General features: G+C 42.9%; 2 protein-coding genes across 2 annotated transcripts; one reads left to right on the forward strand and one right to left on the reverse strand.

The window, feature by feature from the left end:
• Positions 1 to 15,508: 15,508 nt before the first annotated feature.
• Positions 15,509 to 16,045, reverse strand: LOC122652512. The gene is made up of 2 exons (XM_043846279.1): positions 15,934 to 16,045; positions 15,509 to 15,882 (listed from the first exon to the last, which is right to left on the reverse strand). The coding sequence occupies exons 1-2, from the start codon at positions 16,043 to 16,045 to the stop codon at positions 15,509 to 15,511; spliced, it is 486 nt and encodes a 161-aa protein (XP_043702214.1).
• Positions 16,046 to 26,255: 10,210 nt separating this feature from the next.
• LOC122652521 (peroxidase 60-like) lies at positions 26,256 to 29,131 on the forward strand. Its single transcript, XM_043846289.1, has 4 exons — positions 26,256 to 26,477; positions 26,619 to 26,798; positions 28,398 to 28,557; positions 28,692 to 29,131. The coding sequence occupies exons 1-4, from the start codon at positions 26,256 to 26,258 to the stop codon at positions 29,129 to 29,131; spliced, it is 1,002 nt and encodes a 333-aa protein (XP_043702224.1).
• Positions 29,132 to 72,089: the final 42,958 nt, after the last annotated feature.

Consider the following 72,089-nt stretch of genomic DNA (forward strand, 5'->3'; position numbering starts at 1 on the left):
ACAGAGGTCGTGATCTAGAAAGAGAAGAACTAAGAAGGGAAGAAAGGAGAGCAGACAGAGATAGGGAGAGAGACTGAACTCAGGAAAGAAGAGATACGTCGGAGCCTAGCGGCACCAAGGGAGCCCCCATCCTCACCATACTTGGAGGACCAGGGCAGGAATCAACTAGGAAGGCCAAAGTCCATGCCAGGTTTGTGGGAGTGGCAGAGAAGGTAAGTAAGATAGCAAAGACCGAGACGGTGATCTCCTTCTCGGATGAGGACTTGGAAGGTGTGACCTTTCCACATGAGGATGCCCTGGTGGTACAGGTGGAGGTAGCCAACCGACCCGTACACAGGGTGCTAATAGATACAGGGGTGTCCGTGGATGTGCTCTCACTGGAAGCCTACAGCAAGTTCAGATTTGGAGACGATCAACTCAAGCTAGAGCCCACTTACCTCCATGGGTTCTCGGGTGCCACCGCCTCCATCAGGGGCACTATAGAGCTACCCGTCACCTTTGGAGAGCATCCTCGACAGGTAACCATCATGGTGAACTTTATGGTCATCAGGTCTGTGGTGTCATTCAATGGCCTCTTAGGGCGACCGTCTCTGATAGCCCTTAGAGGTGTCGTATCACCACTCCACCTGAAGATGAAGTTCCCCACTGACAATGGAGTGAGTGAAGTCCAAGGCAATCAGAAGAAGGCCAGAGAATGCTATGCCACCTTCGTGAAGAAAAATAATGGCAACACAAGGGGGATGGCATTGTGTATGGAGAACTTGGTTAGCGACTAGAGAGATGAACTAACAGAGAAGAGAGGAAGGCCGGTGGAGGACCTTGTCCCATGGCCACTCAGCAAAGATGACCCTTCCAAGGTCGGGCAGGTTGGCTCATTATTGAGCGATGAACAGAAAGAAGAACTGAGACACCTCCTCTAAGCCAACATGGATGTCTTCGCATGGTCGACCGATGACATGCTAGGCATTCCCAGATCTATAGCAGAGCACAGGTTGCACGTAGACCCAACCAGGAGACCCGTCTAGTAGAAGAGGCAAAATTTTGCCCTCGATCGACAAGCAACTATCAAGGAAGAGGTCGAGAAGTTGAGCAGAGTAGGATTCATCAGAGAAGAGAAATTCCCTACCTGGCTTGCGAACGTGGTCATTGTGCCCAAACCCAATGGGAAGTGGAGAATGTGCGTCGACTGCACTGACTTGAACAAGGCATGTCCAAAAGACGAGTAGCCACTACCCAGGATTGACCTGCTGATCAATGCCACTGTCGGACATGAGATGTTGAGTTTCATGGACGCTTACTCTGGTTACAACCAGATCCTCATATATGAGGACAATAAATCTTACACAGCCTTTCGAACAGACAAGGAGAACTACTGCTACCGTGTCATGTCGTTCAGACTAAAGAATGCAGGAGCCACCTATCAAAGGATGGTCAACGAGATGTTCGAGGAACAAATTGGGCGCAATATGGAGGTATACGTTGATGACATGCTCGTGAAAAGCATCCAAGCCCATCAACACCTAGCAGACCTGGAAGAAGTGTTCGCCTTGCTGAGAAAGAACCAGATGAAACTAAACCCTACAAAGTGTGCATTCAGAGTTACATCAGAGAAATTCCTGGGGTTCATGGTCTCAGTACGGGGAATAGAAGCCAACCCATCCACGAGATGGCACCACCCCTGATAGCCAGAGAAGTACAGAGGTTGAATGAAAGGATTGCTACCCTTTCCAGGTTCGTGTCACGGTCAAGAGACAAGTGCCTTTTGTTCTTCAGGACATTGAAGAACCTCCAAAGTCCTAAAGACTTTGCATGGACGGAGGAGTGTCGGAAGGCATTTGATGAGTTGAAGGAATACGTCAAGAGTCCACCACTGCTAGGGTGACCAGAACCCAATGAAGAACTGCAGATCTACCTGGCAGCGACCCCCGTCGCGGTTAGCGTAGTACTGTTAAAGGAAGAGGGTAGGATACAGAGACCCATCTACTATGTCAGCCATGTGCTGATTGATGCAGAAACTAGGTACACCCGGATCAAGAAAGTAGCTTATACATTGGTGATCACAGCTAGGAAGCTACGACCATACTTCCAAGCCCATACCATCATGGTCCTCACTGACCTACCGCTGAAGAAGGTACTCCATAAACCAGATGTTTCAGGACTATTGATAGCCTAGGCAGTAGAGTTGAGTGAGCATGACATCTGGTTCCAACCTTGGACTGCCATCAAAGGCCAAGCCTTGGCAGACTACGTCGCTGAATGTACCTTACCAAAGATAGAGCCAGAAGCAGAGGAACCAGAAGAGCGTGATCGAGGATTGTGGGAGATGTTCGTGGATGGTTCGAGTAACGCCACAAGAAGCGGGGCTAGCTTCATACTCACCAACCCCGAAGGATTTCGAATCCAATACGCTCTCCGCTTTACCTTCCCAGCATCCAACAATGAAGCAGAGTATGGGGCACTACTGGTTGGACTCCGGGTGGCCAAAGCCATTCAAGTCATACACATATCCATCCGGAGTGACTCCCAGCTAGTGGTAAATCAAGTGAATGGAGAGTATGAGGTGATGGCCGAGCGAATGGCATCATATCTAGCACGTGCTTAGGAATTGATCGAGGGATTCATGAAGTTCGAGATGGTTCGAGTTCCCAGGATCGAGAACACCACCGCCAATGTCCTGTCCAAGGTAGCCAATGATGAGCCCTGCAACCTGGACAGTGCCATCTACGTCGAAATACTACATGAGCCAACATACCAGGAAATGTAGGTCAAGGTGATTGAAGAGGGGCCTAGTTAGATGGAGCCCATACTAAACTACCTACAGAATGATGTCTTACCAGAAGACAAGGTCGAAGCAAAGAAGATAAGGATGTGAGCTGCAAAGTACACCGCCCTAGATGGAGTACTATACAAGAGGGGGGCAACAACACCACTACTTCGGTGCCTAGGACCCAAGGGAGCTCAGTATGCCCTGGCAGAGGTACATGAAGGGATCTGTGGAAGTCATATGGGAGGAAGAGCCCTAGCCTATAAAATCCTCTGTCAGGGGCTCTACTGGCCAAGAATGCAAGAGGAAGCCATACAGTACGTCAAGGCCTATGAGCAATGTCAATTGTTTGCCCCAATGCCCCATCTACTGGCCACCAAGCTGATATCAATCCTCAACCCCATTCCCTTTGCTATGGGGGGTGGACATCTTGGGCAACTTCACAGCAGCATCTGGTAACCGCAAGTACTTGGTGTTCGCCATAGACTACTTCACCAAGTGGGTAGAAGCCAAGCCATTGGCCAAGTTCACAGAGAATGAAATGGAGAAGTTCATCCGTGACGACATCATATACAGGTTTGGGGTACCAAAGATAATAGTCTCGGACAATGGAAAGTAGTTCAACAACCCCAAGTTCAGAGCCTTCTGTCAGAGCTACAACATTGACTATCGACCTGTTTCGGTAGCATACTCACAGGCCAATGGTCAGGTGGAGGTAACAAATAGAACACTGCTAGATGGAATAAAGAAAAGACTAGAAGGAGCTAAAGGGAAGTGGGTCTAGGAACTATTGAGTGTCTTATGGCATACCGCACCACAGTAAGGACACCCACAGGAGAAAGCCCATTCCGCCTAACATATGGCACAGAGGCACTAGCACCAGTAGAGGTCCTTGCCATGTCCCACAGAGTACTGCACTTCAATAAGAGAACCTACACCGATGGACTGCGAGCAAACCTGGACCTCCTGGATGAAGTACGAGAGAAGGCACTACTAAGAAATGTGGCATACCAGCAGAGAACAGCCAAGTACTACAACGCCAGGGTACGAGAGCGCTTATTCCATCAGGGGGACCTAGTCCTACGGAGAGCAAGTACATCACAGCCAAGGAAGGAAGGAAAGCTATCAGCAAACTGGGAAGGACCTTATATAGTTTCCAAGCAGATACGTCTAAGGACATACCGCTTGAAAACTCCAGGGCAAAGAGGTAGCCCGTACCTAGAACTTAGAACACCGAAGAAGTACTACCAAGAGAAGCAAGAAGAAGACCGACAAAGACTAGCAATAGAGTAGTAGCGATGAGCGGTAATGGTAACATAGTAGTAGCGTGAGCGTGAGATGGCATCACTGTTTCAAGGATAATTTAAAAAATTTTCATTCGAAGTAAAGAGTTGGTTTCGGAAATACTCGTCTTCTTCTACTACTCAATCGAATCACTGCCACCAAGGCCCATTGACCACCAAGGCATTATGCCACCAAGGCCCGTTGGCCACCAAGGTCTGTAGACCACTAAGGCGTTATGCCACCAAGGCTCATTGGCCACCAAGGTCCATTGACCACCAAGGCATTATGCCACCAAGGCCCGTTGGCCACCAAGGTCCGTAGACCACCAAGGCACAATGCCACCAAGGCCCGTTGGCCACCAAGATCCATAGAAGACGTAACTCCACTAAGGACTGCAAACCACTGGGGTTGCAAAAGTAAGGGAATCATCAAAACAAAGAAGGTTACATACATGCAACACCCATATCGAAGGAGGTAAAAAGTTAAGTATATACAATCCAAAGAGAGATCACAGTAATTCCAAATCAAAGTTTATAAGTTCCAGAAGCACCACACAAGCAAAAGTCAAGAAACCTCCCCTGGGGGAGTTACATCCTCCTCGGGAGGAGAAGCCATCTCAGCCTCGGGTGGGCGTGCAACGCGCTCCTCAGCAGGAACTGTGCCCTCGTCAGGTTGAATGACGCCCTCCTTGGGTACTACAGTGCTCTCTCCCACGGGAACATCAAAAGACGCAGTAGCGACTGAGGTCAAAGCCGTAACACCCGTAAACTATGAGAAATCATAACCAGGAGTCTTCTCCAGAATGTATGCGGCTAAATCTTGGATCCCCGCATCGTATATCCCCTGGTTCTCTCTGTAGAACCAATCTGTAACCTCTGAAGACTTCTGAAACTCCTCCACAGCACACTTGTTGGCCTCAGTCAACTCCACCTCATGACTCTGCCTCAGATCTCGAAGCTCCGCCTCCAAGACAAGAATCTAAGCCGAACTCTCAGCCTCCACAACCCCACATCGGGAAGATATGGCTCTAAGCTCCTCAGCCAAGCTTCCTCACCCGAATGGTGGCCTCCTCTTGGGTGACCCGATGCTCCTGGAGCTCCCTCTCCATGCCACGTACCTTGTGAGTCTGCAAGATCTCCTGGAATGCCCTCTGCTCAAGACGAAGTATCGTCTTAGTAGTACGATGCTGAACCTGTGAACAACAAGAACATTACAAGCCAACCACACAATAATACTGAAGATAAAAAATGGAGAAGTATGACTCACTGAAGCCAAGTCCTGATAAAGAGTGCACTAGAACCGGGTCACTCATCCCCTAAAAGGCCGCACGCTCAACAGGAAGCCTCCCTAGATCCAACCACTCCTAAGGCACACCTGGGCACGTCAAGGCCGCACCCTCTGGAAGCTCCCAGGGGAGCACCAAAATGGACGGGATCGACAGAGCAGTAGTCGATGGAGGCGATAGATCGGCGGACATACCGACGGAAGAGGCTACTCCCTACGTGACAACAAGAGAGGGAAGGGAAGAGCTCGGAGCATCAATAGTCAGCCATGGTTTTGGGAGGATAACCCGCGGACCACTCCTCATAGCACTAGGCACACCAGGACCCCCTTTTTGCTTAGCACCAGCGGCTGTAGTAGAGGAAGGTCTGGAGGTCGCAGAAGCCTTCCCACCAGAAGATGAGCCACCCTGGTCGGCTCTCTTTCGTAGGTTATCGCGGAAGACATTAATATCCAATTGAAGATCCACTACACAGCAATATCCAATGAAGACGTTAGATAAAGGCAACAACCAAGGCACTAAGAGAAGGCGACAAACATAAAAGATCAAATACATAGGACAATAGTCTTATCAGGACTTAGCTTCCAAAGGAATAAGAAGGCCTCTGAGTCCAGCTCTCTGACGTTGAATGGATCACGTCCTAGACACACTTGAGGGAGTCACCCTCAGAATCACTCAACTCAAGGCCATGGTTGACCCTCTTGAGGTCGACAACCTCCCAGGTGGGCCGCAGTGAGCATCGGGGAACCATAGCAAAAAAGAAGCGATCCCTCTAATACTTCACGGCACTAGTGATCCCCTTGAGGAGCTCCAAAGTGGCATAAGGTCCCTTGAGGATGCGATGAGCGAAGTGGTAACATCCACCATCCCCCTTCTTCAGCAAGTAAAAATACGTGAACAGGGGATCAGAGGCAGCACGCCCCATATGGGCGAAGTACACATAAAAGCCTAGAATAATCCTCCAGGAATGGGGAAATACCTGCCCAAGGGTGAGGTGCCAGTGCTCTAACACTAACTCGACAAAACGGGGAACAGGAAAGCGAAGACCCTGGAGAAAGAAAGTGCGATAGAGACAGATCTCATCCGCCCGGTGAGAGAAGGCATAGTCGTTGGGTCCAGGAATACAAAGCACAACATCTGAAGGAATATGGTACTCTTGGCGTAGGGAGACCAAATCTGAAGGGATTAGGATACTGGTAACATGACCCGACCTACTAGCAGGGCCAGCGGCAGCAGGCGCCACCCCAGAAGACCTAAGACCTCTACCAAGGCTAAGGGTGCCGGAAGGTCCCACTTTCCCATCACTAGCACTAGGGGAAGGCACTGAAGATGGGGTATCCACAAGAGAAGGCGACCCAGAGGAAGGCTCCCTCGAGGATCCAACCACGACCGTGGCAGGGTTAGAGTCACTAGAAGATGACATGAACAATGCTAGGGTAGATTACTTACTCAGAAAGTGATCTCCCCCAAAGACAAGAAGCTGACACCGGCAGGAAGAAGACCAGCTGCAAAGGTTAACCAACAAATCCATGAGAAGTAATTAATGGAGGGCACATCCAACAAAAAAAAAAAAAAAGAAAAAGAAACAAGAGAGAGAATTTTTCACCTCAAAAGGATGGACAGATGCGACCTCAAGCGGGCGTAGCTTCACACAGGTGCGACCTCCAGCGCAGCCCTAGGTGCGGCCTGGTGTCATGGGTGCGACCTCTAGCATAGCCCTAGGCGCGACCTCTCGTACGGGCACTGATGGGCGCCGCCTCCTGTGTAGGCATGGGCGCGGCCGCAGGCACGACCCAAACCCGAACCAGGTTGGGTAAGATTAGACTTAGAAGGGGCAAAACCTGGAACAAATGAGCACAATCCCACGATGGGCGTGACCACAAGTAAGGCACCAAGCAAGCACTATGCATACACTAGGGCCAAGGACCAAAAAAGAAAAAGCCAACAAAAAGGTCACACTAATCTATGTTGCTTAAAGACAAACACATGATGGGAACCAAAAGGGCAAAGGACAAATAAGTGCAAAGAAGAGACAAGACTTCAAAAAAGTGAGAGAGAGATGATGAGAAAAAGTAAGAAGTGAAAAGTGAAAAAGAAGAGAGAAGGAAGGAGATATATATATCTACACATAAAAAAGAAGAAGAAAAGAGTGTAGGAGGAGAGGTTTGAACCTACAACCTCTCCCACCTCACTAGAAGATTTATATGCAAGCCCCTCAAGAGACGCTCGTTCACAACGGACCCCTCACTACATAAAAGCATTACTCTCTTGGACATTCTGTTCCAAGAGAGTGGGGGGCAAATGATACATCCAAGATTATACAAACCAATCAGAGGCTGCCACGTGTCCCGGTCCACAAAGTAACACGTTCCAGAAGCAGGGGAGAACCAGCTCGGACGTAGGCCTCAAGGAAGATCACGCTCGCGGCCTCACCCACAAGTCCGACCTCACCAGCAGGCACGACCGCACCCACAGTCGCGACCCCCACGGCGCGGCCTCACCCGCAGGTGCGACCCCCTCGGGTGCGGCCTCTCCCACGGGGGCGAACTCACTCCTCGGGCACGGCCTCACTCCCCGGACGTGACCTCTCTCCTAGGGCGCGGCCTCCTCACCACGGGCATGACCTCTCCAAGGGTGCGGCCTCATAGGCATGACCCCCAGACATGACCTACGAGGATGTCGTGTCACACCCCAAACCACCCCCTGACGGATCGGGCGGGTGACCCAGATGTCAAACCACATCCGCTAAATATCCAGGATCCAGAAGCAAACAACACTCAACAGACACACACCATATTTACAATATAATATTGAAAACAGAATGCGACGGAAGCTAAAGTGTTATATATACATAAAAGAGCTACCAAAAGTACATTGTTTGATAGTAGCTTGCAACCCATAGTACTACCATAATTACATTGTTTAGTAGAGGCTTGCATCTACGACACTTCATAATAACTACATACATAGCCTTTTCATAGCCCAGCATCATAAAATAAAATACATGAAAGCTGCATCTATAAGCTATACAAAAGAAAAGTGCCATACGGCTATCAACAAAAGAATGTTCTATGAACATCAATAAGAAAGGACAGCCGCCATCAGATAAGCTCCTCCAGCCTAATCCTGTGCACCCGCATCAGAGGGATCACCTCCGTAGGGGTCCACACTAGAATTCTCACGATCACCATCACCATATTGTCCACAATGATCCTCCCACTTAGGGAGATGTCCACCTGTAAAATCATCTAAAAGAAACAATCCAAGAGGGATGAGCTCCACCGAGCCCAATAAATGAATAGTAAATCATGCAAGTAGGTATAACCATCACAATCATCAATCTACATGCTGGATTCAATTTTATTACTCTAGTCCACCTAGCATCACAACTAAGTCACTAGGTATATGCTACTTGCAATGACTCGGGCGACAACCTCCATCGCTTCTCCTCCATCTTCGGTTGCCACCTCAATCACTACGGGTGGAACCCGCGCTGGGCAGTGAGCACCAACTACTCCCTTAGTAGACCCCAAGTTAACCATGGCAAACTAACCCGGCTCCTACTATCCTCGGCATTCAGGAGGCCATGATCACCTAACACCTGCACCCCTATTGGGAAGGGCTGTAGCATAAGGGTATGTTTACCTAGCCCAAGATTTACATGATCAGTATGACTTGAGTGGTGTTGACCGTATCTCATTCTACGGGCTGCCACAAACCTCATATCCAGTATGAAATGCACGGTGCTCCCGTAGCCCATACTACGGCTCACCATGCCTTTCATTTCCAAGCCGTCTAATACGACATCTAATCTAACAGTTCACATAGCATGCATTAAATCCATTAATTATTTAATCAACATGTTCACAACCACAGTCCACAATTACATCTGTAATTTCAATATCCCAGGAAATTAAGTAATAATATAACACAGATATTAATAATAAAGGTAACTTTGTTATCTTCGATATGTTCACGAGGTTACGCCTATAAGAAGGTTCCAATATCCACTCACCTTGGCTATAATCTACCGGATCCAAAGACTGCTGATCAGTAAGAGTGCAAGGGTACGTGTCGCCGGGTGGACAATCAAAGCCTAAGTAAATAAATTAGAAGTATCATATTAATACACATTAAATTACCCTAGGAGACTAGGGGTAATCTTGGTCTAACTCCCAGACCAAAGCAGGACACAGAATTGCCAAGTCAGCAATAGTGGTCGATTGGCACTGGTCTATCCAATGGACCAGTGGCAATGGACCAGTAAGCTGCTGTGGCCCAAAATCAGAAGGGGTTCAAAGATTTTAAACCCAAAAGGGCTCCTAGGTACAATTTTAGGTTATTGTAGGGTTAGGGTAATGTTACTCAACCATATTTTGTACTAGTTGATTGGACTGGTCTATCCAATGGACTAGTCGCAATCAACCCATTGCTCTAGGTGTAGGAACAGGGCTGGAAAGATGTGTTTTGCGTTGGGGTTTATACCAAAGGCTCTAAAAAGAGTGTTCCAGACCTTGGGGTAGGTCTGAGACAGCTCAGGGTTAGGTTCTTGGCAGTGGTTGTTTGGTACTGGTCCATTCAATGGACCCAGTAAGGGTTTCAGACACAGAATTGGAAGGGTTTCACACCAGATGTTTTAGATGGATCTGTGGTAGTTCTAACAGTGGTTTAGGTTATAGTTCCATACTAGATATGAGTTTGGTTGCCCGAGACCTGTCCCGGGATGCCAGATTGGCTCTAAACAGAGAGACAACGCACTATTTTTAGCTGAGATTTCATGTGGGACCCTATGCAGGGCATCACAGACCTAAGGGTAAGCCTGGGGTAGCATAGGTTTCAAATTACTGAAGTGGTCGATTGGTACTGGTCCATCCAATGGACCAGTAGCAATGGACCAGTGCAAGTTTAGTTCAAAATTTTAAATGTTTAAGCTATTTTGGCTTAGATCTTTGGATCAACAGCTAGCATGGATGATCAGGACACATACTTGGGTTCCATGCATGCTAACCAATAGGTCCGTAGTGGAATTTCAAACATGCATGGGGGTTTGGGGGTTTTGGCTATTATGGACAGCATGCATGGCTTTGTATGCAAGAAAATAGCTGAAAGCAGGTTATAACTATGCTAAAATAATTCTGTTTCAGAGAACAGAGCCAAATACCATCATGCTTCTAAAATAAGCATGTCCAACACTTATTCTCATGATCTAAGCATGCTATATGGCTTGGCAATTGAGCAACTAAGTCTGAAATCTGTAGGCACAGCATATAATCTTTATGAAAAAGGATAGATAATAGGCCAAGCATGGCAGATTTTCATATGCATGCAGGATTCATGCATTAAAGGTTAGCAAGGCATAGTTTTTTTTATCAAAGAACTCATGGGTACATGGTTGTGCAGCCATAACAAAAAGTAGATCAGGGTTGAAGCCATAGAAATGGCAAGAAATAGTGGGGAAAGGGTTGGGTTTGGGCTTACCTTGAAGGGTCTAAGCACAAGGATGGCTCTAGCTCTTCCTTAGCAGGGAAGGTTTTTAGGCTGAGAGCTGGTTTATATATATATCCAGCTACTAAGGCCTATTTGCCAAATGTGTTTTACGAAAACACATTTTTAAAATCGATTCTCTGATGCAAATGGCTTTAAAGTGGGCCCCACACGGTCGCAGTGTTATGGCAATATTTCCACGGGTCATTCTGAGTACGGAGAGGTGACCCAGGGTGCTAGATAGTGGGCCCCACGCATCTGGGATGGATTTTGAGCAGTTTAACAGTACTAGTCGATCCATTTGTTGATCCAATAGACCAGTAGAGATGGGCCAGTAGGTAAGTCCCTACTGTTTTTGTATCGAGGTCCCGAGGTCCCGCTAAGGCCTGTGCCATGCCTAGGGCATTGTCCTTGTATAACTTGTGGCCCTTTAAACGTCATTTAATCATTTAAGAATATGAATTTTCTCCTATTTTGGTTAAGCCGGGGTTGTACCTTAGGTTGTCCATCAATTGGTGTATGGAACAATAACACAAGTCTAGTAGCTGCCTCCAGATCGGTAGGTATGACATCACCAAAGTTTCCCCCTAAAAAATGATCACCGGGTCGGTGCACCATGTGTTGCTAGGGGGTAAGACCAAGGATCCATCAGGTTCTGGACCTACATTCGGAGTTCGGGTCAGGGTCTGAGCACGGATGTAACATTCCTCCCCCCTTACAAGAATTTCGTCCTCAAAATTGACGTATCTGTATGCTGAAAAGGTGAGGGTATTCTTTACGCATTTCTTCTTCATTTTCCCACGATGCTTCCTTGGGGGTATGGTTTCTCCATTGAACCTTGATGTGAGTAATGGTACGGTTGCGGAGCTTATGTTCCTTCCGAGCCAGGATCTCTTTGAGTTGCTCCACATAGGTTAAGTCAGCGTCAAGTTGTTCTGGTTCAGCCAAAAGTACATGTGTCGGGTTGGTGATGTACTTCTTTAACATTGATTCGTGAAACACATTATCTACACCTTCAAATGTTGGAGGTAGAGCTAGCCGGTATGCTACCGGTCTGACTCTTGTCAGGATTTCGTATGGGCCAATATACCTCAAGCTCAACTTCCCCTTCTTGCTGAAGCGTGTGATACCTTTGGTTGGTGATACTCAAAGAAATACTTTTTCACTGACCGTGAACTCAATATCCTTCCTTCTATTGTCAGGGTAGCTCTTTTGCCTTGATTGAGCCACCCTGATCTTTTCTCTAATCATGTCCACCTTCTCGCAAGTGACCTGTACTAATTCTGGGCCTATCATGCACCGTTCTCCAACTTCATCCCAGTAGAGAGGCGTATGACATTTCCTCCCGTAAAGTGCTTTGTAAGGTGCCATTCCAATGGTGGAATGGTAACTATTATTGTAAGCAAACTATATCAGGGGAACATATGAGTCCCAGCTATCCTTCATCTCCAAGGTACATGCTCTGAGCATATCTTCCAATGTTTGGATGGTCCGTTCGGATTGCCCGTCGGTCTGAGGGTGGAAGGCAATACCGAGGTTTAACTGAGTGCCCATAGCTTGTTGAAGACATCTCCAAAATTTGGAGGTGAACCTAGGGTCTCGATCAGATACGATGCTGACCGGTACACCTTGAAGGCGAACCACACCATCGATGTATAACTAGGCCAGCTTATCCAATGAATAAGTAACCTTTATAGGAATAAAGTGGGCCGACTTTGTCAATCTATCAACAATCACCCAAACTACGTTCATGCCCTTCTTCATCAATGGTAGACCAATCACAAAATCCATGGTAGTATGATCCCACTTCCACTCAGGGACTGGTAATGGCTGCAACAGCCCATGTGGTCTGTGCTTTTTCGCCTTTATCTGTTGGCAGGAGAGGCATTCCAAAATGTACAGTGCTAAGGTTTCCTTAATTCCGATCCACTAGTAATATCCCTTTAGATCCTTGTACATCTTTGTGTTGCCCGGGTGTATGGAGTAGGGTGAATTATGGGCTTCCTTGAGAATTCGATTCTGTACATCATAATCGGCTGGGACGCATAGTCTATCTCTAAATTTCAGTGCTCTATCACTAGCAATCGAGAAGTTCGGATCCTCCCAAGTTCCTTGTTGGATGCCTTTAATGATCTTCCGCAACTCCGGATCTCTCGGCTATTTTTCTATTATCTCATCTCTGATTGATGGTTGGACATCCAAGGCAGCCAACAATACTGTTGTCCCATCAATCATTAGTTCCAAATCAAAGTTTCTGGCTTCCTCAATCAATTGCTCACTAATAGCTAGAGAGGCAAGGGATTGTGTCTGAGCCTTCTTGCTTAGTGCGTCTGCGACTACATTGGCCTTTCTAGGGTGGTATTGTATGCCGCAGTCGTAATCCTTTACTAGTTCCAACCATCTTCTCTGTCTCATGTTTAGATCCTTCTGTGTGAAGAAGTACTTCAGGCTCTTGTGGTCGTTGAAGATTTCGCTTCTCTCGCCATACAAATAATGCCACCAAATTTTCAAGGCAAAGACTACTGCCGCTAGATCTAGGTCTTGGTGGGGTAGTTCTTCTCATGCTCCTTTAGTTGCCTTGATACGTAGGTGACCACCTTCCCTTTTTGCATCAAAACACAGCCCAAGCTAGTTCTAGACGCATCTGTGTACACATTCATGCAACCTGTGCCATCAAGGATGGTCAAAACCGGGGCTGACACCAATAATCTTCTAAGCTCATGAAAACTCTTCTCACATGCATCCGACCATTCAAACTTTGTTCCCTTCCTAGTTAGATGAGTAATAGGCACTGATATTCGTGAGAAGTTTTCAATGAATCGGCGATAATAACCGGCCAGTCCCAGGAAACTTTGGATTTTCGTGGCGCTCTTCGGTGTCTCCCACTCAAGGACCGCCTTGACCTTCCCGGGGTCGACTTTAATGCCCTCACTCGAGATTACATTTCCCAGGAACCCCATCTGGCAGAGCCAAAATTCGCACTTGCTGAATTTTGTAAACAGTTGATGCTCCCTTAGTCATTGGAGTACGAACCTCAGGTGATGTGCATGATCCTATGCATTCTTCGAATAGATTAAAATGCCATCTATGAAGACTATGACGTACTTGTCCAGAACGTCATGAAATACTCTATTCATCATATCCATGACTGCTGCAGGGGCATTGGTTAGTCCGAAGGACAGCAACAAAAAATCATAGTATCTGTACCTCGTTCTGAACGCAATCTTATGGATATCACTGCTCTTGATTCTCAACTGGTGATACTAGGATCTGAGGTCGATCTTTGAGAAAACACTTGTGCCTTGCAGCTGATCAAACAGGTCATCGATGCACGGCAACGGGTATCGGTTCTTGATGGTAAGTTTGTTCAGCTTTCGACAATCGATGCACATACGCATACTTCCATCCTTCTTCTTTACAAACAGGACCGGCGCTCCCCAAGGTGACACACTAGGCCAGATAAACCCTTTTTTTAATAGGTCCTACAACTGAATTTGTAATTCCTTCAACTCTATTGGAGTCATGCGATACGGTGCCTTAGACACCGGGGCTGCTCCAGGGACCAGATCTATTGCAAATTTTGTTTCTCGCTCTGGTGGCAGTTGAGTTAAGTCTTCGGGAAATACATCATGAAATTCCCAAACTACATCCAACTCTTCTAATGGCCTCACCTTTGCTTCTGTATCCATAACTGTAGCCAGATACCCCTAGCACCCATCATTCAATAACTTCTTCGCTTGGAGTGTGGATATCATCACCTTCTTGGGCTTCCTTACCGGTTCACTTTTGTAGGTAAATTCATCTCCTTCCTTAGGCTTAAACACGATCTTTCTCTCCACACACATGACATTTGCTACGTGAGTGGTCAACCAATCCATTCCTAGGATTACATCAAAGTCCTTCATGTCAAACTTGATCAAACGTGCTATCAAATTCTGCTCGCAAATCTCTATGGGGCAAGCATCGAATACCTCTTTCAAACTTGTTACACTTTCAGCTGGGGTGCTCAGTACAAACTTGTGCCCTATATTTCTTAGAGTTATGTTCATTCTACTTGGAAAGATATTAGAGACAAAGCAGTGCGATGTGCCAAAATCAAATATCACATACATAGGGATGGAAGCTAGGTTTAGAGTACCTAAGTTTGGATTAAAATAATGATGCAATCAATAGTCTACTCTATAATATATAGCTTATCTAACTTTATTCTATGGTTCTTTTTGGAAAATACCTGTCATCACTTCTGGATTCGCTTCTGCTTCCTCATTGGTCAGCGCATACACTTTTCCTTGCATCTGGCCGTCTTAGTGCCGGTAGGGTTGGCTAGATGGTTGGGATCTTGAGGGTACGTTGTTTCTCTAATGCATACAGTCCTTTGCCCAATGATCGGGTTTGCCGCATTCAAAGCATCGGGTGGGATAGGTAGATTGGGAAGGAGGTACAGAGCGGGCAGATTGAGAAGAAGCTTGACTTGCTTGGCTTGTCGCTAACCGCGGAGTTTGGACTATAGTTGTAGCTTGACTAGAACCCTGAGGAGCATACTGATTTGACTGATTATAGATCGGGCGGTATGGTTACGAGTTCTAGGCCACTTTCGACTGTCGGTACTACAGTGGACTAGGGCTGCCAGGACTCTTGAAGGTCTTGTTAGGCCACTTATAATTTTGGAAATTGCTAGGCCTCTTAACTGATCCTTACGATGCAGTCGCCTTTTCCTTCAGTCTGTCTTCAACGGTCTTAGCCTTATCAACCATCCGAGCATAGGTTTCAATCTCCATGATTGACAACATAGCACCAATTTCAGGTTTGAGTCCTTTCTCAAACTTCTTGGTCTTGCTTACCTCATTCCTCAGGTGATCTGGTGCAAAATGGAGCAGGTCTTCAAACCGTTGCTGGTATTCCAGTACTGTCTTTGATCCTTGTGTAAGAACAGAGAACTCTGCTTCCTTTCTATCTTTGAGGCTCTCAGGGAAGTAATTCTTGAAGAACACTTCTTTGAACTGGTCCCATGTTGGGTCAGGATGAGTTGCCTCGAGATTTGGCCGAGCTGATTTCCACCATGCCGCGGCTTCATTTTATAACTGGTACCCAGCGCATATCAGTTTCTGGGCATTGGTACATTCTAGCACTTCAAAAGCCTTCTCCAGGGCACTAATCCACCTCTTAGGCTGTAGTGAATCTGATTCCACTTTAGAGAAAGACGGAGGGTGGAGTTTCTTGAACTTCTCCATCACTTTAGCAGTGGAGTTTTCTACTGAAACCTGAGGCACTGGAGGAGGAAAGTTGGGAGGGTGGTTAGGTTGTGGCGCTGCTCTCTACTGTGTGGCAGCCAAGAGTTGTGTGTTCATGCTAGTCATCAGCTCCTATTGTTGTTGTTGAATCTGCAATTGAACTTGTTGCTGTTGTTGCATGGACTGCATCATAGTAGCCATGATTGCAGAGATCTCTCCGATGGTCATAATTAGTGGAGGTGGGGGTGCTTGAGCCGAAGGGATCACAGGTGTTGAAGGAACCTCGTGAGTTCGGGGAGGAGGGACCTCAGGCATGCTCCTAGAAGTAGTAAGTGTTTTAATGGTCGGGCCTGGATCACTTGGTGGTCTCGCTTCTCGTACGAAATGAGTTTGCTCCTCGCTACGAGCTCTCTTGTTTGCCCTTGTACTAACCATGATTACTTTCTGGAAAGAGAGTGGAGGTAATGTGCTTGTTACGTATACATTACATTATATATGTATATATATATATATATATTTTATATATATTTACTCAAGCAATCACACATCATCATTGCACATACAGATATACACATTTCTATATTATCAACGCATCTTGCACTTTACTAAAAGCATGCCCATGTATTTAAGTATAGGTACACACATTTTTTTTATTTTTTTGAATTTTCTGCTACTGTTCTGCTAATGGTCATTTGGTACTGGTCGATTCAATCGACCAGAGATTCGGACAGAATATAAACCCAATTTGTGGTTCATTTCTCTCAAACCCAATCTCGATTTTGGCTGAAGGGAAGCCGCAGGAACGATCAGAGAGGCTTGAAGCACTCATCCCCAACCATTTCTTAGGATTTTTTTCAAGGATTTTGCATCCCATCTTCAAGATTCAAGGTGGGTTTTCATAAAAACTCAAAATTTCCCCATCTTTGTTGTTGTGTTTTTTTTTTTTTGTTCTAGTTCTTCTCCAAGTAGCCTGGGGTTTTGCATCCTTGTTTAGTTTTTCTTCATTTAAATACATACCTTTGTGAATTTGGGGGTTCTTTGGCATGATTCTCATGGATATCCATGCCCCTTGCTTTATTTTTTTTTTTTACTTATGGCATTCCTGTTTTCTCTTTTTTTTTTTTAGATGTCTACTCGCCTTACTTGAAGCAAGGGCAAAGAAATTGCAGCCAGCAAGCGCCAAAGAGTTGAATATGAGTCTTCAGCATTAGAACCCCCATCTCCAGAGTCTGAGGAGCATTCTTCAGAGCATGAATTATCTTCGAAAGAGGGTGAGTATGATGAGTTTTGGTTTTCCTGCTACCAGCATGTTTGAGATTGGAGAAGTTTCCAAGATAAGAAGATCGAGAATGGAAAAATAGTGAAAGTAGAAGACTTCCCACAGTTCAAGGTCTATGAGAGGTTCAATGCAATGGGTTGGGCTCCAATGCTTAACCTCGAGCTTCCTTGTACCCTAACCTAGTTAGGCATTTCTACTACAACCTCAGGCCAGCTTGTGAGGATGAGTGCCAGGGCTATGGCCTTGTAAGTTTGGTAAATGGAATCAAGATTGTATTTAATTGTGCCGATTTAGCCGCCATACTTCACATAGCCAACAGAGGCTCCAGACTCTACTGTAGGCCCAAGGCTGACACTAGCGAGAACTTCCCCATGGAGTCCCGCAGCCATATGTTTAAGGCATTGACTGGCAAGGAGGACTTTCCAAGTTCAGAAGTTGATTTTAAGCCATCAGCCCTATTATTGAGCAGGTGTGTTCAGTACAACATCTGCCCAAAGGGTGAAAACAGGCGAGGGGTTTCAATGCTCTGGGATTTTATTATTTTTTGCTTGTATAAGGCAGGCACAGGGGGAGCTCCAGAAATTTGCCTGCCCTATCTGATCATGGAAGTAATTATGTATCACACCAAGCACCCATCAGACAGTAACCTGCCATATGGTAGGCTTCTATCCTATGTGTTCAAGCACTTTGGAGTTGATTTTACTAGTGAGGTTGAAGGAGGGGAGGGAAAGGTTCCAATTGGTAGGACTACAATCAAGAAGATAGGTTTGTTGGGTGCCCCAAGGAGCAATGATGAGGGTGGAAATGCGGGTCGGACAGATGCTCTAGCAGCGGCTAATCCTCAGGCAGGAGACCTTCCAGGTGGGGAACAGTTCACTGGCACGACCTCTCAGGCAGCACCTTCATCTCCGGAGACCTACAGCATGAGGGACATGATGATGGAGCTCCGATCTATGGGTGGTCAGCTTAGAGAGCTTTCTACCACTGTGCAGTAGGGTTTCTTATCACTTGGTGGTAGGGTGAGCACCATCGAGTAGAGGTTGGACTTTTGGGATGCACATTTTCGGGTTGATTCGTATCCACCTCAGCCACCACCCGATCCAGCTCAACAGTAGTTTCGCTTTGTTTCTATCAGGAATCTCTAGGACTTTACCTTATAGTTGAATTCTGCCTTTCTGGCTTGCTAGTTGTATTTTTTTTTTTCACTTTCCTAGTATGTAATTTGGGAAGTAGTACTTCCAGTGTTTTGATGTAATGGCTTAATGCCCCTCTAAATATTATGTAATTCGAAGTTATGGACTTTAATCAATTTCCTATTATGTCTTTCTACTTTCTCGTTGTTTATCTATTCTAATGTTCTTCTTTTTCTCACATCTAGTTTACTTTTAATCCTATTTTCGTTGTCTGTGAGTTTAGAGAGCTTCTCGCTCTGATACCACTCTGTCACACCCCAAACCAACCCCTAGGCGGATCAGACGGGTGACCCGATGTCAAACCACATCCACCAAATCTCCAGGATCTAGAAGCAAACACCACTCAACAGACACACACCATATTTATAATATAATATTGAAAACAGAGTGCGACAAAAGCTAGAGTGTTATATATACACAAAAGAGCTACCAAAAGTACATTGTTCGATAGTAGCTCGCAACCCATAGTACTACCATAATTACATTGTTTAGTAGAGGCTCGCATCTACGGTACTTCATAACAAATACATACATGGCCTTTTCATAGCCCAGCATCATAAAACAAAATACATGAAAGCAGCATCTGTAAGCTATACAAAAGAAAAGTGCCATACGGCTATCAACAAAAGAATATTCTATGAACATCAAAAAGAAAGGACAGCCGCCATCAGATAAGCTCCTCCAGCCTAATCCTGTGCACCCGCATCAGAGGGATCACCTCTGTAGGGGTCCACACCAGAATGCTCATGATTACCATCACCATATTGTCCGTAATGATCCTCCCACTCAGGGGGATGTCCACCTATAAAATCATCTAAAAGAAACAATCCACGAGGGATGAGCTCCACCGAGCCCAGTAAATGAATAGTAAATCATGCAAGCAGGTACAACCATCACAATCATCAATCTACATGCTGGATTCAATTTTATTACTCTAGTCCACCTAACATCACAACTAAGTCACTAGGTGTATGATACTTGCAATGACTCGGGCAACAACCTCCGTCGCTTCTCCTCCATCTTCGATTGCCACCTCAATCACTGCGGTTGGAATCCGCGCTGAGTAGTGAGCACCAACTCCTCCCTTGGCAGACCCCAAGTTAACCATGGCAAACTGACCCGGCTTCTACTATCCTCGGCATTCAGGAGGCCATGATCACCCAACACCTGCACCCCTGTTGGGAAGGGCTGTAGCATAAGGGTATGTTTACCTAGCGCAAGATCTACATGATCAGTATGAGTTGAGTAGTGTCGACCGTATCCCATTCTACGGGCTGCCACAAACCTCATTTCCAGTACGAAATACATGGTGCTCCCGCAACCCATACTACGGCTCACCATGCCTTTTATTTCCAAGCCGTCTAATACGGCATCTAATCTAACAGTTCACATAGCATGCATTAAATCCATCAATTATTTAATCAACCTGTTCACAACCACAGTCCATAGTTACATCTGTAATTTCAATAACCCAGGCAATTAAGTAATAATATAACACAGATATTAATAATAAAGGTAACTTTTTTATCTTCGATATGTTCACAAGGTTACGCCTACAAGAATGATCCAATATCCACTCACCTTGGCTATAATCTGCCGGATCCAAAGACTGCTGATCTGCAAGAGTACACGAGTACGCGTTGTCGGGCGGACAATCAAAGCCTAAGTAAATAAGTTAGAAGTATCATATTAATACACATTAAATTACCCCAGGAGACTAGGGGTAATCTTGGTCTAACTCCCAGACCAAAGCAGGACACAGAATTGCCAAGTCAGCAGCAGTGGTCGATTGGCACTGGTCTATCCAATGGACCAGTGGCAATGGACCAGTAGGCTGCTGTGGCCCAAAATCAGAAGGGGTTTGAAGCTTTTAAACCCAAAAGGGTTTCTAAGTACTATTTTAGGTAATTGCAGGGGTTAGGGTCATGTTACTCAACCATATTTTGTGCTGGTTGATTGGACTAGTCTATCCAATAAACCAGTGGAAATCAACCCATTGCTCCAAGTGTAGGAACAGGGTTGGAAAGATGTGTTTTGCATTGGGGTTTATACCAAAGGCTCTAAAAAGAGTGTTCCAAACCTTGGGGTAGGTCTGAGACGCAATGGTTGTTTGGTACTGGTCCATTTAATGGACCAGTGGCAATGGGCCAGTAGGGGTTTCAGACACAGAATTGGAAGGGGTTCACACCAGAAGTTTTAGATGGCTCTTTGGTAGTTCTAACAGTGGTTTAGGTCATAGTTCCATACTAGATATGAGTTTGGTTGCCCGAGACCTATCTTAGGATGCCAGATTGGCTCTAAACAGAGAGGCAGCGCACTATTTTTAGTTGAGATTTCATATGGGACCCTATACAAGGCATCACAGACCTAAGGATAAGCCTGGGGTAGCACAGGTTTCAAATTACTATAGTGGTCGATTGGTATTGGTCCATCCATTGGACCAGTAGCAATGGACCAGTGCAAGTTCAATTCAAAAATTTAAATGTTTAAGCTGTTTTGGCTTAGATCTTTGGATCAACAGCTGGCATGGATGATTAGGACACATACTTGGGTTCCATGCATGCTAACCAACATGTCCATGGTGGAATTTCAAACATGCATGGGGGTTTGGGGTTTTTTGGCTATTATGGACAGCATGCATGGCTTTGTATGCAAGAAAATAGCTGAAAGCAGGTTATAACTATGCTAAAATAATTATGTTTCAAAGAACAGAGCCAAATACCATCATGCATCTAAAATAAGCATGTTCAACACTTATTCTCATGATCTAAGCATGCTATATGGCTTGACAATTGAGCAACTAAGTCTGAAATCAGTAGGCACAGCATATAATCTTTATGAAAAAGGATAGATAATAGGCCAAGCATGGCAGATTTTCTTATGCATGCAGGATTCATGCATCAAAGGTTAGCAAGGTTTAGTTTTTTTTATCAAAGAACTCATGGGTACATGGTTGTGCAGCCATAACAGAAAGTAGATCAGGGTTGCAGCCATAGAAATGGCAAGAAACAGTGGGGAAAGGGCTGGGTTTGAAGTTACCTTGAAGGGTCCAAGCACAAGGATGGCTCTAGCTCTTCCTTTCCTCTTCTTCTCTTCTCTCTCTCCTTCTGCTTCTCTTCTTTCTCTCCACCGAATTTAGCAGGGAAGGTTTTTAGGCTGAGACCTTTTTTATATATATATATCCAGCTACTAAGGCCTGTAAGCCAAATGTGTTTCATGAAAACACATTTTTAAAACCGATTCTCTTATGCAAATGGCTTCAAAGTGGGCCCCACACGATCACAGTGTTATGGAAATATTTCCACGGGTCATTCTAAGTACGGAGAGGTGACCCGGGGTGCGAGATAGTGGGCCCCACGCATCTGGAATGGATTTTGAGCAGTTTAACAGTGCTAGTCGATCCACTGGTTGATCTAATAGACCAGTAGAGATGGGCCAGTAGGTAAGTCCCTGCTGTTTTTGTATCGAGGTCCCGCTAAGGCCTGTGTCATGCCTAGGGCATTGTCCTTGTATAACTTGTGGCCCTTTAAACCTCATTTAATCATTTAAAAAAATGAATTTACTCCTATTTTGGTTAAGCAGGGGTTGTACCTTAGGTTGTCCATCAATTGGTGTATGGAACAGCAACACAAGTCTGGTAGCTGCCTCTGAATCGGTAGGTATTACATCACCAGAGTTTCTCCCTCAAAAATGATCACCGGGTCGATGCACCACGTGTTGCTAGTGGGTAAGACCCAGGATCCATCGGGTTCCAGACCTACATTCGGAGTTCGGGTCAGGGTCTGAGCAAGGATGTAACCCGTCGAGACACCTAGCCTATGATCTAGTCATCACTATAGACATACGCCACCTCCAGGACTCTAGGCCACCACCTAGAAGTCACGTCACCCAGACATACTCAAACACTAAAGGAGCTATCACTGCACATGTGGATATCTATCTATTAAGGATCCCAACACCACTGGGATACTCCCTCCCACAAGGAGGTAACCAACCAGAGAAGAGCCCTGCTACACAGGGTCTCTATCCACTCTACGGCTCACTCGCCATCAAACCGGGACTCTCCACACCGCCATACTCTACTATAAAAGGAAAGGTACTCAATCCCATCAGGGGACATCTTAACTCATCTTGAATACTACTATTCATTTATTTGCTCAGAGAGATCTAACTTAGGCATCGGAGAGTCCTAGGCCGGAACCACACCGGTTCTCCTTTGTCACTCAGGGTCTTTTGCAGGTTACAACACTCGAAGGACCGCTGAGCAATTTCTTGACGCAACACGAGTGAATTGGACTTTTATAGAAAAGATGCTTCTTGCTCTGGGTTTCTCTGCTCTATGGGTTAACCTTGTCATGTCCTGTATTAAATCGGTCTCTTATAGTCTCTTGATTAATGGCTCAGAATGTGGCCTTATTTCTCCTTCTCGTGGTATTAGATAAGGTGACCCTCTCTCACCGGCCAGCTTTATCATTTGTGCTCAAGAACTTTCCTCTATAATCACTAAGGCGGTTGCTAGAGGAGATATTCAAGGAATTAGAGTTAAAAATCGAGGAGATCAAATTTCTCATCTTTTATTCGTAGACGATTGTCTTTTGTTTGGCAGGGCCCATATTAAAGAAATCTTAGCATGGAAATCCTGCCTGGATCTCTACTGCACTGCCTCTGGCCAGGAAATCAATTTGAAAAAATCTTGCATCACTTTCAGCCCAAATGCCCATCACAAATTCAAAAGATTGTTCTCTAGAGTCTTGAGAATTCCATATAGAGATGGGCCTTCTAAATATTGGGGCTTACCGACTGAATGTGGTGTTTCTAAGAAAATTCTTTTTCAGAACATCAAGGATCGTACCCTTTCTAAGTTACAAGGCTGGAAAAAATCTCTTCTCTCAACAGCTGGCAAAGAAGTGCTCATTAAATCCTTAGTTCTTCCAATGACAAATTTTGTAGGATCTCATTTCAAAGTTCCAAAGTCTATCCTCAAAGACATTAAAAAGGCTTCTTCGAATTTCTTTTGGGAGGATTCTATAGATACTCGCAAATTACATTGGGTTTCTTGGGATCGGCTCTGTAAATCTAAACAAAAGGGAGGACTTGGCTTCAGAGATCCACATCTTCATTATCAAGCTTTGCTTGCTAAAACAGCTTGGCGGCTGTGGTCTTATCCAAATTCACCATGGGCAAGATTGATCGAGAGTATTTATTTTCCAAATGTTGATTTTATGCAGGCTAAGTTGGGACATCAACCATCTTGGGGATGGCGTAGCATCCTAGAAGGTCGAAGTTGCCTTTCTCTTGGACTTCTATGGATAGTAGGAAATGGAAATGACATTTCTATATGGAATGATAACTGGATTCCTACTTCAAAAAATTTTAAAAGCTCTTTCCATTAAACCAGTTGATTGTCAGTTGGAAAAAGTCTCGGTGCTGATTGATCAAAGAACAAGGACTTGGAGAGTTGACCTTCTTGATGCTTTCTTCCTACCTGACGATAAACAAGAAATTCTTAAAATTCAACTTAGTCTTTATCCACAAGCAGATAAATTGGTTTGGGGAGGTTCCAAATCAGGTATCTTTTCTGTTCGTTCGATGTACCATTTTCTCAATAATCGCATGGATATGAACTCTCAGGCCTTCCAACAGGCCTTCCACTTCATCATCTCATAAAGAGTATAATTTGATGAGAGAATCCTATTGGAAAAGGATCTGGAATGCTCCTACCCTACCTAAAATTAAGATGTTTTTGTGAAAGCGTTGTGCTGATGGTATTGCATCAGGTGAAGGTCTAGTGAACAAAAATATTCGTTTAGACCCTTCATGTCTAAGATGTGGACATCATAAGGAATCGGTGGGTCATACCTTTCTTTCTTGTCCCTTCTCTAGGGCGGTGTGGTTTGGCTCTTCTCTTGCCCATTTAACTCCTCAAATAGAAAACCCTACTTTAAGGGATTGGTTTACATGTTGGGATCCCATATTTCAATCGGATAAAAAGCTGGCTCAAAATCGGTTTTCCCTGGCATCTTTCATTTTTTGGTATATATGGAGAGCCCACAATGATCTCATCTTCAAGAAACACCATTGGTCTCCAGAAGAAGTTATTAAAGTCGCTGAAAAGGCTTATCAAGAATTCTGGGCAGCTACAAATTCTGTGGGTAAGACTCACCCTCCAATCATGGACAGTCCTTCAAATCCGCAGCAATTGTTAAGGTCTCCATGGACTCCTCCTCCTCCTAATGTAGTTAAAATAAATTGTGATGCTGCTTGGAATAGTGAGTCAAAGCGTGGAGGTATTGGTATTATTTTTTGAAATCATTTTGGCCTTCCTGTTTCAGCTTACTCTTACGGCATATAGTGCGAGTCAGCGATTATTGGTGAGGCTTATGCTTTTAGATCGGGACTGCTCCATGCGGGTTCAATCGGATTTTGGTTGAATCGGATTGTTACAATCTGGCTAACCAATTATGCTCTAAGTCACCTCTGGAGATCAAAATTTATAGCATCTCCCATCTGCAACAGTCCTTTGTTTCTTGTTGCTTTTTTTATGTTCCAAGATCCTCTAATTATGTGGCGGATTCTTTGGCCAGGGCGGCCCTATCGGTTGAGTCTCTGATAGTTTGGCCAAGTACCTATCTATGGCTTTTGCAACTCTATAATGCAGATGCTACTGCTTGTAATGACTTTTCTGATAAATAAATTTTCTTTCAACCAAAAAAACCGACGTATAGGCATCCCTGTCGAATCTAGATCCTCTCCAATGGGATCTGGCTCTCCTCTAGCCGTGGTGGGAGTTGGAGGGTCCAGCCCAACAAAAACACCCAAAAATAGGGGGGGTGGGGGTTGGTCATTTCATAGGAGGCCTACTTGGGTCCCACCTTGAAATGACCAAAACCACCCTTGTTTTGCTAGGCTGGACCCTCCAACTCCAGCCACAGCTGGAGGAGAGCTAAATTGTCTCCAATGAAATTTAAACACCAAAGTCGATCTCCCACCATCTATAAAGTGTGGTCCCATAGGTGGTCCCCACACCCCATGGATGGTGTGAGATGGACTCTAGTGGTTAAATGTTGTTGGAGAGGATCCGGGATCATTTCTGCACAACAAAAAAGAATAAAAATCACAAAAAAAAATAATTAATTAACTTCTGCACCTTCAACATTGCCATCAATAGAGGAAGCAAACCAAAAGATGAAATACCATCAAATATTCAATAAATAGGATGCAGATCGTCTACGGCGCAGCTGCCCGTCCTGCCTGTGCTAAGCAGATATAGGGCCGTGCACAAAGACCGCCTTACCCCCACTTGGGCAAGGCACTCGGGCAGGGATAAGGCGATCTTTGCACGCGACCCTGTGTCTACGCAACACAGGCCGGACGGGCAGCTGAGCCGTGGACGATCCAAATTGCAATAAATAAAACCCTGCAATGGCTAATAAATGAAATGCGCTTCGCCGCTTCCAACGTATTACTAATTAATAGAAACAAATCTTCATGCATTATTCTTCTATGCTTTCGTTTGTAATCTATGACGGATCAAGGGGTGCACGTCTACCAACTCTACCTGTATAATGTTGGCAATAATAATAAAGAAAAAATGTTCATGCGCTCCACTTCTAGCTAATTTCCACAAAAGAAACGGTCGCTAGATTTGGATTTAGAAATAGAAACCAATTAAATGGTTCAACTCCTTATCGAAAAAACCTTCTTCTAACACTGTAATCCATTGAGTCTCTCAACCAAAATGATCAAGATCTTGGGAGCAGTGGCTCTTGGTCTTAGCTTCATATTACTGAACTTCATGGGTTTGTCTTATGGTTCTCTGCAAGTAGGATTTTATAAAGGGAAATGTGGACGTTCAGATGTAGAGGCCATCATTCGACGGGTGGTTGCTGCGCATTTCGCCAAGGACCGAACAACCGTCGCTGCTCTCCTCCGTTTGCAGTTCCATGATTGCTTCGTCACGGTAAGCACATTTCTTTCTACAGATTATTAAAGCTTTAGGTGAGAATTTTGTAGAGACTCTTCTCTTTTGATAGATAAGGTTTTTTCTTCCATTTTGTAATCTCCCACTGGTAATATCATGTTTATATGGATGAATTAAAAGGGATGTGATGCATCGATACTCCTAGACGGCCTCAATACTGAGAAGAACTCAGGGACGAACCAAAATGTCCGAGGATACAATATCATCGATCAAGCAAAAGCTGCCGTAGAAAAAGCTTGCCCTGGGATTGTCTCCTGTGCTGATATTATAGCCCTTGCAACCAGAGATTCTGTTAACATGGTAGGAAATTTAATACTTTTAAGTTTGTTTTTCCTTCTTTATATGTATATGCATTTAGTGTGAGATTAATATCCCTGTACACATGAATACATAAGAATCTTGCCTCTGCGTTAATGAATCACAAACATAAAATAGAGGGATCTATTTATATCGTTCACCATCATATGATGTGAGATGATTCCTTAACTCCGATTAACCATAGCAATGTTCATCTTCGAAATATCTCTGCAACAATATGAACAATAGAGCTTCTAGGTTTCTCCCTCTTGATCTCCCAAAATGTTTCTCAGTGATAGACTGATATGAAACTTAGCATAGAGAAAGAGAGGACCTGGAGTCCTTTATATAGATACTATGATACACTCCTCCCATCAAGGATGGCTAATTAGACTAGGAATAGAACTTTAATCCCTTCAGTCAGTTAGGATTGGGTTATCTAATATACATCAAAGTCTATGTTGAGATATACTTGTTCAACAAGTAATAAGTCATGTGGGACACCAATTAATTAATCAAAATTAATTCCTACATTTAGAATTTGAGGTTTAGAGTTTCTTAGAAAACCTCCCAAAGTAAAGAATTATTCTTTGAAGTTTCCGCTAAATGGTTAATGGGTAAAAGAAAATCAGAATTCAATATAACTTCCTAGAGTAAATTATACAATGGCCCTAAACAATGAAAGGGGATTAAGATTTGGCACACGCTTAGAAATTCCTAACCCTAGATTGTATTAAAAAAGGGTAAAAAATATCTGGTTAGCTCAGTAGATTGTATTAAAAAGGGGTAAAAAATATCTGGTTAGCTCAGTAGATAAGTTTATATGGTCAACTTAAAAATCTGTCATGTGAGATATCGAAAGAATCCAAATTTTGTGGATAGGTTTGACCCTTAGGCTCTCTACACACATGTCAAGTTTCAACCCAAATAGAGTTTATTGAGTGTGAAAATTATGATTTGTAAGCATGTATGGAAATACATCAAGATGTATGCTCATACATAGGGAATTATATACTAGAATGAGCTTAAAACTTGATAAATGGCCTATTTAAACCATCCACTGTCTATCCAATGGTTGGAATCGCCACATCTTTCTTCCACTTGACATACCATCAATGAAAGCTTAACTTCACAAGGTTGTAAAGTGGCATTTCCCCCTTAATTGGATTCTAATAGTTGCAGTCCCTTAACCGAAAAACCCATCCTTTTTTCAAATTTCTCCAACTGTAACCTTGATTAATTCTCTCTCTCTCTCTCTCTCTCATTATTAGTGAGCAAGGTTTAAAATCTCGTTTCGTTTCGATATTTCGGTCTCATCGAAATTTCTGAGATACAAAATTTCGTCGAAATATGGTATTTTTTTGAGTTTTTCTTAGCCCTTTATGGGTGTAAAATGCCAAAATGACTGAGATTTCCGAAATTTCCAAAACGAGATGACTGAATATTTTGAAATATTGCATATTTTCAAATCGATGTTGCATTTCGTTTCGATTCGACCGAAATACTTGAAATATTCCAAATTTCGACAGAAAAGAAACGAGATTTTGAACTATACTAGTGAGAGCTTCATAACATATATAATAACATTTTTTTGACATGCAGGCTGGAGGAGTGAGGTACAATGTACCAACAGGGAGAAGGGATGGTCTCATCTCTAACGCAGACAATGTCGATATCCCTGGTCCTCAGTTATCAGTATCTGATGCCATGGCATTTTTTGCCCAGAAAGGACTCAACATTTTTGACATGGTTCATCTCTTTGGTACTTAAAATCTAATTCTCCATCTGATCCTATCTATATTCATCTCTTGATTTGAAACCGATTTTTCATTCAACTTATCAAGCAAAAAGAAATGTGAAAGCTAATCTATGAGTGATCGACACTACTTGGTATAGGTGCTCACACTGTGGGTGTTACACACTGTTCGTTCGTGCAAGATCGCCTCTTTGATTTCCAAGGCAGTGGAAATCCTGATCCAACCATGGATCGTCGCCTAGCTGCTTCATTGAGGAAGAGGTGCCCCTTCACTGCCACGGTCGACAGCCCCATTAACCTGGATCAGAACCTGCGAAGTTCAAACACAGTTGATAACTCTTTCTATAAGGAGATTTTAATCAAAAGAGGAATTCTTCAAATTGACGAAGAACTAGCTCTTGATCGTCGGACTAGGCCCATTGTGTTGGAGCTAGCCAATGGAACTACCTTCCCTGCACAATTTGGTTCAGCAATGGTCAAGATGGGATCCATAGAGGTCCTTACAGGAAGGCAAGGAGAAATTAGAAAATCATGTCGGGCTGTTAATTCCCGCAAGGTTAAAACTGTACACAAGCATTAACTAATCAATAATGAAAGGAGAAGTTTCTAATCTCGCCACGTTGTTGGTTGTTGTTACAATTTTGTATTTTCGGAATTCTGACATATGTTTGTAAAACATAAATTAAAAATTCATTTGATTAATTGTATAATAAAGATCATGTTGAATGAGAACAAGTTTCTTGCGCACTTGGTAGAGTGTGGAGTATAAAAGCCCATCCTACCAGCATCCAAGCCTCCTCGTTCTCACCTTCATCTCCCATAAAATGGATACCGATACAAACGAAAAAAGATCATGTTGAATCTTTCATGAGATAAGGAGTGTTTATGGATTTGAAATTTTTTATTTTTATTTTTTATTTTTTATTTTTATTTTTATTTATTTATTTTTGTGTGCAAACACCTCCAACTCTCCTCAGTGAGGGGAAGGGGGTCATTTATTTAAAATTCATGGAGTAGTACATATGGAAAAGAAGAAGAAGAACAAAATCTCCATAATCCATGGATCAGAATTAAGCTAAATTACAGAAAATGACCTTGCACAGATGCTTATCGCCTGAATATCACTCAAATCATGGTTGGTAACATTATGGCGAATAGCTGTGGTATTGATGCTGGTGCTACAGAGGGACATGAGGCCGTTGGAAAACTTCGAAAGGAGTCGAGCACGTTGATAGCCGAAACTCAAGTTTTTGCAAGATTAAGGTCTGACTTGGGAAATATGAATAAGACGTTAGAAGCTCAGAAAGTGGTTTCCCTCCCAGGTAACGGTGAGAAAATTGACCTGCATGCTACTGTTCATGTGGCTAAGGGTGGAAGTCAATCGGTGAATATTTTAAATGGTGCTCCTCCAGGCCGTCCGGCTGGCCCTTTTGAGCCACTCACCCATTGGCGTCCTATAGGCAGAATATTGGAATCTCAGGGAATTGTTTCCCCCATTATTAATAGTGTCATACACCTGGAGGAGGAGAATGAGGAAGAGGCCAAAAAGGATTTAGAGGATGGGGAGTATTGATCAATATAGCCGTTACCATTCCAGTAACGCGCTATATTGGGTATCCTCAGTTTCCATATGTGATCATATCTCTGCACAGTATTCACCACATGCAATAATAAGAACCTTCCATCATTATCTTATGTGAAATATATCATTCCTCTATTATCACATGTATATCTTTTCATAGAATCCCAACACTATTGGGTTACCTTGTACATTATATATATCTCTCTTGTAATCTCTATTGAATTCATGAATACAAATCATACTTACCATCACAACATGGTAATCAGAGCCAAGTAAGCTCACACGAGCGTCCATTATATATATCTCTCTTGTAATCTCTATTGAATTCATGAATACAAATCATACTTACCATCACAACATGGTAATCAGAGCCAAGTAAGCTCACACGAGTGTCCATTTTTCTTTTTCTTTTTTTCTTTGATCATTCTTTACTCTCTACACAACTATCACCATGCCAAACGACGGCACCATTGATGACACCTCCTCTGGCAGCACTTTGCCTGTTATTTCTTCCACCACCATTGCTGCGCCCTCCCTTCACCATGCGCATCACTACATCTCTGTGAAATTGACCTCAACAAATTATTTATTTTGGCACACACAACTCGAACCATTCCTCGATGGCCAAGGATTATTTGGCTATGTGGATGGCACTCACCCTTGTCCCTCGGACTCTGATGGTGCTCTCCAATGGTGCCGCCAGGATTCCCTGATACACAATCTTCTCATAGCATCTCTGTCTGAAGAAGTGTTTCCCCAAGTTCTCAGCAAGTGCAGCAGCAAGGAAATCTGGGACTCTCTCCACACCGCCTACTCTTCTCCATCTGAGAGTCGGCTAATGCCCCTGACCATGGCTATGCAGGATCTCCAACAGTAGGTCGATGAATCTATCTCGGCCTTTCTCAGTCCTGCCAAATCAATCTCTGAAGAGTTGAGTGCGGCTGGGCAGCCTTTTTGACCCAGTGCATTCAACATGCATGTTTTTCATGGCTTAAAACAGGAATTCTCTGATATTGTCTCTTCACTGCTCACCCGCACCACACCAATTACATATGATAATTTACACGCAATGTTGTTAAGTCATGAGTTTCTCTAAGGCTCCAGACTATCAAAGTTATCCATCACTGACTCGCCAAAGTCTGCAACTTCGCCATTTGCCAACAATGTTCAACGACCTTCTCCTACCTAGGACTCACGTTCTGCTCGTGGGGGTGGGTCACAAACCCATGGCCTTGGGGGCCATGGGCGTTTCAGCCTTGGTGGCACGAGGTCCTATGGCAATCGGCAGTGGTGTCACTGGTGTAACCGTGATACACATGACACGGCCCAATGTTACTCCAAGCCTAGAAACCCTAATCAGCAAGCCTACCGTCCCCATTCCCCCTTTCAGTATCCTTCCCCTTCCCAACCACCATTACTACCCACTCCATCTTACCCACCCACGTCCCATCTCACTTGGTACCCGGACACTGGAGCAACTCATCACGTGACCCCAGATGTACAATCCATGTCTTCTTATGACCCCTATACAGGTTCGGATACTTTACAGGTTGGGAACGGTAAGGGCATTACTATTTCTCATGTTGGTTATGGTTCTCTTAATTCTCCTGCTTCTGATCGTCAATTACTTTTATCTGATGTACTTCATGTTCCTTCAATCAAAAAACCATTACTCTCTGTGCATCGTTTTGCTACTGATAATGATGTTTATTTCGGATTTCATCCTTCTTGTTTCTTTGTGAAGGATTGGAGAACCAAGTCCACCATTCTGTCCGGTCCGAGTAGTGAAGGTCTCTACGCATTGCCTCCACCATTGTCTTCCTCTCCAACTGCACTCACCTCAACTCGCACATCCCTTGATGGCTGGCATTACCGTCTTGGGCACCCTCACTCTCAGTTATTGAATTGTCTTGTTCGGGAATTTAATCTACCATGTCAACCCACCAGGTTGAGTTTCGTTGTGTTCTGCATGTCAGCTTGGAAAGTCCTATCGCCAGTCTTTACCAGAATCATTTTCTCGCAGTTTATTTCCATTAGATTTAGTCCACAGTGACGTTTGGGGTCCATCCCCTTCCCCCTCCCCTAATGGTCAACGTTATTTTGTAATATTTGTGGATGATTATTCCAAATTTATATGGTTTCATCCTTTGATTAGAAAGTCTGATGTCTTCTCTGTGTTTAAAGAAGTTCAATCTTAGTTGAACGGTAGTTCTCTAGAAAAATTAAATCTGTCCAGCCTAATTGGGGAGGGGAATTTCGTTCTCTTTTCTCTTATTTTAAATCCATTGGGATCTCCCATCGTGTCGAGACTGGACTCTCCTTGTTCGCTCACAGTTCGGTTCCCCGTACGTACTTACTGGCATTTTGCTTTTGAGTCTGCCGTCTTTTTAATCAACAAGTTACCTTCCTGAGTTTCCAATAATGTGTCACCTTATCAACTTCTTTTTCATCGACAACCAGACTATTCGTTCTTGAGGGTGTTTGGGTGCCTGTGTTTTCCCTATATTTGGCCATACAATACCCACAAGATGGACTACCGATCAGCACCTTGTGTCTTTTTGGGTTATAGTCCCAATCACCTTGCTTATCGCTGCCTCAATCGATCCACAAATCAGATCTAGTTGGCTTGCCATGTTCGGTTCTCTGAAGATGTTTTCCCATTTGCAAGTCTGTCTACTCCTTTATCTCCATGTCCTCCTCTCTTGCCCAGGCCTTGGGCTAGTGCCCCTACCGTGGCTTCCCAGCCTACTCTAGTGCCCAATCTGGCCCACTTACCTACTTCACCACAACTTGCTACACCACAACCTGCGGGGCCGCCATCACCGCCCCCCTCCGCTTCCCCACCACCATCATCATCCCCATTACCGCTACTACCCGCTCCATCTAGGTCACCATCGTCACCTCCACATCACACCCGAACCCTTGAAGACATTTATAGGGCCACCCAACCTGTCCCTAACCATCGTGTCACTGCTTTGGCTGCTTCTCCCCTTCCCCCCACTGACCCAACTTGTTTATCTCAAGCTGTGAAATTTTAGGAATGGCGGGCAGCGATGGTGGATGAATTTAATGCGCTTCTTTGCAATGGCACCTGGTCCTTGGTACCACACAATCCATCCATGAACCTTGTAGGGTGCAAATGGGTGTATCGGGTGAAGCGCAAGGCTGATGGGTCCCTAGAGCGCTATGAAGCGTGCTTGGTTGCAAAAGGCTTCCATCAGTAGGAAGGTGTTGACTACACTGAAACATTTAGCCATGTCGTCAAACAACCCACAATACGGACAGTTATTGCCTATACGGTGTCTAATGGGTGGCCCATCAGATAGTTGGATGTATAGAATGCGTTTTTGCATGGTGAGTTGACTGAGGAGGTTTACATGGTACAGCCACCGGGATTTGAAGATAAGACCAAGCTCAATCATGTCTGTCGACTCCATAGATCCTTTATGGCCTTAAACAGGCCCTTGGGGCCTGGTTTCAATGATTGACAACTTTCCTACTGGGCCTTGGGTTCACTGCTTCCAAGACCGATACGTCATTGTTTATCTTTCGTCAGGGTGGATCTGTGATGTATGTACTGATATATGTGGATGATATTTTGATAACAGGGAACTCTGGTTCAAAGGTGCAGGCATTGCTATCAAGCCTGGCTACCAAATTTTCCATCAAGGACCTTGGGCAGTTACACTTTTTCTTAGGTGTTGAAGCCACAACCCACCGAAATGGACTTCTCCTCACCCAAACCAGGTATATCAATGATCTATTACAGCGGGCTGGAATGTTGGACTGCAAGCCCATTTTGACACCTATTGGCACAAGCTCCAAGTCATCCCAGTTAGGGGGTGCAGCGTTTGCTAATCCCAGTCATTATCATTCGATCGTGGGAGCCCTCCAGTATGTTACAGTGACCCGTCCTGATGTCGCCTTCGTAGTTAATAAGGCATGTCAGACAATGCATGCTCCCATAGATGATGATTGGAGTTTGGCCAAATGGATTCTAAGATATCTCAAAAGCACATCCAAATGTGGTCTTTATTTCTAGTGGTCCAGGTCATTGACACTCCAGGCCTTTTTCGATGCTGACTGGGCCAGGAGCACCAGTGATAGATGGTCTACAAGGGGCTATGTGATTTTTCTTGGCCCAAATCTGGTTTCAAGGCACTCTAAGAAGCAGAAAATAGTATCTCGGTCATCCATTGAGTCAGAATACAAGGCACTTGCAGATGCTGTAGCCGAACTGATATGGCTCCAGTCTTTATTTACAGAACTTGGTCTTCCTCAATAGGCTGCGCCAATTCTCTGGTGCGACAACATTGGCACAACCTATTTGTCTGCAAACCCTGCCTTCCATGCTCGCACAAAGCATGTGGAGATAGACTTCCACTTTGTTCGAGAACGAGTCGCTCAGAAACAGCTCCAGGTTCAGTTCATCTCAACAACGGATCAAATAGCCGACGTTTTGACCAAGGCGCTACCCAAAGCGCGGTTCCAGTTCATGAGAGACAAGCTAAAGATCCGCTGCTCGGAATCTTCATCTTGAAGGGGTGTGTTGACCAATATAGCCGTTACCATTCCAATAACGTGCTATATTGGGTATCCTCAGTTTCCATATGTGACCATATCTCTTCACAGTATTCACCACATGCGATAAGAAGAACCTTCCATCATTATCATATGTGGAATATATCATTCCCCTATTATCACATGTATATCTTTTCATAGAATCCCAACACTATTGGGTTACCTTGTACATTATATATATCTCTCTTGTAATCTCTATTGAATTCATGAATACAAATCATGCTTACCATCACAACAGGGAGGAGAGTTTGAGCCGGTTGTTTCGCTCAAAGCGTTTTGCTGTGGAGGATTCAGGTAAACCTCCAGGGAGGTCATATGGCCTAAAGTCAAAGTTTTTAAGTAATTCAGAGATGATTCATTCCTAGAATGTTACATATCTTAGGATCAGGATTGGGGAGTCACAGTCGAGGTCATTATAGCATTTGGTTCCACTCTGTAGTGTAGGATTGAGAGAGTGATTAAAAGTCTACGTGTGGAGACATCCTTCTAGCGAACATGGGGATGAAAGTGCGAGAAAACCTACAAAGTCAAGAATGATGCAATTAAAGGCGTACACAAGGTCCATGACCCCAGGTAACAAACCTACTATTAGGTATCACAAGGTCAATGATCCATTGAGTTTACCATGAATTTTCTCTTTTGGAAATGTCGTGATATGGGAAACAAGCCTACTGTTAGGCATTTGAATTCTATTGTTAAGTCTTCTAATATGGATTTGGTGGCGATTTCTGAACCGAAAATCCCTTTTAACAAAGCTCCTCTGATGCAAGCCCAGCAAGGCCACATCAGCAACCGAAATTTAGTTTCTAGAAGTGTGAACGCAACCAACATGTTAAGGAGATATGCTACTGACCTATTTTGTAGGAAATCAATTTAATAAAGAGGATCTTTCCTATTTATTAGCAAAAGGAATTGATGAAGATTAGCCAAGACAATTTAGAGGCTAGAGTTCCATGATTCCCTTTCTTCCCGTATTTTTTAGGGATGAAGGCCACAAGAGGAGCCGTCACTATGAGGAGATTAGAGCCAAGTTCACGGTTTTTGAAGTCTACGTCCTCTCTTATTTTTATGGAAAGAAGCCAACAAAAGATTCACCTAATCCTTAGACGATTTTTTTGAAGACTCCAGCTCTCTTGGACGATTTTTAGGAGAGAGAGAGAGATTCCTTAATTTAGTTTTATTAATTTTAGTATTTGTAATTGTCAAGATGTCTAGCTTTAATTAGGATTTACTTTCGTATTTAATTATTTTATGATGTAATTTTCAATTAATCTTAGCCATAGGATTTAATTGGTTCCTTATAAATGTAAAAGGTTTGCTCATTTAGAAGGGTGAAGAATTAATTAATGAAATATTACTCTATTAAGTACTTTAGAACCTTGTAGTGTTCTATCTCGTAAGCCTGAAAAGTCATGTTGCATCCTTGAAGGATTGCAATCTTCCCATGTTCTTGAAGAGTCAAGTTAAACCCCTTGAAGTGTCTTCTTGACTCTCCCGATCCGTATCTTCCAACCAGGCTGCATTTTTTTTTTTTTGCAAAAGGTCAGTAAAGATTGTATTAAAAAGAAGAAAATGAATACAAATGTTTAATGTCCAGGCATACCCAAAAATTTGCAAAGACACAAAATAGGGAAAATAACCCGACCCAAACAATCTATCGATCACTAAAGCCAAATTTGCTCAACACCTTGAATAAGAACTCCCAAGAGAGAGAATCGTAAGCCTTCTGCACATCAAGCTTAAGACCAGCACCATCACCCCACACCGCCTTATGCATCAAGTTACTCAATTCCGAGGCCAAACTGATGTGCAAAAAAATCACTTTCCACTTCTGAAAGGCCCCTTGTTCCTCAAAGATTAGACGAGGAAAGAAGTCACTTAGCCTATTAGCTATAATTTTTTAAATGATTTTGCAAACAAAGTTGCCCATGCAAATAGGGCGATATTTCTCCAGGGAGACAGCACCATCCACTTTAGGAAACAAGGCAAGAAAGCAATTATTTATTCCTTTAAGAATGATACCTTCCTTAAGAAAATTCAAAACTGCCCTGCACACATCAACAACTGTTTGAGTTAAAATAATATCGTAAGCGTACGGGTCAGTCGTAGCTACGGGTCGAACACGAGGAGATATACGCCACTCTATTTAACTAACTTTAAAGTATACAAAGTGAACCAAATTAAAGTGTTAAATTAAACTAATTAAACAAATAAAAATTAATGCATCCTAACTCATAAGCATCTAACAAAATTAAGGGAATAAATTAGCGTCCTAACACATGAGCATCTAACCTATCAAACTAACGCAAATTGAAAGGAATAAAAATGTAGCCACACATAATAACCACATAAAAAGAAATAAGTGAATAAAAGTGCATCCACAAACCACAACAATAAAAAAAAAAAAATAAAAGAAATAGAGGGAGAAGACGAAGAAGATAGAAAGAGATAGAGGAGAGGGAGAATGAGATTAAGGGTTTAGAGAATGAGATATCTTGATGTGCTTAAACCGGATTGAACTTGCTTGCATGAATACTTGAATAAACTTATCATGGCTTCCTCTTCTAAATCCCCAAGTCTTGTCATCAACATAAGAACTTAGACTAGGAAGCTTGAAACTAAACTAGAATTATTACAACCATATTGAAGACATAAAATTAAAGCATAAATCAAAAGCATTACAACCATGGAATTGAAAGCATAAAATCAAACTAAAACTTAGAAAGCCAAAAACTAGAAGAAGAGAAGAAGAAATTTCACTAATTAATTGAACTAAAAACTACACTAAAAACTGAATTAAAATTGAACTAGAAACTAACTAAAAACTGAACTAAAAACTAACTTGTTATAACCCAAAGGGCAAGGGGTATTTATAGGGGGAAGAGAGGAGAAGAGAGAAGGGGGAAGTGTAGGAGAAATATTCCCTAAGAAAAGAGAATATTCTCTTCTCCTTCCTCTTTTACAATGCCTTGAATCCTAAGAAAAAAGAAACAAAAAAATAGAAAGAAGAAGAAGAGAAGATTGTTTACATAGACCTTCTATTTCTAGAAAAGTAAACTTCCAATTCTAACAAGTGCTTCCTTTTCTTTATAGATATCTTCTCCAAGCAATAAAATCAAAGCATCTTTGATTTTTCAACCTTCCATAGATGAGAAAATATAAATCTATCCCAAGTAGAATTCCAGAAGTGCCCTTGAGAAGTTGGAGGAGAGAGAGAGTAAGGGTGATGACTAGGATTCCTTCAAGAATAAATAAAATACCCATTCTGTCCTTCAAAAAACGTGGAGCATGGGATGCTTATATAGGCCTCACCATTGTGTTTCTTGCGAAAAATCACCCAAAATAGACCCAAATTTCGTCCAATATGGAGTTCGGGAGCCCAAGATATCTCAAGTTGAAGTTAGACTGTCCAGGGCCCTCCAAATGGAATCTTTCGAGTACAGGAAATATAACTTCTGGTTATAAATAAAATACCCATTCTGTACTTCAGAAAACGTGGAGCATGTGATGCTTATATAGGCCTCACCATTGTGTTTCTTGCGAAAAATCACCCAACATAGACCCAAATTTCGTCCAATTTGGAGTTCGGGAGCCCAAGATATCTCAAGTTGAAGTTGGACTGTCCAGGGCCCTCCAAATGGAATCTTTCGAGTACAGGAAATATAACTTCTGGTTATTGCGTTAAGGCCCCTGGAATCCGAAGTGTTGCTTCACTTTGTCCCCAGCCAACTGTCAATAATTGAAAATAAATCCCTATAGACCATTTTCGCGCTTCGTTTCGGAAACAGTCGTAACTTCTTCGTTTCAACTCGGAATCAAGTGTCGTTTGAACCGTTAAGAAGCTAACTCGATGGGCTACGCATCCAAGCCATTAACACCTCTAAACAGCTTAAAAACATTTCCTTAGCATCATCTCCTCCATTTTCACAAGAATTCACCTAAAACCTGAAAAGCACAAGAAAGCACCGAGTAACTCTGTCCAATGTGGTAAAATGTATGCTTTATGCCCTAAGATTTCACACCTAAATGTGCTCATCAGATTCCCCACACTTGAACGCTACTTGTCTACAAGTAAACAAAAAGAAGACTAAACTAAAGAAAACAAAAGAAAATAAGAAAAACCTAACTCACTTTCATAGGAATCACGGTTGCACTTAGCATGTGCAACAAGCCTTTAAACCCCTAGGTTACCTCTAGTGGATGAGTTGTGTCTCGTGGGTGTTTACAGTGAATATACACCCAAAATTCAATTGTAAATGAATGCTGTAAATTTTAATCATGGCATAAGTAGGACAGTGCACATAATCCCAAAAAGTGTTCAACTAAAGATCAAGGAGCCAAAGGTTCCCCCACACTTGAATTTGATCACCCCACATCAATTCAAGTAACAAGCATGCATCAAGTTCAAGGGATCTCCTAATATTTTCTGAACACTACTCACCTTCAAGTAAACCCCCCATAGCATCGATGGAACCAAAGACTTAGGCATTGAGTATTGTTGACCGTACTTTCTTTTTTTTAAGGCATTAAGGCAAAAGTTTTTTTTTTTTTTCTCAACCACAAACTCTATTTCTACTCCACTACTGTTCTCTGAATGACATGGTGGAGCATACACTAGACATCCAAATACTTGGTAGCTTCGCTTTTTGCATATATCCATAAAGACTTTGAGACATTGATGTAAGAGTTTTTTGAGTTTCCTTCCAAGGAATTTCGATCAAATCACCCTGCTTCATGAGGCACAGTGCCCTGTCTAGTCCCAAGGAATTCCACTTTCTTTTCTGTTCCTTGTTTTTTTTTTTTTTTTTTTTTTTCATTCACTTCCATTTTCATGTCTTACCTTGCCACAAACAACTTGGTCTCAACTACTAGCCAAAAGATCAAAGGGTCCATAAAACACATAGAGGAATCTAGCCATCAAATGAAATAACGCTCATATTTTCAAATTCAATCCCCATCACCGGATACAAACCAACTATCTTCCTTGAAAATGAATTTTTTATTATTTCGCATGCTAAGACACCTAATTTCCTCTCTCTCTCTCGTTTTGCAATCAAAGAGACATATGTACAAAACCAAACTATTGCCACAATCAAAATTCACCAATTAAGCCCAACATCCCCCCCACACTTAATTCATGCAGTGTCCTCAATGCATGCGTAAAAGAAAAAAAATAAGGACATGGGAAGAGATGAAGGGGCTTACCAGATATAATTAACAAAGAGGATCATGTAGAGTCATGAGCTCTACAAAAAGTGTTAGGAGCAGCAATAGAAATCTCAATCCATGGCCAGTAAATGGAGAAATAGCTTCAGAACCAAAAAACACTCGACCATGAATTTTAGTAAAGCGAGAAATAATACGAAAGTTAAGCACAACTGAGAAATATCCAATAGAAAAATCTGTCCTCATGGGATAGTGAAAAATGAAGGCAATAAAACTCAGGCCATAAATCCTTCCCTTCTCTCCCATTTGTAATGTAGAACACCTATCATTCTTTGAAAAACCAATCAAAAACGGATCACAATAAGCATAAAAAGGATTATGAATAACCTCATCTAAATAATCATAAAAAATTGGAGGTTTACTCAAATCAATCCTAGCAATACAACTATCCGCTCTTTGCATAACTTGGTTTGCCAAATAAGGATCATGGAAATATGCTTGAAAGGCATTATGACTAGCATTGTCCTCCTCAATAAAATCATTAAACCTAGGAGGTTTGGACAAATCAACATGTGAGACAATGGAATCCTCAAAATGACATTTATCCGGGTTTCCCAAAGAGAGACGGGGAGATCGAATTTCGTGGGTTTCTATGCTATCATGAAAATCTGATTCTAAATCAATAAAAACACTAGGCTCACTAAAATAAAAAATTTCAGGAAAAAGTTGGACTTTCCCAAGTAGCTCATCAAACCTCGCTTCACTAATATCTTTAGGAGACTCAATCTCAACAAATAAATCATCATGAAAAGCAGTTTGTTGGGAATGACTCTCATTAACCTCAAACTAGGGTGGTGGACTTTCAATATCATTAAACTGGGGATGGGACGGTTCAGGCTGACTAGGTAATGTACCCATTTCCTCCTCCTGCAACATGGTGATCAGTTGAGAGAGTTGCTTCTCCATGGTATTGTGGTTTGTTGTGAGAAGGGTTATGTTCCTCTCAAGTTCACTTAGTCTAGCCTCCTCACCCATGTTCTGAAACTCAGGGGGTTGGTGGTATGGTTCAAGGACAGGTGGCCCATTGAGATTCAATGGAGGGTTGGGCATTGGAGGACCAAAATGACCATGATATTGGAAATTGGGTGGTCCAGCTTGGTTATTCCATTGATCCCACGAGAAATAGGGGTGATCACTCCACTCGTGATTGTAAGTGCCAAAAGAATTGTATTGAAATTGAGGACTCACATTCTCATCACCATTGCTACCCCCATAAAGATTAGGGCATCCTTCCATAACATGGATAGTCTGGGGATGTGACCAATCAAAATTTCCCGAAAGCCCATAGTTGGGTTGGGGAGCAAAATTGTACTAGGGTGGTGCAAAATTATTCTCTATCTCACTACTTTTGGCTTCCCTAACCTGTGTAAACATTTTCTCCAAAATCATGGTTGCCTTAGCATAGGTCCATCTTTCCCCCAAAGTCTTATATGGAAGTGTATCTCCCATTATTCTAAATTAACCACCTATCCCAAATTGAGGTCTCCCATAAGAAAAAGTTTAAAGAAAAATAAAAGACTATAAAAAAAAATACTAAAAACAAGAAGGAGCCCAAGGTAGATAGTGCATCTATCCCTCAGAAATCGAAACAATGGTTTTAAAGCTGTAAGGTTGTCATATAGGTTGACAGCAAGGGAACCCGTATAGTCTTCACGAGCCACCTACGGGCGACTCCAAATGGATTCTGATGTAGGGTGGAGGACTACTATACGTTTATGTTTCCAACGCTCTCACTATGTTGCTTTCCTATTATCAAGAGTGGTCACCTCCAAAGATAAGTCACATGCCAATCCAAACCACCCAACGAATCAAAGGGCACCAAGATTGGCTGGGTTTGGGCATATGAAGGACTTTAGATTAGGCGCACACTATTTGAAACAGAAGAGAAACAAGAAGAGGTTTTCAAAATTTTTTTTTTTTTTTTTTTTTTTTTTTTTTTTTTTTAAAGAAAGAGGAGAAAGAGAAGAAACTAAAGCACTTCGAATTACTGAAAAATCAAAAAAATAAAGTAGTCAATAATCTCCCCGACAACGACGCCAAAAACTTGTTTGAGTTAAAATAATACCGCAAGCGTACGGGTCAGTCGTAGCTACGGGTCGAACACGAGGAGAAATACGCCACTCTATTTAACTAACTTTAAAGTATGCAAAGTGAACCAAATTAAAATGTTAAATTAAACTAATTAAACTAATAAAAATTAATGCATCCTAACTCATAAGCATCTAACAAAATTAAGGGAATAAATTAGCGTCCTAACACATGAGCATCTAACCTATCAAACTAACGCAAATTGAAAGGAATAAAAATGTAGCCACACATAATAACCACATAAAAAGAAATAAGGGAATAAAAGTGCATCCACAAACCACAACCATAAAAAAAAAAATAAAAGAAATAGAGGGAGAAGACGAAGAAGATAGAGAGAGATAGAGGAGAGGGAGAATGAGATTAAGGGTTTAGAGAATGAGATACCTTGATGTGCTTAAACCGGATTGAACTTGCTTGCATGAATACTTGAATAAACTTACCATGGCTTCCTCTTCTAAATCCCCAAGTCTTGTCATCAACATAGGAACTTAGACTAGGAAGCTTGAAACTAAACTTGAATTATTACAACCATATTGAAGACATAAAATTAAAGCATAAATCAAAAGCATTACAACCATGGAATTGAAAGCATAAAATCAAACTAGAACTTAGAAAGCCAAAAACTAGAAGAAGAGAAGAAGAAATTTCACTAATTAATTGAACTAAAAACTACACTAAAAACTGAATTAAAATTGAGTAAAAATTGAACTAAAAACTAACTTGTTACAACCCAAAGGGCAAGGGGTATTTATAGGGGGAAGAGAGGAGAAGAGAGAAGGGGGGAAGTGTATTTCATAAGAAAAGAGAATATTCTCTTCTCCTTCCTCTTTTACAATGCCTTGAATCCTAAGAAAAAAGAAACAAAAAAATAGAAAGAAGAAGAAGAAAAGATTGTTTACATAGACCTTCTATTTCTAGAAAAGTAAACTTCCAATTCTAACAAGTGCTTCATTTTCTTTGTAGATATCTTCTCCAAGCAATAAAATCAAAGCATCTTTGATTTTTCAACCTTCCATAGATGAGAAAATATAAATCTATCCCAAGTAGAATTCTAGAAGTGCCCTTGAGAAGTTGGAGGAGAGAGAGAGTAAGGGTGATGACTAGTATTCCTTCAAGAATAAATAAAATATCCATTCTGTCCTTCAGAAAACGTGGACCATGGGATGCTTATATAGGCCTCACCATTGTATTTTTTACGAAAAATCACCCAAAATAGACCCAAATTTCGTCCAATTTGGAATTCGGGAGCCCAAGATATCTCAAGTTGAAGTTGGACTGTCCAGAGCCCTCCAAATGGAATCTTTCGGGTACAGGAAATATAACTTCTGATTATTGCGTTAAGGCCCCTGGAATCCGAAGTTTTGCTTCAATTTGTCCCCGGCCAACTGTCAATAATTACAAATAAACCTCTATAGACCATTTTCGCGCTTCGTTATGGAAACGGTCGTAACTTCTTCGTTTCAACTCGGAATCAAGTGTCGTTTGAACCGTTGCGAAGCTGACTCGATGGGCTACGCATCCAAGCCATTAAAACCTATAAACAGCTTAAAAATATTTCCTTAGCATCATCTCCTCCATTTTCACAAGAATTCACCTAAAACCTGAAAAGCACAAGAAAGCATCGAGTAACTCTGTCCAATGTGGTAAAATGTATGCTTTATGCCCTAAGATTTCACACATAAATGTGCTCATCAACAGCCACCACCTCCCAACATCATCTAACAAAAGCACCCTAAAATCCATACTGACCAGGCAAACTATTAGGGTCAAGGTCCTACACCGCCTTCTTTATCTCCCCCCCACTAGGTATAGAGTCTAGCTTCACCTTATTTTCATCACCAAGCATAGAAGGAATCACATCAAGGATATCCAAATGCTCCTCAAGGGGAACTGACTTGTGAAATTTTTCAAAGAACTCACTATCATATTCTGCCACACCATTCGGATTACCATTACTTTTTTTAAGACACTTGATCTGCTTTTTAGCCCTTCTTAACAACATAGAGAGGTGGAAAAATTTTGAGTTGCAGTCCCTTTCTTTCAGCCATTTTACTCTAGACTTTTCATGCCAAAGCCTCTCACTATCCTTCAAAGCTGATAAATGTCTAGTCTTGGGGCATCCGCCTCCAAGCCAAACAAAGAGTCATTGACCCCTATTGTCTCCAAGGCCTGCTGAACATCATCTAACTCCACTTTCACCTCCTTCAGCTTCAAGTCAAAATTTGGGAATTCCACATGGGCCCGAGACCTCCCACTAGTTTGAGGCATTTGAGCTTTTGACTCAAAATAAAAGGGGGTCTCCACCAAAGGCTGAGACCAATAAAGCATCACTACATCTACAAAAACAGGGCTCTCCATCCAAAAATTATGAAAGTAAAAGGGAACATAATCTAGCTTCCGAACGATTCCGAAGCAATAACAAAAGAAGAGTGATCCGAAGCCACCCGTAGCAAAACCCTCTGGCTACATGAGTGAAAAACTTCCAACCACTTATCATTACAAAAGCTTCAATCCAGGACCGCATCCACATGACCACAACTCCTATTATTAGACCAAGTGAATTTATTCCTAGTGGAGGATATGGCTATGAGACTACAAGAATCGATCATGGTACCAAAAGCCATAGCCAAACCCAACGAAAAAAGCCCATGGCCCTCTCTTCTCATTAGACAAAAGGGTAGCATTGAAGTCCCTAATCACAAGCCAAGAAGTCGAAACAACATTCAATTGACCCAAGTCAAGCCACAGGTCCCTTTGATTAACTCTAAAATTGTTCGCATGAATTACAGAACTGAACACCACATTTCTATTCCACTAAAATGATAAAGAAAGCTGTTGATCCGAGCAAGAGATCACAAAAGCACGAGCCAAACCCAATCTCCAAATCACCCATAAATTTGGAAACAAGCCCAGTCGAAAATTATAAATAAAATCAGCCACATATCCCTTTTTCTTAAAAAATAAAGTTGGGAATCTACTAACCTCCACTTTAGGCTCTGCAATATAGACCACATCCGGACAAGTCGCCGCTAAATTAGATGACAATGCCGTCCGAGTAGCATGGTAATCCATACATTAGTCATTTAAATGCAAGTCTTATATCATATAAATAATACCCAAAATTACTATCATGCCTTAGAACAATAAAATACACAATTACAAAAGGTAAAATACAACTACATAATCCAAATATTAATAATATAATCACATTTCATTAAAATATTAATAATATTCACCACACGAATGAGGAGTATTACAAATCCGGCTTATCAAATGAACTTTTGTTGACGAAATTCGGGCAGAACCTCGGCGTATCGGGAGAACCCTATTTTGAAATTCTGGCAAAACTCCGACTTATCAAGCACACTTTCTTGACAAAATTCGGGTAAAACCCCAGCTCCAATGGAGGAGAATCATCTATTTATCACTCTTGAAGTACTATACCTCCTAAAAAGGGTTGGGTTTATAGGTGGATCACGCATGTACTTCTAAACCAAAACTCAAAAAATTCTCATTTTGTAGATTTTGGGACATCGGGGCATCAAGATAACACTAAAACGAGTGAAAAGTGCTCAAAAAATGGCCCAAGAGGAAACAAATTCGGATTTGAACTGCAAGGTTTGAATCCTAAAACAATAGGAGTGGGGTAATTATAAGTTAGATTTTTAGGATATTTTTTAAGATATTTTGTTAAATGGCTTCAAAATAGGTTCCACGGATCTGTGGAACCATAAAGTGATCCGTGGATCACTTTATGGGCACAAATCTTTGGATTCCTATATGGATCTAGATCCTCCTAATTTGGCCCAAAAATGCCCTGTTTCATTGTTTTGGGCGCCGTTTTACGCCAGGACATCAGATTTTTGTGTGTAATATACCGTTGGATTTATCTTTCCGAGAACTATTCAATGCTGCAAGTATTGATCCAAAAATATTTGAAAATTAGAACAAATGCTAACCCTAATTTGGTGTCAGGAATTCCTGACAGTCTTTTATACTACTGCTCCTACACCACTAGCTAGCATCAAGTATATATTTTGCATCAAACCTTATCAGAGTTATGGTGGGATAGGTTAGGTGGTTATGGGGGTGAGTTCTTCTTGAGAGAGGTAGTACGTCAATCCATGTCCTATTGTCATCATTTTCGAGGGGATGACAAAATTCAGCCTCTATTGGAACACTGAGACACCAATTAGAAATAATATGGCAATTCCTAAGGGCGAGGGTGTGGGAGCTGATTCATTCAAAAGGTCTCTTCAGCTTTGACTTGGCTACTATACCCTCGCTGTTCCTGACACCCTTAGGAATCGCCATATTATTTCGATTTGGTGTCTCAATGTTCCCTTATTGTATGTGAAATCCCCCCTAGTGGCGTGCCTCTTTTGGTAGTGTCTCCCTCCCTATTTCTTTGGGTGCTTAGAGTAACATGCAAAATAACACTAAATAAGTTTTTGTTGGGCCACAAACATAAACATTAGTTTCATCCATTGAGCAACAATGTTTGCATAGATAATTTTCTTTGGTTCCACACCTTTGAGATACCATAAAAAGAGACTAGTTGTGTTGATGGGGTGATTATCAGATGATGCTCCTTTAGATTTTAATGCATCTCGCATCTCGAACTTCCCATTAGAGGAAAGTTTGGCAGCAGTATCATAGTGGCAAAGAGATGCTTTTTTGTTGTCCCCATGATCTAGTTCTTCTTTTGATTAAGGGATGATCTAGTAATTTTTGTTTTCTCAGAGTTGACCTCAGTGCCTAGCGGTTTTGAGTTCTTTTTTTCATTTGTATCCTCTTTTGATTTCTCTTCTAGCTTGAATCAGCTTTAGGTATAGGCCGTTGATTTGTTGAGGAGTTTTCTCCTTCTATGTACTCTTTCTTATTTTTTATTCTTTCCTTCAATTTTTTTTTTGGGGGGGGGGGGCAAAGAATCTGTATGCTTCGTTGAATATATTAACCATTCACCCAAAAAATAAATAGAAGCTACTAACATGTATGTTTCAATGTAGGCCACCAACCAGGTGCGGATTGGACCACATTGAGTACCCAAGGAGGTACCTCTTTGATACCATTACAAAGAACAATACTAACAACAGCTGAATACATATGGAGCAAATAGAAGGGTTGAAGCATAAGGTATCAAGACTAGTTCAATTTAATATTCTTGGGAAAATGTAGACCACTTAGAATTGAAGAAGAATGGTCAACTACAAGGTGAACCATAAAATTGTCATGGACCAATAAATTCAATAAGAGGCCTATCCATACTATACCTGATATTTATCTATATATGACAACAAAATCAATTTTTTATCTAGAAATAATAGCCACCAAAATGAAACATTGTTATTTCTATTCTCCCATGCGAAAAAAAAGCTATATAGCTTAATGCAGAAGTATATATATGCCATCCTACATAAAAAATTTAAAAGTAAATGGTCTTGCTCTTGCTCTGGTTCATCCCCACCCTGGAAGGATAAAACCAAAGGTTATGATGACTAGAGTGTTACAATGGGGTTATTGTTATGTGTCGTTCTTGATTAGGTGTAGTTATTTGTTATTATGGTTAATTATTATCAATTATATGTATGTATGGGATTGTGGTTAGTTATTATATATAGTTATTAAAAGTAGGATGAGTTGTAGGGAGATATTTTAGGAGTTGAGAGAAATTGTAGGAGTGGGTAGTTAATATTATGCGTGTATTTATTGCAGAATTAAGAAGTAGAAAGCAATGAGAAAAATCTTAATTAATTCTTAAGTTTATCTTGAGAGAGGATTGGCAGCCTCCCAATTGCGCCAGGACGCCTGGCTTTGTCCGTAAAGCCAAATCTCTATAGTCTCTTCTATCTTTTCTCTTATTTTTTTATTTGTTTTTTATTTTCTCTCCATAAGATCTGCACATTTAACAAATGGTATCAGAGCCAGGGACCGCGGAGGAAATCGACTGTCCCAGGTCTATACTGATGATAAAACATAAATACTCAGGGCCAATCCTGATCCACTATGTGGCATGGCATGAAGAGAGAATAACTTAGACTTGGTTAGATCAAGACTCATCCATTGAGCTCAAGAAGAAAAGACCCAGTAGGTCACTCCAGAACCAAGATCACTACACAGGTCAACAAGGGCGCCACCACCCAAATCTACATCATCTTGCAGGCAAGGGGATCTTATCCCAAAGGAGATCCACCTTACCTGTGCGTGACTCTCATGGATCTTATCCAACACTTGAGGAGCACGCATGTCTGTCTATGAGGGAACTCCTTCCCTACCCGAACTCTACCTCCCAAGAGGAGGAGATCTACTACGTGATGGACTCTCTTACCAAGGAAGCCTATCCAACTACCTGGACTCTCACACCGCCATATTCAACTATAAATACCCAGGTATTCTACCCCATTGACCCATCTTGAATTCTAATAATTCATCTGTTGCTGAGAAACATCTTACTTAGGCATCGGAGAGTCCTAGGCCGGAACCACACTGGTTCTCCTTTGCCCCCTGATGTCCTTTTGCAGGTTGGAGCACCCAAAGGATCAATTGGTAATTTCTTGATGCAACAAATTGGCGCCGTCTATGGGAACGACGCTAGCCAATATATCTACTAGCTCACTTCCTCAAGTATTCAATGGCACCACGGGGTAAGAAGGCCGCTCCCTCCACCAATGTTGTGAGGGAGGGGAACGGGACACCACCACCGGAGAGCTCTCGTTGGAGAGAGAATAATCATGAACTCCAAGAGATGGAGAACCCAGAGAACAAGCACATCAACATAGTCAATCTCAATAACGAAGTAGCGGTGGAGGCAATACTTGACCCGAAACCACCAGCAACTGTAGGTCAGATCAATGACTTGCAGCGACAGATCCTCCAGGACCAAAGACTCTTTCGAGACTATCTGAGGCAACGGGTGACATCCCGCAGCAGGAGGGGTTTACCACCACTAAGGACAGAGCCAATCCCACGACAGGAGCAAAACCCTAGGAGGTCACCCCCTGAGGGTGAAAGATCAGAGAGACTCACAAGATGCACAAGTTTGATTCATCAGCAAGGAGATCCTTCACATCATCCCGTGAGAGCAGCGGATCTGTCGATCCGATCGGAACGTGGGGCATCACCGACACATAGATCGGTGAAACCTAATCAGGATGGTTCGATCAAAAGATCGATATTCCAAGGGCGACAAGGAGGAAGTCACACACCAAGGCTGAGTCAGACCTATCATGAAGAAAGTCCCTCACATTTACGTCAAGGCTCATCACGTCGTGACCACTCGCCCTCACGTTAAAACTCACGAGGGGAGGAAACATCAAGGAGGGGTTGAGAGCGGGTTCACAGTGAACGCGCAACCAGGCGTGGTTGACAGTCACGTGATGATGAGCTAGATAAAAGACTCCAAGAATTAGATGAGAAGTTGGAAGGATTGAAGAAGTAGACAAAAGGTGAAACACACTCCATACCAAGCCAACATCCATTCTCAGTAGAAATCATGAGCACATCTCTCCCCTACAGATTCAAGTTACCTACCTTCGAGCTCTATAGCAGTACAACGGATCCTAATGACTACATCAACTACTTCAATGGGATGATGACCCTATACGAGGGATCGGATCTGGTCTCCTGCCGAGCATTCCCAGCATCCCTTAGGGGTGCAACCACCTTATGCTTTTTAAGGCTCCGGTCTAGATCGATAAATTTGTTCGCAGAACTCTGCGAGCAGTTTGTCTTCCACTTCCAAAGTAGCATCAAGCAGAAGAAGACCATGATCAATTTGCTGAACGTGGTACTAAATCCTGGGGAGTCCCTCAGGGAATATGTCACCAAGTTCACGAAGGAGTCCTTGGAGGTTTGAAACCTAGACGACTAGACCCAGCATGCAGCCTTGGATGGGGGGATCAGAGACCTGGATTTGATCAAGGACCTAGCATGACATGAGACCAAGACGATGAAAGAACTTCTGGAGCAATGTAACAAGTTCACCAACATGGCCAAGGTACTATAAGCTTGGAAGAAGGTGATCGAAGTAAAACCTCAGGAGAACAAGAGATCGGCACCAGATGATCGTATAGAGGGCAAAAGATCGAGGACCGAGAATGTACAAGAGAAAGGTGATTGCCAGTCGAAAAAGAATGAACGTTGCCCTAAGAGCAGCAGCCTCAAATATACTCCCCTGAATACTACCAGGTAGCAGATCCTCATGCAGATCCAAGACCATAGCCTACTCCATAGGCCTTGGCCCATGCTCGCGGAACCTGAGAAGCATAATTTAAACAAGTACTATCTCTTCCATAAAGATATTGGGCATGACACAAAAGACTGCATCCAACTGAAGAGGGAGATAGAGCAACTTGTAAAAGCGGGGAACTTGAACAGATATGTGAAAGGAGGTCGAGAGGGCCATTCGGCCCGAGGAGGCAGAGACCACGACCGAGAAAGAGAAGAGCCACGACGTGAAGAAAGGAGAATAGGTCGTGATCGAGAAAGAGATCGCCCAAAAAAAAGGAAGGACGGAGGGAGGCCGAGTAACTCCAGAGGAGCCCCAATCCTTACCATACTAGGAGGACCAGGGTAGGAGTCCAAAAGAAAGGCCAAAGCCCATGCTAGGTTCATGGGAGTAGCGGAGATGCCGAGCAAAGTAGCCAGGACCAAGACGGTCATCTCCTTCTCGGACACTGACCTAGAAGGATTGAGCCTAACACATGAAGATGCCTTAGTAGTGCAGGTGGCTATAGCTAATCAAGCTATGCACAGGATGCTGGTGGACACTGAAGCATCTATGGACATGCTCTCATTGGAAGCCTATAGGAAGTTTAGGTTCAATGACGACCAACTCGAGCCTGAACTAATCTATTTCCACGGGTTCTCGAGCACCATCGCCTCCATCAGAGGAATAATGGAATTGCCTATCATCGTCGAAGAGTATCCTCGACAAACCACCATTATGGTTAATTTCATGGTAGTGAGATCAGTAGTATTCTTCAATGGCATACTAGGACGACCATCCCTAACTGCTCTCAAGGGAATAATCTCACCAATTCACCTGAAGGTGAAGTTCCCAATAGAGAACGGGGTAGGCGAGATCAGAGGAAACCAGAAGAAATCTAGAGAATGCTATGCGATTTTCGTCAAGAAGAACAATGGCAACACTCGGGGATGGCACTGTATGTAGAGAACCTCATTAGCGACCAGAGAGACGAGCTAATGAAACAAATGGGAAAGCCGATGGAGGACCTCGTCCCATATCCTCTTAGCAAGGACGACCCCACAAAGGTAGTACAGGTTAGATCGCTGCTAGGCGAAGAACAAAAAAATAAGCTTGGGCAATTCCTCAAGGAGAACTCAGATGTCTTTGCATGGTCAGCCTTGAACATGCCAGGCATACATCGGTATATAGCCAAACACAGACTGCACATGGATCCAACCAAGAAGCCAATATAATAAAAGTGGAGGAACTTCGTCCTTGATTAACAAGCTACAATCAAGGAGGAAGTCAAGAAGTTAAGCCATTCGGGGCTCATCAGAGAGGATAAGTTCTCGACATGGCTCGTAAATGTAGTGATGGTACTAAAACCAAATAGAAAATGAAGGATGTGCATCGATTACACCGATCTGAACATAGCGTGCCCAAAAGATGAATACCGCCTACCAAGGATCGACCTGTTAATCGATGCAATCGTAGACCATGAGATGCTAAGCTTCATGGACGCATACTCTGGCTACAACCAGATCCTCATGAATGAGGAAGATGAGTCCTACACTACATTTCAAACAAATAAGGAGAACTACTATTACCAAGTCATGCTGTTCGGGCTAAAGAACGCAGGGGCGACCTATCAGAGAATGGTCAACAAGATGTTCAAGTAGTAGATCGGGCGCAACATAGAGGTGTAAGTGGATGACATGCTCATTAAAAGCATCAAGGCTGAGCAGTACCTAGCTGACCTAGAGGAGTTGTTCGGGGTACTGAGAAAGAACCAGATGAGGCTGTACCCTGCCAAGTGCGCCTTCGACATGACGTCAGGGAAGTTCCTAGGCTTCATGGTCTCAGTACGTGGAATAGAGGCCAATCCATCAAAGATCAGGGGCATCCAAGAGTTGTCGCCACCTCAAATGGTCAGGGAGGTACAGAGGCTAAATGGATGGATCACGACCCTATCAAGGTTTGTATCACAGGTTGGGAACAAGTGTCTGCCATTCTTTAAGACGTTGAAGAACCTCCAGAATCCTAAAGACTTCACATGGACAGAGGAATACTAGAGAGCCTTCGAGGAATTGAAGAGGTATCTGGAAAGTTCGCCGCTGTTTGGACAACCAGAACAGAACGAGGAGTTACAACTCTACTTGGCCGCCACCCTAGTTGCGGTAAGCACGCTATTACTGAAGGAGGAAGGTAAACAGCAGAGACCTATTTATTATATCAATCACGTATTGATTGATGCAGAGACCAGGTACATTCGGATCGAGAAGGCAGCCTATGCACTCATGATTGCGGCAAGGAAGCTAAGGCCATACTTCCAAGCAGATACAGTCGTGGTGCTCACAGACCTACCACTAAAGAAGGTGCTACATAAACCAGATGTATCAGGACGATTGATCACCTGGGCGGTAGAGTTGAGTGAGCACGACATCAAGTTCCAACCTCGAACGGCCATCAAAGGTCAGACCCTAGCATACTTTATCGTTGAGTACACCCTATCGGAGGTTGAGCCAAAAGAGACAGAACCTAAGGAGCATGATCGAGGATCATGGGACATGTTCGTGGACGATTTGAGTAACACGGCAGGGAGCAGGGCTGGATTCATACTCACCAGCCCTGAAGGTTTTTGGATTCAGTACGCCCTCCGATTCGCCTTCCAGGCCTCTAACAATGAGGTAGAATATGAGGCAGTACTTGCTAGACTGCGAGTGGCCAGAGCCATCCAGGTCACTCACCTAGCCATCTAAAGTGACTCCCAATTCGTAGTTAATCAGGTGAACAGGGAGTACAAAGCAAAGGATGAACGTATGGTGGCATACTTGATGCATACTCGAGAGTTGATCACAGAGTTCATGAAGTTCGGGATGGTTCGAGTCCTGAGGATAGAGAATACCACAGCAGATGCCTTATCAAGGCTAGCAAATGATGAGCTTCGAAACTTGGCTAGTGCCGTGTATGTCGAGATCTTCATGAACCAACGTGCCAGGAGAAACAAGTCAACGAGATCGAGGAGGGGTCAAGATGGATGGACCCCATCGTCAATTACCTACAGAATAATATATTGCCAGAAGATAAGGTCGAGGCCAGGAAAGTAAGGATGCAGGCAGCGAAGTACACTGTCATCAACGGCGTACTATACAAAAGAGCGATCACAGCACCACTGCTAAGGTGACTAAGACCCAAGGGAGCCAAATACGCCTTGGCGAAGGTTCATGAAGGAATATGCAGAAGTCACATGGGTGGACGAGCACTAGCCTATAAAGTCCTCCGCCAAGGATTCTATTGGCCGCGGATGCAGGAGGAGGCCATAGAGTACGTCAGAGCCTACGAGCAATGTCAGTTGTTTACCCCAGTGCCACATCAGCCGGCCACCATGTTGACCTCCATCCTTATCCCCATACCGTTCACCATGTGGGGGCATGGACATCCTTGGCGACTTCACCCTGGCATCTGAGAACAGAAAGTACTTGGTGGTCGCCATCGATTACTTCACCAAGTGGGTCGAAGCTGAGCCGTTAGCAAAGACAATAGAGAAAGAGATGGAGAAATTTGTTCGAGACAACGTAATCTGTAGGTTCAGGGTGCCAAAGATCATCATCACGGACAATGGGAAATAATTCAATAATCCCTAGTTCAAAGCTTGTTGCCAGTCATACAACATTGACTATCGGCCTATCTCCGTGGCTTACCTGCAAGCCAATGGTCAGGTAGAGGTGACAAATAGAACACTGCTTGAGGGAATCAAGAAAAGATTAGAGGGAGCAAAAGGGAAGTGGATCCAAGAGCTTCCTAGTATCCTGTGGGCGTACCAAACAACATTACAGACCCCCACAGGAGAGAGCCCATTCCGGCTTACCTATGGTACGGAGGCCTTGGCACCAGTTGAAGTCTTAGCTATGTCCCACAGAGTCTTGTACTTCAACGAACGCATATATGATGATGGACTCAGGGAAAACTTGGATTTCTTGGATGAGGTTTGTGAGAAAGCACTACTTAGGAATGTGGCATACCAGTACCGAATGGCCAAGTACTACAATGCAAGGGTCAAGGAGAGGCTGTTCCATAAGGGAAACCTAGTTCTAAGGAGGGCTCGAGCGTCACAGCCCAGGAAGGAAGGAAAGCTATCCATAAATTGGGAAGACCCTACATAGTATCTAAGCAGATACGGCCAAGAACATACTACTTGAAAACCTCGGGAGCAAGAAAATAGATCGAGCCTGGAACTTAGAGCACCTAAAGAAGTATTACTAGTAGGACATAGTCGTTATGGCTTTCAGCTGCAATTACAGTAGTTGTTAAAAGTCCTTTTTGGATTTGAAGTACTTTTTTAAAGTTTTTGAAGATTTTAAAGTAATAGTAAGAGTTGATTCTCGGCTACATCTCTCTGTTACTGATCAAGCACGTTCAAGCGCCAAGGCCTATTGGCCACCAGGCGAAATGCCACTAAGGCCTATTGCCCATGAGGCGGAATGCCACCAAGGCTTGTTGGCCACGAGGTGGAAAGCCACCAAGGCCTATTGGCCATGAGGCGGAATGCCACCAAGGACTGTTGGCCACAAGGCAGAAAGCCACCAAGGCCTGTTGGCCACGAGGCGGAATGCCACCAAGGCCTGTTGGCCATGAGGCGGAAAGCCACCAAGGCCTGTTGACCATGAGGCAGAATGCCACCAAGGCCTATTGGCCACAAGGCGAAAAGCCACCAAGCTCTTTTAGCCACGAGGTGAAATGCCACCAAGGCCTGTTGGCCACGAGGCGGAATGCTACCAAGGCCTGTTGGCCTCAAAACAACGAAAAGCAATATACAAAGGGGCAAGGATATAACCACAAAGATTCAAAAAGAGGAGGATAATATAGAAGATGCAAAATAATTAAAAATATATGTCCCAAGTTCAAACATCCAACGTCCAAAAAAAGGAAATAAGTACTATGCAGTAAACTCAAAGGAAATTAAGGGAGAATCGCACCCTCCTCAGGAGGAGCCACACCCTCCTCAAGGGGAACAACCCAATCCTCATGGGGAGCCATGACCTCCTCCGGAGGAGCTACAGTAGCCTCGTCCGTGACCACAACGATCGGCGGCACGTAGCTCAAAAACCCAAAAAAGTCATAGCCAGGAGTCTCCCTAAGGACGTATGCCACTGCATCGTTTATGTCCATAGAGTAAACCTCATCACTGTATTTGTAGAACATATCCAATAAGGCTCGAGATCTCTGAAACTCTGCCATGGCCTGCTCACGAGTTTGGACCAAGTCAGCCTCAGGCTCCCGCCTTAAGACGAGAAGCTCCTCCTCAAGTGCTCAGACCCTGGCCGGCAAGTCCGAGCTCTGGGACTCCAACGCCACTCTCTGAGAGGATAAGGCACCAATCTCCTCCGACATCCTCCTCTCCTAAACAGCACCCTCCTTATAGGTGGCCTTCCGCTTCAAGAGGTCCCTCTCCAAACCCTGCAGCTACCGAGCATACTGAACCCTCTGGAAGGTGTACTTCTCAAAGTGAAGCACTTCCTCAGTACTACGGTACTGGACCTGCAAATCGGATCATAGTCAGCAAACCTCCAATATATTAACATAGAGAAAGGAAAAATAAAGAATCATAGACTTACAGAAGCCATATCCTCATAAAGGGGCCTCAGCAGCTCAAAGTCAGTCATCCCCAGCAAAGCCTCATGATCTGAGGGAAGCTGACCCTTATCTAACCACTCTCGTGCGATGTCTCGGCCAATCGTAACAGAAGCACCATCCTGGATATCCCAGGGAAGGACCAAGGGAGATGGGGTCGATGGATCGGCATCAAAAACCAAAGAGGAGACCACCCCCTTACCCTTGGGGGAGGGTGGAACAGAAGCACCAGGAGCACTAGGTGGAGGAGGAGTAGCGGGAGTCGGCCGAAGAAGCTTGAATACTAGAGACCCCCTCCCAACGCTAGGGGGACTAGGAACCACCTTCCTCCTGGTGCCCACGGCCAAAACTACAGTGGGAGGAGTGGGAAGTGGGGGTGTGCCGACATCTCCTACCCTAGCAGAAGAGGTATCTTGATGAGAACGCCCGGTCTAGGTAGCCGCAAGCTAAGTCGCCTTCTTCCTAGCAGCGGAGGTGCAAAAATGCTCAGGATCAGGTCGCAGGTTCACTGACAACAACAAACAGAGGAAGAGATTAAGTCAACAAAAAGGAAATTCAAAATACAAGCATAGGTATAAGGATAAGAGCGAGGAGCTTACCAGGACTCAACTTCCAAAGAAATAGGAAGGCCTCCGAGTCCAACTGGCGAACATCGAACTTGTTGCCTCTTAGACACCGAGCGAGAGACTCATTCTCAAAGTTGTTCAGTTCAAGAGAATGGTTCACACTCTTCAAGTTAATAGCCTCCTAGTGGGTCCACAACAGACATTGGGGGATCGTGGCAAAGAAGAATCGATACCTTTAACGCTTCACTGAATTGGTGAGCCCCTCGACGAATTTGAAGTTGGCAAAGGGACCCTTGAGTGGGCGATGACAAAAGTGTTACCACTCATCATCTCCCTTCCTCAACATGTAGAAATGTGAAAATAGAGGAATGGTAGCGGCACGACCCAGCCAAGCGAAAAACACATAAAAGCCCAAGATAACCCTCCAAGAATTGGGCAACGCTCACCCAAGGGTAAGGTGCCAATGGTCCAAGACCAACTCGGCAAATCGGAGGATGGGAAAGCGGAGGCCATAGGAAAAAGAAATCTCATAAAAGCACACCTCATCCACTCAGTGGGAGAAGCCACGATCATCCCCCTCAGGGACATAGAGGACAATTTCAGAGGGTACATAGTATAACTGAAGGAAGGACGCCAAGTCTGAAGTGGTCAAGATACTCGAGTACTGTCCCATCCTACTATCAGAGTCCATGACCGGGGGTGCCACCCCAGGACCATCTCTATCAGGATGACCATCTGAACTAGGGCTATCGGTGGCTTCCTCCCCATCACTAAGAATAAGCCTAGGAGAAGGCAATGAGGAAGAGTATCCACGTCCCATGCAGACAAGGATGAGCTTGAAGTTAGCCCACCAATGTCATATCCCTCGTGTACAGTATCAAGATCAGAATCACTCGACATGATCGTGGAAAAAGAGGACTTACTTGTGTGATGTCCCTCAACTCTAAGCTAAGCACTCCAACAGTGAACTACAATAAGCACGAACATTCAATCAGGGAAGAATTTTAAGAACTCAATTGCAAAGGTGCACACAACAAATGATAGCAACGAAGTAAGGGAAATGTACCAAGAAGGTCAAGGTCCGAGGTCGAAGTCCACGACAGGTCGAGGTCGAGGTCAAGGTTGAGGTTCGTACGAGGATATGTCTATGGCAAAAGACCAATTCAAGTCAGTACCTACAAAAAAAAAATTCCTTTTGGCCATGGCCATACCTGAAGGCCGCGTGGGCGACGACGATGCGGGCCATGGGCGCGTGATCTAGGCGAGGCTGAGTGGGCAAGGGCGAGTGACCGAGACCGAGGTCAAGCGGGCGATGGCATGCAAGCGCACAGACACGGGGGTGAGTGGGCAACAGTGCGCAAGCACGTGGATGAGTGGGCGAGACCAAGTAAGCGGGTGAGATCGAGTAAGCAGGCGACAGGCAACATGGCTGGGTGAGGCCAAGTGAGCGTGGGAGAGCAAGCGCGAGAGCAAGGGAGAGTGAGTGTGGCTGTGTGACCAAGATTGTAGGCGCAGGGCATGACCAAGATCGGAGATGGACAAGACCAAATGGATCAAAGAGTAGATACAGACAAGACCAAAAGGAGAAGACTAAGGCAAAGAAAGAGAGAAGAGAGGAAAACCTCTCTACTCCAAGAGAACAAAAAGCAAACACTTGGAGGGTAAATGATATGGTTGCAAGCTTCAAGGAAGAGGGAGAGTAAAGTGAAAAGCAAGAGAGAAAAAGTAAGGTCAAATAAAGAATGAAGGAAGAAAAAAGAAGAAATAGCAAAAAGGAACAAGAAAAGATAGCAAAAGTGTAGTGGAGAGCATTTGAACCCCTCACCTCTCACACCCACAAAAGGTTTCTCATGGAACTCCTTCCAAGAAGGCTTATTTATATCTAGCCCCTCACAAACATAAAGACAAGAACATTACTCTATTGAGCACTCCGTTCCAAAAGAGTGGGGGCACGTGATAAAACATAAATACTCGGGGCCAATCTTGATCCACCACATGGCATGGCATGAAGAGAGAATAACTCAGACTCTGTTACATCAAGACTAATCCGCTGAGCTCAGGAAGAAGAGACCCAGTAGATTACTCCAGGACCAAGATCACTACACAGTTCAACAAGGGCGCCACCACCCAAATCTACATCATCTTGCAGGCAAGGGGATCTTATCCCAAAAGAGATGCACCTTACCCGTGCGTGACTCTCATGGATCTTATCCAACACTTGAGGAGCACGCATGTCTATCTGTGAGGGAACTCCTTCCCTACCCAGACTCTACCTCCCAAGAGGAGGAGATCTACTACAGGATGGACTCTCCTACCATTGAAGTGTTCGATGTAACATTTATGTGTCCATCAAACCCAATTTAATTTGATTAAATTAATTAATTTAGTTTTATTTAATTATGTGCTTATCATAATTGTATATTGCATCTGCCCAATTCAAACCGTTTTGTTCACAACTAAGGATAAATTTGGGCAATCTGTTCTATGGTTGCTATATTTTACATTCGTACAATAGTGATTGGACCAGAATGTAAATATAGGCACATTTTGTGTTAAACATGATCCACGGGGATTCCCAAATTATTCACCGCCAAGTTGTAGTTGCAGCGGGAATCTTCGATAGTTATTTTCTCTGTACTTGAGAGACACTTGCCATTTTATTTATGTTCTGTACATTTGTGGTGTATCAATGGTTGATGTCTACCGAAAGGACTGACTATATATAGGCCACTCGGTGTGCACAATGTAAATAGTTATGGATGTGATGCTCAATAAAGTTTCCACTGCCCGTAAAGGGAGAACACCAATAGGAGAGTGAATGGATTTGATTGTGCCAAATCCAAGGCCTTGGTATTTTGTAAAGTGTTTGCAAAGAGTATTTTATTTTATTAATATTAAATTAAATATATTTTGAAAAAGAGTTTTCAAAGAGTTTTGTGGCCAATCAAAGTCCTCCATACGTGATAAATTATAATGGATCGGAATTGTGGCGGTGACATTTATTCCATGGTTGCAATGGCCCATTAAAGGTGTTAATAATGCGGAGAGAAAATGTAATAAAATTACCTACCGTAGGGTGTTATTCAGGTTACGCCCTGGTAGGATCATCCTATATTATGATTTTGGATAAGTTTTATCCTTATATGCAATTTAGGATAATCTAATGGGCTACCCTTTAGGATCACACCACTTGGTTAGTTCTAGACCGTAGGTTTGTCACCTCCTCAAGTAGGTCTCTGTATATATAAAGAGACCAAAGGCCAAGGATGATTGATTGATGATGATGATGATAGAGAAAAAATCATTAGAACAATTTGCACAAAATTGTGAGAGAGCTCAGAGAGAGAAAAAGAGTGTCTTCTTCTTCCTCAAGCACTATTGGCCATTGGAGGTGAAGCAAGCTTAGGAGATCTTCCTCAAGTGTTGCATTCCTTTAAAGGAACACACCATTTGAGTCTTCTAGGTTACCTTGCTCTCCCCTTGAGGTTAGTACATTAATGTGTTTATTGAGATCCTTGCATGCTCATAAAATTTTGTGATTACATGAGAATCCCACCGCTTCCGCCGCCACTAACAGGAAGCCTATCACCAACTACCTAGACTCTCACACTGCTATATTCAGCTATAAACACCCAGGTATTCTACCCCACTGACCCATCTTAAATTCTAGTAATTCATCTGTTACTGAGAGAGATCTTACTTAGGCATTGGAGAGTCCTAGGCCTGAACCACACTGGTTCTCCTTTGCCCCCTGACGTCCTTTTGTAGGTTGCGGCACTCGAAGGACCACCCGACGATTTCTTGATGCAACAACTGGTATATCCTCCTCTGTTTAGCGAATTAAAACAGGAGTGTTGGTTGGAAGAGATTTATTCGAAGATTGACCATCCCGGATCCGTAGGAGATTTTCATCAGGTTCTTCAAGTATTGTTGGACCGACGAGTTTGTGGGCATAACATTGGCAATCAGTGGAAACAACTTGGGAATTACCCCCAATAAGATTTGGGATCCGGGTAAAAATATTTTTAATTTTTATTTGTAATTTAGTACGTGGTCTTGAGGGCAAGACCAAATTTTAGGGGGATGGAATGTTATGTGTCGTTCTTGATTAGGTGTAGTTATTTGTTATTGTGGTTAGTTATTTTTAAGTATATGTATGTACGGGAGACTTGTTTTTTTTGCTAAAGGTCAACAATTTGTATTAAAGAATGAAAAGAATAATGGTTACAGTGAGTGACTGGAATCAACCAAAAGAACATCATAGTCATCTGCCATGCTTAGCAAATGTTGGAATTCTTACAAACTCAGTTTTGGGTACATCCCAAATAGCAGCAAGACCTATGTGAACCTGTAGTGGGGTTTGCCAAGTGCTTCCCAATTAACCACCTATGCGACAAAGCTTGGGGTGGTGTCCTAAAGGGTAGAAGTCATTTCTTTAGCCGCATGATTTGCTAAGGCGTCCGCGGCCGAGTTTGCCTCACGAAAGCAGTGAGTTATTCGCCACCGGATTGTGTCAAGATAGGGCAAGATAGACCACCAAGCCTGCACGAAGCGCCATGGTATTGAGCGAGTAAGAATTGCTGATACAACTTCCATCGAGTCGCTCTCAATCCATAAGTTCTCAATGTTCAGCTCTTGAGCCTTCTTAGTTCCCGTGAAGAAGGCGCCCATCTCCGTCATGTAGTTAGACCCTACCCCCTGAAAGTCCGAGAAGCATCTTATAGCATAACCATGTTGGTCCCGAATAATTCCACCTGCTCCCAACTGTCCTGGATTTCCCAACGATGAACCATCAATGTTTAGTTTCATCCAGCCAGCAGGGGGATGTCTCCATCTTATCTCAATGATCCTCCTTTCAAGGGGCTTTGAAATTACACATTGAAGTCTCCTTGCAATTACCAGATCTTAGATCGACTTCACTTGGACCCCAAGAGCCCTGGAGCAGTTCATCACCTCCCTAAAGCATAGTTTTTTCACTTGCGATGGAGTCCTTCTGATGTCATCATAGCGGCGCCTATTGCGCTCCATCCATATTTGTTGGCAGATAATAATTAGCATAGCATTCCATGCTTTAGGGAGGGGGACTATCTTTGCCTTTCTGCGCCACCAAGAGAAGAGTAGCTCGATGGAGAGGAATCCACTCCAAACCACATTGAAGAGCAATAGAACCTAACTCCAAATCTGATCAGAGAATGCACATTCCAAAAATAGGTGCTGCCCCGACTCGCAAGCCGCTAAGCACATCTCACACCTAGACACCAGCGGTATCATCCTGCTACAAATTTTATTATCCGTAGGTAGTGCATCATATGCCAATTGCCACCCAAACACCGAAGCTTGAGGGTGGAGATCCCTATTCCAGACTGCCCAATGCCATGCCGGCTTATCCGTTTTCATTCTCAACTCTTCCCAAGCTGATTTGACAGAAAACAAGCCTGATTTCAAGTGCGCCCAAAATCGCCTGTCTTCCCTTTCCGATAGCTTAAGACTCAATCCTTGGATGATGTTAAAGACGTTTTGAAGAGCAGCATCTCCTACAGTTGGGAGCATCCATCGTGCATCATCCACAAAGTCTACAACCTTTGCGCATAGGGTGCGAGGGATCTGATTCGGGTGAAGCAAATCCTCTATGCTTTGATAATTAATCCATTTATCATACCAGAAGCTAATGGAGCTGCCATTGCCTACCACCCACCTCTCAGCCAATTGGACAAAGCCCCACACCTTACGAAGGCCTGGCAGTATCGTAGAGGTTCCAGCTGATTTTTTTAGCGACCCGTCTTTCTTCACAAGCCTCCCCCTCAAGAAGGCAGCAAATGTCGATTTATCAGTTCTAATCGTCCATGCCAGATTTGCAATTAGTGCCAGATTGAGGTCCCGCAGCCCTCGAATCCCAAGTCCCCCCTCCCGTTTGGGTTTACATAGGCTGTTCCACCACACAGTGATCGCCTTGGAGCGATCAGCTTCTCCTGACCAGATGAAATTTCATATCCATCTTTCCATCTTTACAATTGCACCCACAGGCCATAGATAAATAGAGAAATTATGTACTGGAATGCTGCCCATCACTGAACGAACTAATTCAATGCGCCCTGCCATAGATAACAACCGTCCCTTCTAGGCTGCAAGTCGTTGCTTGAACTGGTCCATGAGACGAAGGATGAGATCACGCTTCACTCTGCCTTTCTTCAAGATCACCCCCAAATATTTCATAGGGAATGTACAAATTGGGATCCGCAATACCACCTCCAAACGCTGTGTTCTAGTGTTAGGAATTCTTCCCAAGAACACTTTGCTTTTTGCAAGGTTGATCACTTGGCCTGAGTACCTCCCGTATGCCTCCAGGAAATGTTTAACACTCCTTACATTTGATATTTCTGCCTTCATAAAGATGAAAAGGTCATCAGCATAAAGAAGATGAGATGGAGTGGATACCTATCTAGGGCCAATCAGTGCCAAGCCACCCTCTGTCACAGAGCGCATTGAGTCCTCTACACAATATTTCTTCAGATAATATAAATAAGAGAGGGGACAGCGGGTCGCCTTGCCGCAAACCCCTTTCCATGCCAAAAAAGCCTGCTGGTCTGCCATTGATCAACACTGAGATTCTAGTAGAAAGGAGAATCTGGTGCACCCAGTGAATCCAGCGTTGAGAGAATCCAAAGGCACCCAAGATGTCGAAAAGAAAGCCCCACTCCAGGGTGTTAAATTCTTTTTGGATATCTAGTTTCATTCCCATGCCACCCCCCGACACTTTACCTGCATCATATTAGAAAGCTCCGATGCAAACCCAATGTTTTCAAAAATAACCTTGCCTCTCTGGAATGCTCCTTGTTCAGGGGAGATCAATTTGTGTAGTATAGCAGACAGCCTCGTCGCCATAATTTTTGGGATAATTTTAAAGAAAAAATTCCCCAAGCATAGCGGACGAAACTGTCCCACTCTATTAGCACCTTCAACTTTGGGGATCAGGCACATAAATTACAGTTCACCCCTTTTGTGATAATTCCTTCCTTGAAGAAACTCTGGATTCCTCTACGCACCTCCAAGCCAATAAAATCCCAACAAACCCTGAAAAAAGTACCAGGGTATCCATCAGGGCCCGAGGCATTGTTGGGGTCTAGGTCAAACACCGCCGTTCTTATCTCCTCATGTGTTGGAATCGACGTAAGCATATCATTGTCCATGTCTGAAGTCATGGACGGGATTACTGTCAGCAACTCCACATCTCTGGTTGACGTCCCCCCTTTGAAAAAATTCTCAAAGTGGGCCACAATGTAGTCCCCAATCGCATTTGCATCCGTCAAGGTCGATCCATCCTCTTTAACAATCTCCTGAATGGTATTGCAAGTGCGCCACGATCTGGTAGAAGTGTGGAAATACTACGGGAGACTGTTTAGTTATTATATGTAGTTATTAAAATTGGGATGAGTTGTAGGGAGATATTGTAGGAGTTAAGAGAAATTGTAGGAGTGGGGAAGTGGGTAGTGAATATTATGCATGTATTTACTAATGAATGAAGAAGTAGAAAGTAAAGAGAAAAATCTTAATTAATTCTTGAGCTTATCTTGAGAGAGGATTGGAAGCCTCCCAATTGCGCCAAGATGCCTGGCTTTGTCCGTAAAGCCAAATCTCTATATTCTCTCCTATCTTTTCTCTTATTTTTTTATTTGCTTTTTATTTTCTCTCCACCAAGATCTGCGCACGTTACAGTTATACACTAATATTGGAGAATTCCAACAACAAAGTCAAGCATGGTTTTTTAAAGAACCCAGAAACTGATACCACACAATGTTGTATCTACGTAAAATCATCTGGCTAACCTTTGGGACAGAACAACATCAAGGTACGAGAGCAATTGGCTTGCGCACATGGTAGAGTGAGGATCATAAAAGCCCATACTACCAGGAGGGACTTGGGTTCAAGCCTCTTGGTTCTCACCTTCGCTCCCTCCCCCAATAGAATTGGATAAAAATAAAATAAAAAACAAGAACAACAACATCAAGGTACTAAAGTAAGAAACAGAGTATTGAACGATGATGTTCAACGACACCTTCTACCATATAAAATTAAAGCTAAAAACAATTTATGCCCATGGGAAACAACCACAACCAGCCAGATATTTTACATAATGAAATTATGTTCCAACTTCTATATAAAGTTACTAGGTCCAATTTTCTTTAACTTTGTTTTCCCTTCCCTTTAATGTCATCATATGGATTGTAGGTCACCTCAACCATCGGGTTTACTCAATGATAACCACCCTTTGCTCTTCATTTCGAAGTTCCACTAATTCACCTGTCTCAAAGTATTCAATTTGTGCTTTCATGGACACTCTAGGTAATTGCATCAATTCCTTCAACGTGCTTGATCCATCCATGAGATGGCCTTGGTCATCAACTTCTTTGAAGCCATGAATACTGATCTTCTCAAGAGCAGGAGTAATAGTGAGTAGGAATTTAACGAATTCTAGCTGAGGTTTTAGACCATAAAAACTTGTAATAATTACAATTTGAAGATGGTTTATTGAGCACTCTCGTCCATCTTGTAGTTCCCAAAATTCCGTATCAATGTCTGTATGGAGAAACATCTGCAGAAGTAAATGATATACAAATCAATATCAGAATATTATTAATACTAAATAGAATCCACCCCAAAAAAAATATCGAATTGGGTCACAGAATCCCAATGACCTTTTATTAAATCAAACAAATTGAGGATAGAATTTGAAATTAGTATTGACAATGGTTATCCAAAACAATTGGAAAGTAAAAGTAAAGTAAGAGAAAAGAAAGAACTATTTATCCATTTAATTTGACGCAGCATAAGAATTACCTTGAAATTGTGTAAATAGGAAAATCATATATCAACACTGTTACAACAGTCATTTTGTCTTAAAAATTTAATCCAAAAATGAATTGCAAACATACACTTCCAACTACTTAATACTCCCTCCCCCCAAACAGATAGAAAACACATACTTATTAGCTTCGCCAATTGGAAGGATTTGGGTGGGACTTCTCAGATGATTCATATGGCTGTTACTATTTATAGTAATGGAATGTTTGTTTCCTTTTAAGTGTTTCTTTGTTTATGGGTTAAATAGTATGAATGGGAGTAAAGAGTTATGGAGGGCATTGAATTCTATTTCTGGAGGTATCAATGAGCCATGGGCTGTGCTAGAAGGTTTTAATGTAGTGAAAAACCACAGAGAGAAACAAGGAGGTGATGGGCTCATTCAACATGCTGTGGATGACTATAACAAATTCATATTTGATAATGGCCTTCCTGAGATCAAGGAGAAAGGAGAGGGGTTTACCTGGTGCAATGGGCAGACTGGGGCTAGTTAGGATCAATTGCAAGCTAGACTGTCTCTGCTCATTAAAACGTTGAGGTTGGATCAATTGAGTTCTTAGGCAGAACTTCTCCCTCCTAGAGTTTCTGATTACAGCCCTACCTATTTGATCATATTTGGTGCGAAGAAATTTTGGCCTAAGCCTTTAAAGTTCTTTAACGCTGTAGCTAAAAGGAGTGATTTTCTCGAGGTGGTCTCTCAGGGATGGAGAGAGGTAGTTCACCCAAAACTCAATCCTCCCTTTTGTTTTGCGGTGCGCCTAAAACAAGGAAGTTATCGGTAATATTCATTTGACAGTTAAGGAGAAGGATGAGTTCTTGCATTCCATTCGGTGGTCTCTAATTTTGAACCTTTTAATGAGAAATTGGTTAGGGAGGAAAAGGAGGCGAAGGCTTCCTATTTGGAATCCTTGAGGGTTGAAGAGGCTTTCCTTCGCCAAAAATCCAGGATTGATTGGTTAAAGCTTGGAGATGGTAATAATAGTTTCTTCCACAAATCTATCAATTGTAGATCGAACTCTAATCATATCCTTGAAGTGGTGAGAAGTGATGGTTTGACAACACAAGATCCTAATCTTATTAAAGCTGGTGAGATCAGTTATTTTAGGTATGCCTGTCCATAATTTCTCTGTTTATTAGTGGCCTGATTCTGTGACTTTTTTGCTTGAAAAAAGTGGATGAGGAATTTTATCTGAACGAGGGAAGTTGACTCTATTAAGAAGATTACTGTGAAGTGGAACGATGTTTGTAGGCCTTTTTCTAAAGGTGGCCAAGACATTCAATGGATGCATGATGTTAACAAAGCTTGCCGAAGTAAGTTGACTTGGCAAATCAAACATGGCTTCCAGGCAAAATTTGTTCTACAACATGGTTCCTTGAAGACTGCTTATAAATGCTCTTCGGTCTGGCCGGGAATCAAGAGGATATCGGACTTTGTATCTTACAATGAATAATGGTCGGTAGGTCATGGTCGAAAAATAAAATTTTGGTCGGATAGATGGTTGTGCGATTTTTCTATTTTAGAAAAATCAAATATGGACCCAGGTATTTTTCAGAATTTTTCTGGTCGAGTTGCTGACTTTATTCCAGACTCATCTTGGGTTCTTCCAGATGTGGAGTCGATTTTTTTGAAGAATATTTTTTACTTGATCAAGGCTATTAAAATTCCAGATTTCCAGGTATCTGATGTTTGTGACTGGACCCTCAATAAGTTGGGTGAGTTCTCTGTGAAGTCGGCTTGGGAGGCCATTCGCTCTAAAAAACTGATCTCTTCTTGGTGGTCTGTAGTTTGGAACAATTGCTTGTTGCCGGGTCATTCTACTTTTGGCTGGAGTTTGCATCATGGAAAGCTTTCCACGGATGATAAAGTGCATTACAAAGGGGTGTTGTTCCCTTTTAGGTGTAACTTATGCTTCAAGGAGGTAGAGTCCTTTTCACATTTGTTTCTGGACTACGGGTTTTCGGTTGCTCTGTGGAATCTCTTTCTAAACTTTTTTTTATATTACTTAGCGCTCTCATCCAACTTTCCTTGATTTGAGTCAATGGTGGAAGCGCAAGTCTAGGGTGGTAGGTCTTAAGGATGCGTGGCTTGTGGGCACTACCCTCATTCCTTTTTTGATCATGTCTGAAAGGAATGTTAGGCGCTTTGAAGCTAAATTGAGGAATTTGAGCTGGGTTTGTAATGCTTGCTGAGAGAGGTTTCTTCCATTTTTTTCCAAGTTCAAAAATTCAGTTTCTTCGGTAAGGGACCTCCTTTGCGTAAGATATTTGAGAAGTCCATTAATCCCAGAAAAATATAGTGCCTTATTGGAAGTTCTTTGGTGCCCCCTCCCCTCACTTGGGTTAAGTTGAATGTTGATGGTTGCTCCCTGGGGAATCCTGGTAAATCAGGTGCAGGTGGAGTTTTTTGGGATTCTAATGCTCAGGAACTTTTTTCCTTTAGATGTCTTGGGAATTAGTACTAATTTTGAAGCGGAACTTTGGGCGTTCATCAAAGGTTTGCTTTGGGCTAGAGATCTCAACCTTCAGAGACTTTGAATTGAGTGTGACTCTAACGTAGTATTCTTTCTTCTTTCCAATGGCTTAGTCCCTTGGTTTGTTCGACAGGATTGGCTCTCCTTGTAACCTTTTTTAAGATTGATTGACTGGCGCATTTCACATTGTTATAGAGAAGCAAATTCAATACCTGATTTTTTGGCCAAGTCTGCAGTAAAGTTTGATCTCTCCTCTACAATAATTGATTTTCCTTCGTCAATTGTGCATGAGCTAGAAATGGATGCTCAAACTGTCGTTCGTGTTTCCGTGCTTGCTAATTTTATTAGGCTTTATTTCTGTGTTGCTGGCCAATTCCTCCTGTTGATGGCATTGCCGAAGGTGGGACGTTTTTGGCTTTCAGCTTTTGAGCTTGTATTGTCAGTTGGTTAGCCTTCCTTTTGGCTGTAATTTTTTAATTCTTTAATATAAATGATCTTTTAGCGAAAAAATATTAAAACTAACGTGGCTGTACTTCTCAATCTTGTTTGAGCCATATCTGGAAGGAGTGAGGATTATGTACTAACTTGGAGCTGAACGGACTCTTGAGGACCCTCACAGATCTTCCCTGGAGGCAAAGGTAACTACTGATGAGAAAAGAATGTGGTGTTCTCCTTCAAGAACAACAAGTCCCCCGGGCCGGATTGATTTAGTGCTTACTTCTTCAAGTCTAGAGCATCTTGATGGAAGCTGTGGATTGGGAATATCGAGAGCGCATAGGTGCATCACAGAGTTGATCAATTGAACAAGGCCAAAATAATTGCAGGGATACTCTCTTGAGTTCTATTGAGCGGACGCTAGATGTTTTCCCTTTCTTGGACTCTCCATATAATCACATGTGATATAGATTCAATATCTTCACATGTGATATATTGGATTTGGTTTAATATAGTAACTCATATATTGAGTCCTCCTAGAGTACAAACTCTATATTTTATGTAATCTCAATATTATACTTCCTAGTTGAGCACAACTAGGATTCTCGCCATTATAATCTGTATAAATTTTCATATTGAGAACATTTAATGCAAGTCGTAACCCTCCACCCAATGCACTTCATATATCTGCGGTTATATTACTGAACCGACTTATTTTTCACAAGAAAATAAGGTACCGGAATGGTGCATTGCTATGGCTGAAGATTTTAATGCTTCGGAATGGCACCTAGTCACTTGTGCCTCGATTCCCTGAAATGAATTTAATTGGCTGCAAATGGGTCTACTGTATCAAAAGGAAGGTCGATGGTTCTCTTCAACGTTATAAGGCCCGGTTAGTTGCAAAGGGGTTTCACCAACAACATGGTGTTGATTACAGTGAGACTTTCAGCCCTGTGATTAAGTTCACAACAATTCGCTGTGTTCTCTCTATTGCAGACTTGCAGCCTCACAAGGCTAGCCCATTCGCCAATTGGATGTTCACAATGCCTTCCTCCACGGGTTGTTACATGAAAAGGACTATATGTCTCAACCACTGGGCTTCACTAATTACATAGGTCGCTCTATGGTCTCAAACAGGCACTTCGTGCCTGGTTTCATCGGTTGTCGAAATTTCTAATCAGTCTTGGTTTTTGCGGTTCTCAAATGGACACTTCCCTTTTTATTCGCCAAATGGGTGCACATATCTGCTATATTTTAATATATGTTGATGATATTCTAATCACTGGCAGCGACTCTAGTTAGTTGACCTCTCTTCTTCAACAATTGTCTGGTGAATTTTCAATCAAGGATCTTTGTGATCTTCATTTCTTTCTTGGTATTGATGCAGTAACCCAACCCAAAGGTATCCTACTCTCTCAGTCTTGTTATATTTCAAATCTCCTACACCGAGCAGGCATGTCAGACTGCAAACCGGTGAAAACTCCCATGTCCACAACTTTTAAAAGTTTGGACTCAGGGGGTGCTCCTATGTCCAATCCAACCAAGTACCAGTCCATTGTTGAGGCTTTACAATATGTTACCCTCACTCACCCTGATGTTGTCTTTGCCGTTAATCATGTCTGTCAGTTTATCCATGCCCCTACTGAAGATCATTGGCAGCTTGTGAAATGGATCCTTCACTATTTGAAAAGCACCCGCACACATGGCCTCTTAATTGAGCGTTCTACCTCTCGCAGTCTTCAGTCATTTACAGTTGCAGATTGGGTTGTTGATGGTATTGGTTGGAAGTCCATTGGTGTTTTTGTAGTTTTTCTTAGTCCGAATTTGATTTCATGGATTTCACATAAATAGCGGACAATTGCCAGTTCTTCTACTGAAGCCGAATACAAAGCTTTGGTTGACGCCTCAGCTGAATTAATCTAGCTGGAATCTTTGCTTTGTAAGCTTGGTTATCCTCTTAATGGCCCACCGATCTTATGGTGTGACAATATTGGGGCCACCTATCTCTCTGCCAATCCAGTTTTCATGCCTGTACGAAGCATGTGGAGGTGGACTTTCATTTTATCCGTGATCGAATGGCCAAGAAACCGTTACAAGTTCAATTCATCTCCACTAATGACCAACTTGCAAGCAAACTCACCAAACCATTCGCCACAACACGGTTTACTTTCTTGAGGGACAAGCTAAAGATTCGGTTGCCCGGTTCTCCACCTTGAGGGGGTGTATTGAGCAAACGCTAGATGTCTTCCCTTTCTTGGACTCTCCATACAATCACACACGATATAGATTCAATATCTTCACATGTGATATGGATTATATTCAATATAGCAACTCATATTGAATCCTTCTAGAGTGCAAACTCTATATTTTATGTAATCTCAATATTGTATTTCCTAGTTGGGAACAACTAGGATTCTATCCATTGTAATCTTTAATATATTCTCATATTGAGAACAATTAAAGAAAAAAGCCGATTATACTCTTCTCAACAAGTTCCAAAAGACTAAGTCTTATCTTTATTCAAATCTTCCATTCACTATCTTAATCAGTAACATTCTTACATTTGTAATAATCCAAAAACCTAATTCTGATATCTAAGCTCTATTATATCCTACGACTAAGATTAATTGCAAATTACATCACAAAATAAGAAAATAATTAAGAACTAAAGTAAATCCTAATTTAAGCTCGACTCTTTGACAATTAATAAATACTAAAATTAACAAAACCCAAAATTAAGGAAGATGAGGAACTTGTAGAATTCGGCAAATCATTGTTGCCTTCTCTCTCTCACATCCAAGCATGGATCTTCTACAAAATCTCCCCAAGGCTATCTATATGGTATGGATGGCGGTTAGTTTGATTCCTTGTGAAATTCATCCTATGAATGGTGCTAATTTGAATGTAGAAACTAGACACAAGGGGGATTCGATGGGGTTGGAGAGAGGCTATGGGGAAATTAGGGTTTTGAGTGTTCGTGATAAGACTTTGGGAGAAGATGATAGGTCGACTACGGCTACTACTATGAAGCAAATCTTTTGCAGTTAACGGAAGATTACATATTTTTTACAAATCCTTCTATGGTGGATGATAGATCTGCTGGTGTGAATGGTAGGATAGTGAATGACCCATCTGTGAATAATGATATGATTGGTGTGGAAGTCATTGGCGCTGCAGTCAATGGATCAACTACAAATAGTGTGTATGGTGCTGCACTTAGTGGTGCAACTGTCAATGAAGCAGATGTGAATGGTTTAGATTTGAATTGTGTGAATGTCATTGGAGTAGCTGGGAATGGTATGAATGGTATGGGTTTCAATTGTGCGACCAATGGTGTGACTAGTGAAGCTGTGGTGGCTAATGATGAGGCACCAAAAGACCCACCGTCTAGGGTGGGGGAGAAATATTTTTCTGAGTCTGTAAAGAAATCTGTGCTTCTAGATGTGGCGGCTCTTCCAGATCAGGTCTATTGTGGTAATGAGTTGTGTTTGTATTCATAAAATCCAATCGGTTACAAGAGGTAGTATATATAGATACAAGGAGACCCATTAGGGTTGGAATCCTATATGAGATGTACATGTGATAATGATGGAAGTTGCTATATTCTACATGTGATAATAATAGAAGGTTTCTATTAACACATGTGGTGGATATTGGTAAGAAATCTATACACATAAGGTAATTGAGGAGAACCAATATAGCGCATTACTGGAATGGTAACGGGTATATTGGTCAATACACTCCCTCAAGATGAAGATTCTGAGCATCGGATCTTTAGCTTGTCTCACATGAATTGGAAGCGTGCCTTGGGCAGAGCCTTGGTCAAAACATCTGCTATTTGGTCCGTGGTTGAGATGAACTGAACCTGAAGTTGCTTTTGGGCAACACGTTCATGGACAAAGTGAAAATCGATC

This window comes from Telopea speciosissima, chromosome 1 (assembly GCF_018873765.1).
Source record: "Telopea speciosissima isolate NSW1024214 ecotype Mountain lineage chromosome 1, Tspe_v1, whole genome shotgun sequence".
NCBI lineage: Eukaryota > Viridiplantae > Streptophyta > Magnoliopsida > Proteales > Proteaceae > Telopea > Telopea speciosissima.

Coding starts and splice junctions, on each gene's coding strand:
- LOC122652521 (XM_043846289.1), top strand. CDS start 26,256: ATGATCAAGATCTTGGGAGCAGTGGCTCTTGGTCTTAGCTTCATATTA. Junction 26,478..26,618: donor TCCATGATTGCTTCGTCACG/GTAAGCACATTT, acceptor ATGAATTAAAAG/GGATGTGATGCATCGATACT. Junction 28,558..28,691: donor TGACATGGTTCATCTCTTTG/GTACTTAAAATC, acceptor TACTTGGTATAG/GTGCTCACACTGTGGGTGTT.
- LOC122652512 (XM_043846279.1), bottom strand. CDS start 16,045: ATGGAGAAGTTCAAGAAACTCCACCCTCCGTCTTTCTCTAAAGTGGAA. Junction 15,883..15,933: donor GGCTTTTGAAGTGCTAGAAT/GTACCAATGCCC, acceptor TATAAAATGAAG/CCGCGGCATGGTGGAAATCA.